A 72,089-nucleotide genomic window follows, 5' to 3' on the forward strand; every position below is an offset into this window, starting at 1 on the left:
AGCAACCAGGTTTTTTGAAACTCATCCGCTCGTCCGCGTTCACAAAATACATCCTCTCACGGTAAAATTTCCATCTTCTTTCATTTGGGGTTTTTAGCATGTTTTTTTATTTCGATTTAGATTATGGATTCTTAGACAAGGGAAAGTTGTCAAGGCATTGGAAGATTTATGTTGCGGGCTTTATTGGCGTCGACGAATCTGCATAAATTAATTACAATAATGCTGTAAATAAGGATGAAATGGCTGGAGTTGCGTTTAGTATAAGCTTCTTGTATTTGGTAGATGAGGTGTAGTGACAGGTAGGCAACCAGGTTAGAGATGTTGTGCTATTTAAAATGTTGGTCAAACTGGAAGTTCTACTGGGTTCATAGAAAGGAATCAAAAAACTATTCTCTTTAGAATTAGCTTAACTTGGGCAGGAAAATGAATGGAGAAAATAAAGCTATATCATTGCTGTAGTTGCAAGAAGTTCTTATAATATCGGCAATAAAGTAGGAATGTAGAGACTTTTAGATTTGAGAGACCATATGCAGCTGTGTAATAGTGGAGGTGATCTTCAAAAATCAGTGTAATTGATCTTGTTTTCTAATTTTCTAATTTTTTTATGGTTTAGGTGAGGATATATTTTAATTTTCTAGACCATATGCAACTTTTTTCTAATTTTCTAGACCATATGCAACTGTTTTCTAATCTTCTCTTGTTTCCATCTCACCTTTCCGCTTGGATGATTTAGGTGAGGATATAGTTTGCATCGGTGTCATTCTTCGTGATTCTCACGGTACTGCTGAGGTTAAGAGTGTTACTGGCAATAAGATCTTGCGCATTCTTAAAGCTCATGGTATTGTACTTGTTCTTCTTGTTCATCAATTCGAAATTTTAATGTATTAGTTTTAGGTTTTAGCTATTACCAGGATAGATATGGATGATTGAGTATATGTTAATGTATTAGTTTTAGGTTTTAGTTGTTGTGGTAATTGAATGTGTGTTTTTTTATTACTATCAAAAGGGCTTGCTCCGGAGATTCCTGAGGATCTTTACCATTTGATTAAGAAGGCTGTCTCGATTAGAAAGCATTTGGAAAGGAATAGGAAGGACAAAGACTCCAAGTTCAGGTTGATTCTTGTTGATTCTTGATATCTAATATTTATTTTTTTTTATGCTTTTAATATTTGTAAAGGGAACACCATGCCAATTGTCTATAGGATCCATTAATAATATTGTTGCAGTAGCCACGATAGTTAAGGATAACATTGGATGTCCCAATGTTAAAGTTCTAATAGACGTGGTTACGGGAGAAAATTTGACTATACCCAATCCAGTGAAGGGAAAGATAGAGACTTTAAATCAAGCATTGGGTAACATTATAGAATGGCCTCGTCGGCTTGTTTCTACGATCAATGACAAACAAGTGTGTATCTTTTTTTACTATTTAAGTTTTGATTTTATTTGTATATGTATTTTTAATTTAGAACCTTGGTTGTGATAGGAGCATTCAACTAGGAAGGATGTCGTATACCCTTCAAATTATACTGACGTTAACGGGATTATTAAGCTTTTAAATAGACATGCCATGAACAACATGGAGGATGTAGACATGATTCGCATCCCAATGAACGAGCTAATATTTGGAAGTGACAAATGTGTTTATTTAGCTCGTGAAGATTTGTTGCATTACTGCGGCATGGTTGAAATCGGCTATATGTGTATACTAGCGTATATTACGTAAGTAGACAACTTATACTCATCTTTATCTCCAATACCACTTTTGTAGTTAGTTTGTTGATATTTTAACTATGGTTGCTTTTACTTAGATGTCTTTGGGATAAATGTGACTGTGCAAAGAATTTTTTTGTCATTGACCAATCAAAAATATCGTCACATATCAAAGATCGTGATCTTCGATCCAGAAATTTAGCCAACCAGCTAGAAGCAGTTAACTTGGAACAGAAAGTGCTAATTCCATATAATACCGGGTAAATAAAGAAGAGAAACACATTAATATATTTCCATTGAGCTTAAATGTGTACTCACATTGAAGATGTTGTTTATTGTAGTTTTCATTGGATGTTGCATGTTATCGATCTTCGTGAAAATTGCGTTTATGTTTTGGACTCTTTTCGGAGTAAAGTCAATGAAGACATTCATGGAATCATAAATGTGTAAGTGTATTTACTTTATTACTTCTTATTTAACTTTCTTGTCTTCTAATGTTTCAAAATATTTAGAGGGTTGAAGACATGGAAAGCGAAACACGATCTACAACGCTATCGATCAACTCCAAAATGGAGACCTGTAAAGGTAATTTGCATTTACAGGTAATTATTTTTTATGAAACATAAGATTAATTTGTATTTTGATATACATGTAGTGCCCTCGTCAATTGGATTCTGTAGGGTGCGGGTACTACGTGCAAAAGTACATACATGAGATAATACATAATTCTAGTACTTCTATTACTAACCTTGTAAGTTTCTACTTTAACTTTTTACATATTACAATTTATGATTCAAACTCATACTTTCCATATCTTTCTCTTTGTGTGTAGTTTAATACCAAAAATGCATATAGGCAAGAGGAGATTGATGAGATTCGAACTGAATGGGCAGCTTTTGTTAGCAGATTTGTGTAAGTAGTTGCTTTTTGTAGTTAGGTTAGTAGTTGATTTTTGTAGTTAGGTTAGTAGTTGGTCGAGTTAAGTTTTTGTAGGGGACGGGCAGTCCTATAGTTTTTTTAGGGGCAGGTGGTCCCGTACTAATTGTTGTTTGTTAGATAGTTTGTACCTATACTTTAGTTAGTGAAGGAACTTTCTATTGTGTTTATAAATCACGATCTTATATATTATCTTTATATTTTTGAGTTTACAGTTGTTGGTTGTTTATTTAAATATGTGATTAGGAGTTGGATGATTTTATTTGTTGTAATACTATGTAGAAGGGTGGAAAGGTGTGCTGATATTTTAGGTGTTGGATGATCGTATTTGCTGTAGTACTATATGGAAGTGTGGAAAAGTGTGCTTGTATTTTAGTGTTGGATCTTATGCATTGTAGGTGTTTACTATTGGTTTGCCATGGATGGTAGGATGTGTTGTTTGATATGTGTGATTATATATAAGTGTATATATTGGAGGATTTGGAGTAGTTGGACTTGTAGTGTTGAATATAGTTGTGTTTATTGATATGTGATTATATGTAAGTGTTGGATGATGTGTATTTGTTGTAGTATGGAAGTGTGGAAAAGTGTGCTTGTATTTTAGTGTTGGATCTTATGCATTGTAGGTGTTTACTATTGGTTTGCCATGGATGGTAGGATGTGTTGTTTGATATGTGTGATTATATATAAGTGTATATATTGGAGGATTTGAAGTAGTTGGACTTATAGTGTTGAATATAGTTGTGTTTATTGATATGTGATTACATGTAAGTGTTGGATGATGTGTATTTGTTGTAGTTCTATATGGAAGTGTATGCTGGAATTTTAGGTATTATTGTGTGCATTGCAGGTGAATTAGGTATTATTGTGTGCATTGAGTAGTAGGCATTATAGCTAGTGTGCAAGCCATTTTTTTATTTTCTACAATATACGATGACGAACATTTCCGGACGTAATTCGACTCAAATAATATCGGTTTTGCCGTCATAAAAACTATTATAAATACGACATGAAATGAATCTTTAAAAACGACATTAAATGTGTCTTTAATGTCGGTGGAAAAACGACATTAAATGTGTCTTTAATGTCGGTGGAAAAACGACATTAAAGATGTGCACTAAGCGACATTAATGTCGGTTTAAAAACGACATTAAAGACAGCTTTAATGTCGGTTATAAACCGACATTAAAGACCTTCAATAACACCTTCAAAGATGTCGGTTTATAACCGACATTAAAGGTCTTTAATGTCGGTTTATAACCGACATTAAAGCCCAACCGACATTAAAGGCCTTTAATAACGCTTACAAAGATGTTGGTCGCCAAGTGACATTAAAGGCCAAATTTCTTGTAGTGAGTAGAGAGATCAGACGATCATAAAGGTGGTGGAACAGAAGCATATGGCGGTCAGCAGAAGAGGAGACTGGGAAGTTTCTTTCTTCCTTTCTCTCTTTGATTTTGGCGAACGGAAGCACATGATGTACAATATCTTTCAAAATTATGTGATGGATTTTCATTTCATTTATTTCCAAATGGAAGGACAAAAAAAGTATTAGTTTGATGAATGAATATAAAAAAAGAAGACTTAGTTTCAAACACAAACAATCATGCACTTATAAATTGGCGACCATTTATCTTTAATAATTATTATCAAATTAGTGATCGGACAATCGATATAATTGGCAATTAATATCATATTATAATTATAAGAAAATAATTAATATCATTTATGACCAGTAAGTTAGACAACAATCATTATCATAGAAATTCGATATCAAATAGTAAGTAGAAAATAATAAGATAGCAAATGTAATAATTAACCACTATGTATCAAATAGTATTCCTACAATAATCAATTAACAATTGGTATCATTGACAATCAAATAAAAATATTGAATATCAAATAGCAATCAAACAACAATCAATTAGCAAAACATCATCCATCACAATCAGATAATAATTGACATCAAATAGACAGTAATTAGACAACAATCAAATAGCAATTGTTGTCGTTGATAATTAAATGGTAATCAAATGAGACGATCAAATAGTAATTAGATGACAATTAAATGCAATAACAGAATTTTAACTGTGAGGGTATTTTGATCGTGTAGCTATTTCGATTGGATTGGATTACCCATTTTGCTATTTCTACAACTTTAAATTGTTGAGGTATGAGCTTAATTTTTACTTTTATATGTTTTTACCATAAGTGCAAGTACCCTTTTTGTATAGTTATACGGATGAGGATAATAAAATTTCCCACAAACAAAATATTCAATAGAAGGAAACAATTTTAACAATTATGTACGACCTGTTTTGAGTTTTGAAATGTAAGCATATTCATCTTTAGTTGAATTTTTAGTCAAACTGTGAAAACAAAAATAAGTTTTTAAAAGGAAAATTTTCCTAAATATAACAAACTAGGGAAATATTTATAGACCGTGTAATAAAATTTATAAGTTTAGCCATTTTTTAAATATTCCAGATTTGTCATTCTATCTTTTTCTTCTCTGTGTGATTTTTTATTGTCTTTCTTTGTACTCTTCATGCTATTTTTTCCATTTTTTTTTTAGATTTTGGGTAACCAAATCTATTTCTATAGTCTTTTTTGTTTTTCTCTTTTTTTAGGTATCTTTCTTCCTTTTTTTTTTCATTTATCGTATCGTCTTTTGTCTTTTCTATTTTTACGTTTAAATTAGGTAAGCAAATCTAAAGGATGGTAACCAAAACTAAAAGATTGTATATAAAAAATATTGAAAAAAATCGTTTATACCAAATTTTGAAAAAAAAATGGCCACAAATCTAAACGTAACCAAATTAAACGATAGAATTGAAAAAACAAATCTAAACGATCGTGTACCAAACAATAGTCAAATGTAAACAATCGTGTACCAAATTGCGTTACCAAATATATTACGTGCATTGTTGACGAAACATTTTTGGTATTTTACACGATGGGTCTTTAGCCTTTTTCCATTTTCGAAATTGTTCTTGTACAATGTAAATACTTTGCCGCTTTTTATATTTTTTAAAAGACCACTTTTTAAAAGTTATTTCTTTTAGTTTTCAAATTTTGATTTCATTTAATTGTTTTAAATCATCGATAAAATATTGATAATGATGAAAATGAAATTTATGTCTTTAAGTTTATTTTTAAACATAAAAATAAAAAATAAAATGGTCACAAAATCAGGGTGTAACTAATTAAAAGTTTAAGAGCAAAATTCTATAAATTTGAACGCTCTGGGCCCAGTTTAATAAAGTTTGTGTTTGAGTGACCTAAAACTTTTTATTTCTTGGTTACAAATATATGTATGTTGAGTTGTAGATAAGTTCAATTATTTGATGTGATCGACAAATTATGATATTTAGGAAACATTACTTCTATATTAATAAAAAACAGTAAAAAAAAATATAAATTTAGACTAAAATAATCTAAACTCCAAACACATACTAGCACCCCAAACTATTATTAAAAAACAAATAGTTTTCATTCCAAATTTAGATTGGATGATGTTATCATCCACAAAGTATAATAATCTACAAACTATAGTAACGTATCCAAACAATTTCTGTTTGACCCAAGGACTTAAGAAGTATGAGTTGTGAATTTCACTTCTTGCTTGGCGTAAGAAGATTATGGGTCCCACTACTAAAAGAATATCGACTTTATACTTCATCAACTTCTTGCACTATGAGATCTAAAGTTCACACAACTATCAATATTTAATAAATTGGGGCTTTTGCAAAAATAGCAAAAAAATTTATGAAAATAGAACCTATGTCACTGCATTTTCTAAATTACAAAAGTAACAAATTTAAAAGCAGATAATCCTCTAATAGTCTTTTAATAACCTCAGCACTTTGATAACCGTCAGATAGCCATAATATTTGTCATATTCACAATATACAAAAAAAAAAAAGTGTTATGGACTAATTTTTTCTAAATTTTTTTTGTTATCTTATGCAATTTCCCTAATAACTTCTTATAACCCACTATTCTACTCTTATTCCAAACCTTTAAAGCGGAGGTCCAACCCTTACTTCACAACTTCTTGGGTCAATACACCCAAGTAATAACAGCTAGTCCTAGCCAGTAAACCTATGTGATGATATTTATTGTGTTCCCATAATTTGATGGACTATATTATGGTTTCATTTTCATGGTATTGAAAAAATAAAAGAAGATTGCAAAAGTTACGAGAATAGGTAATTCTAATTATGACCTTAGAATCTTAAAATTAAAAATTAAGTCTTCAAACTTACTTAAATTTTTAAATATAACTTCAAACTTAGATAATTATACGATTATATGAGTTTGAATTTCAAATTTTATTATTTGTAAATTGCTTTTTACTATTATAACTACCACCCTATTTTACGTAGTATTTGCAGTTTGCCAAAATGAAAAATATTTCAAACACCGCAAGTAGTAGTAGTTAGTTTTCCATCTTCCATGTGGGTCGCTGTTGACAGTTGGATGAATAGAGACAAAAGAAGTATATATGCTAACGTTTTGGTCACAAAACAATTGATGGATGTGGTCGGCCTTTCTCATTTCGAAAGCCATCAAAGATTTTTCAAATTCAAGATGAAGATAAAAAGATACTGTTTGAAACTAATCTTATGGTTTACATTTAAAAAATGGTGATTTACATCATGACGTATGAGGCTTTCGAAATCCCCAAGCCACTTACCGAATAATTTCTAGCAAAATTTTCATTTATTTTTTCTTGTCCGTCAATCGCGTGGCATAGATGTGGATCCCATTGGCCCATTTCTATCCTCACGCGACAAAACCCAATTGTCTGTCTCTACTGATGATTGATGAACATCGTCAACGTGGCTTACTGTATTTCGCAACAAAAACAAAAAGGAAAAACGGAGTGTATTGGAGGAAGAAGAAGAAGATGATGATGATGATCTGGGTTGTTGATACGATTGTGATTGGTGATTAATTTGATAATGAAAAGGAGGAGAAGAAGAAAAATAAGGATCGAATTCCCGAGATGGGTTTTAGCGAAGACAATCTGACTGGCGTTATTCTGGCATTGCTCTCAAGTGGGTTCATAGGGGCAAGCTTTATTATTAAGAAGAAGGGGCTTAGAAGAGCAGCAGCAGCATCTGGGGTCAGAGCTGGTGAAAATTTTTCTCCTGAATGGACTTGATTTGGGTTTTTTGTTTCTTGATATTTTTGGGCTTTGTTTAGAATCAGATGGCCTTGTTGGTGTTCTTCATTTTGTAGGTGTTGGTGGATATACTTACCTTCTTGAGCCTCTTTGGTGGATAGGAATGATTATAAGTGAGATATCCTTTCTCCTTTTCAAGGGGCTTTGTTTGTTTTACATCTAAATGGTTGATAGCACGATAAATTTTCACATGTTTTCTTATCCTGGCTATGTGAAAGTTTGTGCACCATGTACATGAATGAATTTGAATTTGGCTGATATGTGCTTCAAACTTGAAGTGATTTGCTGGACATGATTCATTTGGCCCTTCTTTTCCTTGCATTTGAAACTTCTGCTTTAGAATTTCATATTTGATTATATTTAAGCGATGCTCAGCATTCTTATTGTTTGTAATCCAGTGATTGTTGGTGAGGCTGCCAACTTCATTGCATATGCATTTGCCCCTGCAGTTCTCGTAACGCCTCTCGGTGCATTAAGCATAATCGTAAGGTATTTCTCAACTTCTCCACTATGCTTGTTCTTTCTCAATAGAGTGTTTAGAGGTGTAGATAGGGATCCTAAGTGAGGTTTGGTCCATGGTGAAGTTCCATGACTTTGGACTTCAGTTTTGAAAATATTTTGCAATCATTCTCTAGGTAACATCTTATTTAATTGGAAACCCTTTCTCTAAGGGGACTCCTGTGGGCTTGTATGTCCTTGTCTTCTTCCATTTTCTCTCATTGAAAACAGTGGTTTCTAAAAAGAAAAAAGAAAAACCATCTTCATGTTAGGTTTTAGAATTTTTCTGATATTCTTCAAACGGAATTTTCTAGTGCTGTGTTGGCTCACTTTATCTTGAAGGAGAGGTTGCACAAGCTTGGGGTTTTGGGCTGTGTGATGTGTATAGCAGGTTCAGTCATTATTGTTGTTCATGCACCAAGGGAGCTTCCTATCACTTCTGTACAGGAAATATGGAGTATGGCAACACAGCCAGGTTAAACATCTAGCTCATGGCTCCTCCTATTTTTTTCTTTAGCTTGTCAAATATAAGCTTCGTTGCCCACTGATACTATTTTGTTTTTCAGCCTTTTTGCTATATATGGGATCTGTCATCGTATTGGTTTTTATTCTTGTCATCCATTTTGCCCCACGATGTGGGCATAGCAATGTGTTGGTGTTTACTGGAATTTGCTCCCTGATGGGCTCCCTCTCGGTATGTCTTGTCTACTATAGCATCGAGTTTATATGAATTCCGATGCATTTCATTGTTCAAACTAGAGCATATTTAAACCTATGAGATTTTGACACGAATTGCAACTGATCTTGAGAACAACTTATCGTGCCTTCAAGTGAATGGACTAAAGGAAACTTAGTTTGTTGGCTAAGTTGCTTTGGCACTTTGCTCATGAGCTTGAATCTTTGTGGTGTCGGATCATTGTGAGTAAACATAGCAACCATCCTTTTGATTGGGTGGAGAAAGGGGTTAAAGGTACACATCAGAACCTGTGGAAAGATATTTCTTTTGAGTTTCCTACCTCTTCTCGTTTTGTCTGATGTGTTGTTGGAGATGGTTAGGTTACATATTTTTGAGAAGATCAATGAGGGATAATGCTCTTTTTACTAATTACCCAAATCTTTACCGGTTCTCTTCTTTTAAAAATTGGCCCATCACTTACCTTTTGGTGTGGTTAGAGAACTCTATGTCATTCTCTTTTGGGTTCCATCGTCACTTGTCCAATAGGGAAACGACAGAGGTGGCCTCCCTTCTTTCTTTACTAGAGGATTGCAATTTTAGATTGGGAAGAAGGGACATTCGTTTATGGAGTTCGATTCCTAGCGAAGGCTTTTCTTGTAATTCTTTCTTTAGATGATTGTTGGACCCTTCCCCTACTAGAGAGTCTGTGTTCAGTGTGGTTTGGAGGATCAAGATACCTAAGAAAGTCAGGTTCTTTATTTGGTAAGTCTTTCTTGATCGTGTGAACAGTTTGGATAGGCTGGTTAGAAGGAGGGCCTCGCTAGTGGGGTCTCTTGTTGCATTATGTGTCGGAAGGCGAAGGAAGACTTAGATCATCTCCTTTGGGATTGCCAGTACACGAGGGATGTTTGGAGCTATTTTCTGCAGGAGTTTGATGTTAGTTTCGCTGGCAAATGAACGTTGATGCTACAACTGAGGAGTTTCCTCCTCTATCTCTCTTTCAGAGAGAGACCGTTTTTTGTGGTTTGCTGGGGTGTGCATTATGATTTGGGATCTTTGGGGGGAGAGAGATAATAGGGTGTTTAGAGTCGGAGACAAGGATCCTTATGGAACTTGGTCCTCAGTGAGGTTCCATGTGTCTTTGTGGGCTTTGGTTTCAAAGCTTTTTTATAGCTGCGGTGTTTTACTTAGCTGGAGTCTTTGCATGTAGCTGGGGTGTTTTGATGGGCTGATTTTTTTCTTTTCTTTTCTTTTCTTTTTCTTTTTGTATGTCATTTTATTCTTTCATTTTTTTTCAATGAAAGTTGTTCCATAAAATAAAACAAAACAACAACAACAAGAGAACTCAAGAACACCAAAAACAAACAAGAACACTGAAGGATATAATTATATTACAATATCTATGAAGAAACTACAATATACTCAGCACATTAGAGCTGTGAATCCTCTCCCACATTTCCCAAAAGAAATTCCACAAAATTCTGCACTTCCTCCTCTCAACCCACTCCCCACTATTTATAACTAAAGCCTTTACAACCTTACTATCCAATTACTAATATGCAGCTTCTAATAACCATAATAATGTTCTAGTAATACTCCCATTATATTGCTAACTAGGCTGTTACAGCTTCCCTATCCATCTTTTTTAAAGTTGAAATGATTGAAGGCTTACTTTCTCATTCTGTCAATTGATTTTCTGATGACAGTTGTTCATCTCAAAGTAATTGTTCACTTCATCCTGAATATTTTCAGGTTATGAGTGTTAAAGCCCTTGGGACGTCATTGAAATTGACCTTTGAGGGAAAGAACCAATTAATCTTCCCCGAGACGTGGTTATTCATGTTGGTGGTTGTAACATGCGTCATTATTCAAATGAATTACCTCAACAAGGTTGGTAATTGCTACACTCTTCTATTGTTCATAGACTGGCATGTCGCCACTTGGCTTTAAAAGTCGTGTTTGAGTTTTCTGTTGCACAAAATGAAGTAGTGATTAGTCGGTGAAATCCGTTTTATTTCTTTATTTATTCCAAGTTTCTCTGTTTCTTTTACTCCCTTTTCTTTTAAACACTCCTGTCCACGATAAATGAATTTTTCTTGGCTTGCAAAAAATTGAAACAACTTCTCTTGTAGCCGGACTTGAAAGTAAAGCTTTAATTCTTTGAAAATTTTCTTTATATTATAGTTGGCTTTTTAACAATAGTTTAGCTCAACTTACATCTGTATGTGTACTATTGAGTACCAAGAAGTCCGTGGTTCAAATTCTCCCATCCACCTGCAGATTTAGTATAGGCCTAGGGGGCCCCTCAACTTTATCGTCTTTATAGAATATATATAAAGAAAACTATTTAATTTTTAATACTTATAGGTAGCTTAGCGGTTTCTCTGTCTATCAACTCCCTTCCAACCCAGGTTCAAAGCTTACCTATATAATTTATTTTTCATATTTTCTTTTAGTCCCTTGTCAATATATTTTCTGGATTCGTCACTGCCACTGCCCCCGCCCCTTTTGTACTGAAAAAATTATAGCTGACTTTTTGTAAATGTTGAAGGAAAGGAAGTTATTATAGCTGGATTTTTGGAAATGTTGAAGGAAAGGAAGTTATTATAGCTGGATTTTTGGAAATGTTGAAGGAAAGGAGACAAGAAGTATATTTATGTAAATAGAGATATAATGGTGATTTTAACTCATCATTTTTATTACTTTGGATTTTTGTATCCTTTCAAAACATGTTGGTAAATACTTTCCTTCCCCAATGATCTTTGTAATGTCCTGATCAAGGGACTGAGTTCTTAAACAAAAATTCTCGATTCACCCATGAAGGGGCTCAACACCTATGGAGTCCAGAATTTCACATCTCTATTAGGCAATCAATTCTGTGAATTCATTAGATAAAATCCATTCTGTTCCTTCATATCAAATTTGAAGTTACTTCACATATTTAGTTCCAAGATGAAGACTTGACTCTCACGTTCCCAACATTCTGAAATGAACAAGGGCAAAAATATGTGGAAAAGCCTCCTGAAGTGGATTTGGAGCTCTCTAATGATCTTCCTAGAATATATACCTTTCACAGACACGAATAACAACTTCAACTTTAAATTTCTCAAGGAAAATAGGAGAATCTCATGGGAAACTTGGTTGATATGAATGCGATCTCTGTCAATGTAATGAGCAGCAAAACTAGACTGTATGCATAAGAAATAAACTAAAAATATCAAGCTAGGGGTATTGCAATAGAGAAAGAAAGGGTGACAAGGGAACCCTCTGATGAGTGCCTTTTGGAGTCGGAATCAACTCTAGACTTGGCCTCTTGTTAATAAGCATAGCAAAATTATTGGAGGACACATATGGCCACATCCAAAGTCTTCAATTCACTCTGAATATGTTAATATTTTCTGACTCCAGACGTTGTAAGCTTGGAGGGCTGTTTTATGGAATTAGTTGATGTTTGCATGAATTGAATCTGATGCTCATAACACCCTGCAAACAGTAACATAACAAGAGATATATAGAAAACAGAGCGTGCCCCGCTGTGATGTGATTTCAATTAACTGAACAATAAGTCAAAATTACAATTACTGGAAAGAAGAAACAGGTGCTAAAAGCTCAGCCAAACAAGACAATTGAAATAAAAAACTAAAAAGGATAAACCAGCAGAATTCAAGGGATGCTGATGTTTCTCTCCTTTCTTAAAGCTACTGCAGCTTTTACTCTTAAATTCCACACCCTCTTCTCACATCACATTCTCTATATAAGCAATCACTTTGGTCCTGACTAACTAACTTCTTCTCCCTCCTCCATTACCTTTTTGCCTCTCATAATATTCCTCTTTTACAACTCTTATAGGTAAATAATATTGGAGGCCATACATATTTATAATCTTAATCATTATGGAATCGATGGATGATATTTTTATTTTATTTTATGGGTATAAGTGATATCAAAGATACTGATTAAACCCTCAATATCATGTTGACCTCTCCAATTTGCGGATATATCGACAACAAAAAGAGTTCACTCTTTGCACTTGAAATCCTCTATTTCCTCATTTGGTACTCATTAAGGAGAGCAGAAAGCAATCATGGTTGGTATCAAGATATTAATTTCGTTTGCTTATGTGCTGGGAATATGGTTCAATTGCAAGGCAAGTAGTGAAAAAGAGAGAGCTTATCCTTGATGAGAAGTTAAGTATATAAAATCCAGTGGTCTCATTTGCTTTATAAATTGTTCACTTGTGAGAATTCTGTTTGCATGAATTAATTTGAAAAATTGTTGAGACCTCTAGCATGTGGTATAATGCTCTACAATTTCTCTACTGCTTCATTGGGTTAAATACTGAAAGTTGGTTTACAAGTAGTTTATGGAACATCAATAAATACCTTTTATTCATATTTGGTAATATCTCTATTTTTCCAGGCACTTGACACATTCAACACGGCAATTGTCTCCCCGATATACTACGTGATGTTTACAACACTTACAATCCTTGCAAGTGTCATAATGTTCAAGGTATGGAAAATCTATATACTGACATAAGAGTTCAATTCGTATTTTTTTGGACATTTCACTTCATTGGGCTGGAACCACCCTAGCTAAGGGCATTACAAAATCCTGTGTGTTCGCTTCAACTCGAGAATAGCTGAAACATGCATTGAGATTGCACTAAAAATATAATAGCTTTTTATGTGGTAATTTAGGAAGTAGAACTATTTCTTCAGATTTTAGTTTTTAAAATGGGTCTAGGAAGATCTATCTCATAATTTTGGTATCTTCATGTTATAGTTTAAGAACTTGGGAAAATATATCCTTCTTGTCTTCAAATTTTGAATCTTGTTCCATTACGATGTTTCGCAATGTTATACTTTTACCTTTTAGTTTTGACTTTAATATTCGTATGGTCCATTGGTTTCAAAATGGTACATTCTTACCCTTGAGTTTTGAGTTTTGTTTTCATTTGGTCTCTAGATTTCAAGATTTATGCTTTTACCTTTGATTTTTTATTACTAAAATCTCACTTTTAGTTATCTCTGTGAAAAGTCTTCAAATTAATTATTAAGTTAGATTTCACTAAGTTTTCATCTATATTAATTAAAAAAGTTTACATCATAATTATTTTAAATTAGTTAATTGAAAGTTAGTGTCAAAGACCAAAAGTTTCTAAAACCTTGCCTGGGACGGGAGTAAAGTGTGAAATATTAGCACTAAGGGACCCCAAGTCACCTAGGGCCTAAATAAAAACTAAACATGAAACTCATGATAAAAATGTAACACTTTGAAACAGAGACTAAATGGAAAATAAGCTAAAAACTTAGTGTAAATTATGAAACCTAGGTACCAATTAGAGACTAGACATGGGACCAAAAGCTATTTTTCCCTTGAAATTTTAAATTCGGATTAATGCTCTTCGAGTAAGAGGTGTGCTAGGATGTTATATTAGCTACATTTCATTCTCTCGAGCTTAATATGTTAAAAGTACTTAGAAATGCATCTGCAACATCAGGATTGGAATGGCCAAAGTGGAGCAACGATCATATCCGAAATATGTGGCTTTGTTGTTGTGCTTTCTGGCACCATCTTACTGCAAGTTGCAAAAGATTTTGAGCGAAGCTCATCCTTCAGAGGTGTGTTAAAGAATCTAATAAAATTTTCATCATAGAGGGAAATATTTCACCTCCAAATGTTATGATTTATGAAGATCTGAAGTCTCAAAATCTCTTGTTGAATTCATATGCAGCCAATCATACCCCAGGTTCCCCTTCGTTATCTACTCGACTTTGCACTGGGAATGGAGAACTAGCAAAGTATAATGATGAAGAAGTGCCTCCTGAAGAAATCTGTTTGAGAATACAAGAATCATATTAGTTGTTTCTCTCATTTGATTCATATATCTTCTCAGTAAAATCGCCGTAGCGGAGAAACCGTCATGGAAGAGTGATCAGCACCAAAAGTTAAGCTCAAAGTCAAATGTTGCAGTGCAGGGGTAAATGATCAGAAACTAGTCAGTTGGTGGTTGTATAGGGCTTGAAGTTTCATTGCTACCAATTTCGTTGTTTAGTTCCGAACATAGATTTCCAATGGGAGGCTTGTATCACTTAACAAGAAGGATTCGCACTAAAGACACAATTGGGTTTCAGACACGGGAAGTTTCAGTTTCCATTTGGAGTATCTGCATAGTTTAAACTAGATGACTTACATCGAAATGTTTCCTTATATAGCTTGATATTTTATGCTTTGCTGTTTTCTCTACAGTCCTCCCCTGTTTTTCATTTGACACCAAAATTCAATTCCTGTACATAGTAATTCTTTATTTCCATGTTTACCAATCCCGGATTAAATTGGTGTAACCATGATGAGATTTTGTTGATGAATCCATTGTAAGGAGTCTCAATCACAAATATAGTTGTTAGAATTAGTGGACTTGGTCCATAGGATGTTTATGGAAAAAATATACCTTGAACCCTTTTCCCTTCTTTTTTTTGTATTCTATTTATTCTCCCTCATTGTACCTATTGTAAATTCATCAGAAAATAATATGAACAAAGATATTGTGATTTTCTCCTTATACTCTGGTTTCCACGTAAAGTTTGTGTTTCGTGTTTTATTGCTTTCAATGTGGTATCAAAGAAAAGAAACAGCGAAACCCTAGAAAACAGTCTAAAAGTAACCCAGACCGAGTAGAAGTCGCTGCCATCGTTGCGTGCATGGAAAAATTGCTCTGACAACTTCAGAAGCCGCCAACGATCACAGCAGGACCACCTTGTCGTCATCAACGCAGCCCTTTGGCCAGAACCACACTCATGCACTGCCGCTGTCAGGTGTGTCAGCCCACGTGCCGTCGCTATTCATCTCATTGCTCAGCTTGGCCTCTTTTAAGTGTCATCGTCTATTTGATTGTTGCATCATTTCAGTCAGTCGCAACACCACTCGTTGTTGCCCTCTAGACAGCAACCCTTTACAGCAAATTTGTCAAATTTGTTCGTTTATGCGCCATTGTCTATCAACCATTTATGACAACCTTTCTTCTATGGTAACAAGGCTGACCAATTGTGTAAGACCTGCAGTTAAGACCCGTAGTTAAGAGAAGAAGTAAAAATTTGACCAAGTGTCCTAAAATAGGTGTTTTAGTGGTCTATGCGAGAAGATGTGGGTTACTTAGCGAGAAAGGTTATGCGAGAAGACTTTGAAAGGTTAGACGATTAGAGTTCTTTACGAAATGAAACTTGGTGAGAATAAACAAGGTCAAATTTCCTAAATTTACTTAATGGGCTATGTGTAAGGTTCAAGTTAAGTATGATTAAGTTAGATATTAAGATTACACGTGTTTAAGGATTAGTATAAATAAGGGTCTTCAACAAAATTATTAGTCATGGTTATTTTGAGAATTTGAAGAGAATAGTTTAAGTGTTGAAGTTTTGCAAAAGTGTCTATGCGAGAAGAAGAAGAAAAGAAGCCTTTGAAGTTTAAGTAGCTCGATAGTGTGAGTGTTTTCTTAAAAGTATTTAAATGATTTCAAAACTTCTTTATTAAAGTGTTTATTGATTTGAGTGACGATTTCAATACAAATGTTTCTAAAGAGATTTCTAAGTAAAGTCTATCGTATGTTTAAAGCATGTTTATTATGTTTTAAAGCATGTTTTTGTTGGGTTTTATGTTCTAAAACTCGTAGATAGTAAATATAATCAATTGACCGTTATTAATATTATTAATAAAGTATTATTATTATAATTTCAACAAGTGTTATTGGTTATATTATTAGTTTTGTCTTAATAACTCAAATCCAATAAACTAACATCCTAAGCTGTTTGATGAGTCTTGAACAGTATGTAGAGACATATAGAGATTAATGTTCGAGATCAGCTTAAAGGGTTTATAGTATAGGGTTAAGGTTGGGTACCTTATCCTGGTAACACTATGTATACGACTCACTTTGTATTTGATACAAACGCAATGATCCAACGCGTTCGTGTAGGTGACATGCGAGAGGGTATCTTATGTAATGAGTTTGCATAAGATCGGACCACAAAATAGTAACCAATAGATATAATCCCATTAACTAGTTAGGTTTTTATTTTATTAGAATGACCTAGGTAACTTAGTCTTAACCTTGAGTGTATTATGAACTCCTGTTCGCAAGGTTGTATGGGTGAGAGAGGCTAGATTGCTGACTCAATATACTTATCATTTTGATGACAAGACTGAGTGGGGAGCTGGGAACATATCACACAAGATGGAATTCACTCCTTCCCGACTTTAGGGTGAGTAGAAAAGTGTTCCCTTAAATGGTGTTTCTAGGACTTGAACAAAGGGCCCTACCCTCTCTATGACACGAGAGGGGTTTCTATTTAATGGTTGGACCCTAAATAGATTGTTCATTAGGGGAGCACTTGTATTTAAGGACTAGAAGTAAATACTGTATTTACCCCTTACTTGTATTTAAGGACAAACACCAGTATATTTGTTTATTGTTTCTTTTTCTTTTTTTTTTCTTAGCTATATTCTATTTAGGTATATATCTGAGCACGATCGTATATATCTGAGCACTTGTATTTAACATCTCAGCTATATTCTATCTAATAATATTTGTTCTTCCTCTGTCCGTGGATATAGCTAAGATGTTGTTAGTGAACCATGTATATATCTGTGTCAATCTTTATGTTTTTTCTTTTGCTTAATTGTTGATTTCAATAATGGAGTGTGAGAGGTTTTGATATTTCTGTTTATTGTTTCTTTTTCTTTTTTTTTCTTTTTGTAATAAACACGCTTTAAATAAAGGTCTTTTTAAAAATATAACAAAGCGGCAAAATGTTTACATTGTATAGAACAATTCCGAAAATAGAAAAAGCTCACAGGTCCACAATGAAAAATACAAAAAATGTCTCGTCAACAATCCGCTTAATATATTTAATACACGATTGTTTAGATGTAGCTATTGTTTGGATTGTTTAGATTTGAATAGCTAAATCTAAATAATTTTTTTCAAGATTCTCTATACACAATCGTTTAATTTGTTACATATAGTTTAGATTTTTGTAGTCAAATCTATATAATCCGATCATTTAGATTTAGCTATCCAAATCTAAATAATGTTTTTGAAAAAAAATAAAAAATAAATCTTTTATATTCAATACGCGACGTTGAGCCAAAGGATAGAAAAAGGATTGAAAGAAAAAAAAAATCGCAAAATCCTAAAATATTAAAAAGAAAAATGGACAACTTGTTATTTCATTTGTTGCACGTAAATATTGATCTGTTTTTTATATTTATGAAAATTTTGCAATTAAATATTATGCGTAAAACGCGTGAAACAAACACGCCACTGTATACAAGTGAATAGCTAGTGGTTTCCATAGAAGTAGAATAACAAAACAGGGTTGTTCCGCTTTACTTCAAATAGCAACAAAGAAGAAGAAGAAGACGATTAGAAGAGAAAGATGGAAGCGAAGGTCAGCAAATTCTTAGGCTCCGTTTCCAATTTCTTCTCCGGCGGCGATCACATACCATGGTGCGATCGCGACGTCGTTGCCGTATGTTTGTTCTCTCTATTTATACTCACCTTTTAGTTGCTTGGTTTTTCTTCTCTTCTTTAGATCCTGCTTTGTATTTTAACTCCCTGATGAGCTATGTTTCTTAGTATATTTAATTGAATTTTGGGTTTTTTGAATCATTTGCGTTTGTGTATTGCAAAACAGTGTTCTAATTCTTATTGTAGCTTCTCTTAATTCTTCCAGTTAATTGGATTTTGGGTGTTTGTGTGAAGTTATTCAATTGCAGTTTGTGGCTTTGTGGTCTTATAACTTAAAATTTTCCCCTTTCAACTTGTTCGTCTTTGTCCTGACATTTCCAATTTTAATGAAAATTCATACCCTCCTTGTTTTAGGGCATTGGTTATTTTTCTTAGTTTGCAAGATTCATCATTAACTTCATTTCAATTAATGCTTCCCAAATTTTCTCGTGGGTATTACTGAAATTTTTTCTCTTACTAATTTTTTCCTTGACTTAGCTCATGGGCCTGGGCATGTTATGGGATTTTCAGTATGTTTTGCCTAAAGGAAACCATCAGTTTTACTTGGTACTTTAGCTAATGGCATGTTTTGGATTGATTCTAAAATGGTTTAGATCAGTTTTATCATTTCAAACTCACTCAAAAATTGCTTTTAATCATTTAAAATCAATTTTAGTAATATGAAAAATGTGTTTAAAAGTGTAACATTGAAAAATGGGTTGATATGAGTGATTACAAAATCTCTATCAAACATTCGCTAACACTATTGAATCCCTATTTTATCTTGCCCATTAGGATGGAGTTATGAGGCTACATTTTCTTCCTTCTTGATAGCTATCCCCATATCCTCCTTTTTTTTTCTTTTCTTTTTTTTTCTCTTTTTTCTCTCTTTTTGTATCAGACAGTTGATGCACCAACAAATAGTGTCTAGTGAAGTTTGTTATAGTATGCTTAATCTTACACACACACACACACACACATATTTATCCTGGAAATTCTATGTCTGTTTGTAAATCAGATTAAGGAATTCGTTTGGGTTTTAGATTTAAAAAAGAGCTTTTATGACAAATACTTATTTGTGGCGGAAAACTGAAAGCTGTTTGTTTTCACTTTTTTTTTTTTTTTTTTATGTTTTTTCATTTAGTTATTGTATATTATCAAGTATAGCTTGATCTTAGTGTGTTATATATTTAATTTAATAGGGGAAAGAAGTAAATGAAAATACAGTAAAAGAAACATCTTTCCAAACAGTTTTTGAAATAAAAATACAACAGCGTTCTTTAGTCTGTGAAACATTTTTTACAAAACAATCAGAAACAGTAGTTTTTTGTCGTTGTTATAAAACGTTGGAGCCACAGATTCTTGTTTTTCTTCATTGCTCGGTCATACATTTCCCTCCATTGTTTAGTAACAAAGTAAAAGTTCAATCTTTTTTTTTTTTTTTTGTGGCTGCATTATATTGTTAATCTTCATTTTTAATAATGTTATCTCATATTATTATTTGAATGGCATCCATTTTTAAGTTGATATGGTGACGCATTGCAGGGTTGCGAAAGAGAGGCTGCTGAGGCCGAAAAGAGCTCATCTGATGAGCTTTTGAAGGAAAGCATTATGCGTTTATCTTGGGCACTTGTTCATTCAAGGCAACCTGAAGATGTACAACGTGGAATTGCAATGCTCGAAGGTGAAGTATTTCAAGGAACTTATTATTATTTGAATTTCCAATAAGTGATCTTTCAAAATGCCAATGTTACCCTATAATTTGCTATTTGCTTGACTGATACTCTTCAAGATTTTTCTACTTTTTCTGTTTCTTTTTTATGCAGCTGCAATATCTGGTGACGATAGCCCACTGAAGATGAGAGAGAAGCTTTACCTTCTTGCTGTTGGGTATTTCAGAAGCGGTGATTACTCTAGGAGTAGGGAGCTTGTAGAAGAATGCTTAACAGTATGATACCATCTGTGGCTTGGATTTTTCTATGCATTATTTATAAACTATTAACATTTAGTAACATGTAGGCCTCATTTGGTGACCATTTTGTTTTTACTTCTTTTGGTTTTTTAAAATTGAGTCTATTTTCTCTTGAATTTTTTGATTTCTATCTTTCTTAACTAAAAGAGTTAGAATTCTTAGCTAAACAAGTTTTTAAAAACTATTTTTTTAGCTTTTAATTTGGCTTGGTTTTTGAAAATATTGGTAGAAAGCAGGTATCAAAGCAAGAAATTTAATGGTGGAAGGAGTGTTTATAACCTTAATTTTTAAGAACTAGAAACCAAAAATCAAATGGTTACCAAACAAGGGTTTAATTTTTTGTTTTAGTTTTTAAAAGTTAAGCCAATAAATACTCATTCAACGTCTTTCTTGCTTTATTATCTATATTCTACCCATGTTTTCAAAAAAAATCCAAACCATGTTTTGAAAACTAATAAAAGTAGTTCTTAGATACTTAGTTTTGCTTCTGGAATTTAGTTATGAATTCATCATTTAAGACGAGAACCATTGAAAGAAATTGTGAGATGAAATAGACTTAATTTTCAAAAACCAAATGCTTACTAAATGGGGCATTCATGTCGTTGAGTTTTTTCTCTTGCATCTCAAACTTGATACCTGATCCTACAATGGAGAAAGATGTAAATTTGGCCTTGTTACATATATGACCCCCAATATGTACCACTTCTTTTACGTAAACTTTTTACGTGGGTTGATTGTGACATGTGGTAAAGCACATTTAGATTGTTTTATGACTTTAATAACCAGAATGAGGCAGACATATAACTTTCCATGAAATTGGAGTTCTCAAGAACAGAATATGCCTCTTCTTCTTGAAACCATTGATGATTGAAGTTTCAGAACTTGAGTTCAACCATTTTGATGTTTGATTCTCAGATTGCTCCCGACTGGAGACAGGCAATGACACTGAAGAAATCAATCGAAGATCGGATCACTAAAGGTATCAATTTTTCCCCGACTTCTTTCCCTCTTTTTTTTTTTTTAATAATATGTGGGGTAGGAGAATCGAACTTTTGACTTCAAAATTGATAGTATAGACACTATGTCAGTTGAGCTATACTTTTTTTTTTTTTTTTTTTCTTTTCTCCCTGACTTCTAATCCCCAACTTAACCAAAAATTCATTAAAAGTAAACATTTTCATTCATTATCACTCTTGCTTGGGGAATGTAGATGGTGTGATCGGCATCGGCATTGCGGCAACTGCTGTAGGACTGCTTGCGGGTGGAATTGCTGCTGCTGTTTCCAGGAAGAAGTGAGTCCCAATTACTTGGTTTGTATATAAGAAATCACTCTGATCAAGCCCAGTTTTAGAGTTGCTATACTTGAGAACTTTAAGATGTAGAATGATGCTATTTAGCTATTACTAATGTTTGTTCTGTTATATTGATCTATTTCATATTTGTTTAAATATTGTGTTTTACGTACGTTATCTTGCATTTGTAGTTTATTTGAGATTATACATATTCTTTCAAATTGATTTGCACCATTGATGCTTTAAAGCACCGCCCCTCCTAATATGGCCGAGTGTTGTCGGACAGCAACGTGCCAACAACTTGTCTGTCACACAAAATAATTTGGGTTTAGTGGGTTTCTTTAGGCCCTTTGTTTTTTCTTTTGTATGTTCATGTATTCTCTATTTTTTCTTCTTTTCAAGAAAAGAGGTTAGATTCTAAAAAAAAAAAGTCTTTCTATTAGAGAAAAGTTGTTAGATTCTACAAATAACATTGAAGTTTTATGTTTATTTTTGGATAGCAAGGACATTAAAAGTTGACTTTTAGTGAACTTTCAGAAAATAACAAATTAGTATTTGAATTACCTCACAATTTAGTGTTTATACTTTTTTTTATTCTTATTTTTTTCATGAATTTAATAAATAACAATTTAACTTTTATACATTAAAGTTGATAACAATTTTGTATCTATCATAAAAAATCCATAAAAAATAAGTGATTGAAATTAAGTGTTAATCTTCAATCAATCAGTCTATCATCCTACAAAAATTTTCATGTGCGAAGACTTTGTTATAAATTATAAAATATGAAGTCTAAATCCTAATTATAAATGTATCTTAAGAAAGAATAAATCATAAATATATATATAAAAAAAAATCAGGTACTTTATATTATTAAAGAAAATATATGCGTAGAATCCATCTAAAAGATAGAAACTAGCTAGGAATATCACAAAAGAAAATAAACGGAAAAGAAAAGCTTAGAATTTCCTATAGAACCATACAATCAATCCAAAACCCTATGTTTAATAAAAACTTATTCCAAAAGTAGTATGGAAAAATAATAATAATAATAATAATAATAATAATAATAATTTAAGAACTTAATCCTTTAGGTTCAAAGGTTGATCAACGCCCAAAAGTGCTAAAAGAAAGGCCTTATAGTCTCCTCCTATTTCTCTACTCACAGCTTCCTCAAGAGATATATTGTTTCTCTTCAAATACATTTCCATAATCTCCTTCAAATCTTTTTCTGCTCTTGTCACAATCACTCTACTAATACCATCTCTGTCGACCCCGATTGTATTCATCGCATTTCGCAAAACCTATATATCGACACGGTTTTAATTAGTCACATGAATATATACTAGGAGGCGAGGGAAAGAGATTTTGAGTTCAATATAGGGTCAAATGATTATTCAAACTTTCGATCTTTTTGTTGAATGACTATATACTTTCACCAGTTGAGTTATTAAGTTATTAATAGGATGAGTTGATAAAATATATTATATGTACCTTTGCGTAATATTTTTTTGGATCTCTAATGCATCTTATAACAGTTCTTAATGCCGCAAGATACTCATCACTTGAGTCACCTATTAAACCCTGAAATTCAAAAATCAAAGTCCATATGCATTAGTGAGAATCATAAAGTGGAAAATAATTTCAACAATTTAAAAATAACATATTTTTGTTAGGTTTGAATTTCTCATCTCTTTGTTCGTATAGAACTCAAAGAGAGATTAAGAAATATTCAAATGCTAACGATATGATTTAGTTAACAAACTTCTTCATGTCAAAAGTAATTAGAGTTAGAAGAATAGCATAAGAAAATTAGTAAATGAGAAATATAGGACTTGTTTGATAATTAACCTCGTTCATGTTCATATTTTTTGCTTCACTTTTTAAAATAAGGAAGTATCGGGTAATTCTTGTTGTCACTTATTTGTTGTTTTTTAAAAACGTTTTCAAATTGTGTAGAAGTCATAGGAAGTTACAATGCAATCAGTTTTCTAATTTCTTGCTGTTATTATCTATATTTTTTCCAAACATAATTGTTAAAAGTATTATTTATCATCTTTTACTACTAAAATGGATAATAAATATCTGAAAATAAATAAAACAATAAATTTTTTATATTCAATTTGGAAAAAGAACTTATTTTCATATAAAAAAGTTTACAATTCTAATTTAAAAGTTTCAAATTAATAACAGAAATTATCAAACATGCTTTGTTCTTTTTTAGGGGAAAATTAAAAGACAAAGGAAAGAAGAGAAGAAGAAACAAATATCAAATACGATTTCATTCTTCATTATTAAAAGATAGGAAACAGAAAACGATAAAACGATAAACAATATACGGAAGCGTTATGGAACAGATCTACGAGATTTTATAATTAGATATAAAAGAAAATTTGTATTTGGTACCTTGGTGATGGATGTACCATGAATATCTCTATAGCGATTGAAAGTTGCATTGAGTTGTGGCTTACTTCTTGTGCTAACAATTCTTATGATCTCTTCATTATTCTTACAACCTTTGCCTTTGATTTCATCATCAATAATGTTTGCTTCTAATTCTGCCATGTTCTCATCAATCTCATTCCCTTCACATCTGTAAGCACTCACTACCCCCACAAGAAGCTGCAGAAAACAGAAAGAGCCAATTTTTTATATTTACTTTGATAATCCCTTTTTGTTTTCTAGAAAATAAGTTAATTCAATGACTTTTTTGTTTGGTAAATGTTGTTTTGAACTTTAGAGTAAGTTTGGAATTGAATGACTTTTCAAATGTTAAAAAGACCCCTTATTTATACATTAAAATACATAAATAAGTTGATTGATTAGAACACACGATGTACTACGTTGTTTAATGAACTTACTTTTCTCATATCTTTTGTTGTGCAAGAGGCCACATCTTCCTCGAGGGAATGTTTGAATCGAAACCGATAAGCTCGTTTTACTGCCAAAAGATCTTCGGCGGACCGAACACATGCTATTTCGATTATGACACGATAATCGGGTGTCGATGCTTTCAATGCATTGTTTGCTAAAATGGCGTCTCGATCAGCCGGATCGAGTGTCCAGTGGCTTATAGCACGCTGTGTCAATCATAGCATAACATATTTAAAGTTTGTTACAAAATTAAATTTAGAACAAAATAAAAACTATCATTGAACATATAATTAACCTCAAAGTCTCCACAAAGCTCAGAGTTGAGTTGTTGAATGAGATCTTCATTGTAGATTTCTTCATAAGCTAACCTTATAAGCTTCCTTTGATTTGCATTTCTATGGCCTAAAATGGAGATTATGGCATTCTCATCTGTCCCCAAACCTTCAAACATAAACAAAATAAAATTTCTAAACCATCAAACCTATTTTTTGGTACCATTGGAATAGTACAGAGATTTGAACATTTGAACTCAAGAAAAAAAGTAATGTTATGTACTCAATTTGGCAAAGCATCGAACATTTGTTATATTTTTATTGCATCCACTAGATATCCAATCAAATATTTGTCATGTGGCAAATTTTTGTTTTTTCCAAAATAAAAATAGTATTATTGAACTTTGTTTTACTATATAATCAAAGAAGATTCACGAAAATAAGCGTTGACTAGAATTACATCGTTTTTTGTTTTAGTAATTTCAAAAGTGTTTTTATTAGGATTAGTCCACAAAATAAAAATACATTGTGAATTAGTGTTTGTACTCGTTAACCTTTTCGAAGTCGATGATTCAATATATACAAAATAAGAGAGATGAAAGTACCTAGGCAAGCCTTCTTGATATTTTCTGCATCTTCAACAGGAGAGAAGTACTTTGGAGCAATTAGAGTGGCCATTCTTTCTGCTTTGTTGATCAATTGTCTATTATTTTTCTGAAGAACTTTGTTGTCGATGAAGTTTGTATTCAACTTCAACCATTTTTATAATGGGAAAAGAAATGCTCTAACGTTTTAGTTTTTTATGCTTTTAACTGTCCGTTTAATTCACAACGTATTGTTCTAACTTTGAATGTAATTTAATTTGTTAACTCTTTGGTACGTGACCTTTTAATGACACATCTCCTTAAACTCTTATTTCAAATGTGAAGTTATGATCAAAGGGAGTTTCTTTTCCCTTTTTCCTTCAAGGTAAATTTTATTTTTGGGTTTTTCGTTTAACAATATGAAAATAGGAAATTTGGATATTTAATATTATAAATAACATTAATGATATTCAAATTAAATGTTAATGAAGCATGTCTTAACCAAAATGAGTTTGGATATACATATGACACATATTAAACTTTTATCTGACACATCAATATTTTCAACATAACATTTTATACTTCCTAATTTGAACTTGTATTGATTTAGGTGAAAGATTTGTCTTCTTAAATTAATGGTGTGTTTGAATTATATTTTCAAGTATTTAATTTAAAAGATAAGTTATTTTAAAAAAATTAAAGTGTTTGAAAGCTGTTCAAAACTATTTTTTAGAGTGTATTTTAAATAATTTTCAAAAAAATGAGTTTAAGAAAAAACATTTTTTTCTTAAGTCAATCCAAACATACCTTAAATTTTCAAAAGCTTAAGTCAACATGTGCAGGACCATCATAAATACAAAGTAGGTAAAAGTGTGGATGTCGATGCAAGACAATGGAGTTGCATGTTGGGTGTCATGATAATAATCGAGCAATGTCATAATTCTTATTTCGATTTTTTAGAACAAAAAATGAAACGGTTATATGCTTTTTTCTTGCTGACATGAGGTAAGATTCCAGCTAATTCTATATTTCAACAGCCATAGTGATTTTTAAAAGTAGAAACAACACATCACCAACTAAAAAAACTTTTCAGTCCACAAAAATTTTAGCCGAACTCTACAAAGTTTAAAAATCAGAACATGTTTTTAATAATATATCCACTTTAAAAGTGCTGAAGAAACACACACTGATTCACTTCAAATGAGTACAAGTTACAAACATATACAGGAAAAGTTTTACTAATGGCTATTCTTTTCTCAAAGAAGTATGGCAGTATACATGCTTCAAATAAATAAAGTTTCAGCTGTTATTCAATATTAAAACCATGATTACGAAGCATAAATTTTAAGATAAAAATATTGACATGGCAGTATACATGGAACAATCAACTGTAGATCTTTCTCTTTCGCATCCAGACAGTTGCAAACGTCTTCTTTTCCCATCGGAACCAGACAACTTCCGACCTCTTCATTTCCATCATAACCAACCATTTTCTGTTTCCTTAAACAACTTTTTTTTCACTCGAGTCTTCCTTTCAGATCTCACCGATAATTCTCGTCAACCTTCCACAATTGTTTCTTGTTTGATTGATAAAGATCGTCCACCGACATCTACTTCCCTTACTGATCGAAAATGCAATAACAGCCTCTGTCTCATTTCCAACCCATCCTTGAATGCATTGTGTTCCTCCGATGATTGATAACCATCTAAAACGCTTCCAACAGAACTACTTACACTAAACACCAGCAATTCGAACTTGTTTCGATCCCTCTCTTTCTCTTCAGTTTCTATTTTCTTCGTTTGTACCTTGTTTTTGGTTCTTTTTGTCGATATCTTTCCTCCGTCGATTGTGCTCTCTATCACCGATAGCTGTTTTTGTTTCTCGGCTTGATGCTAAACAATCTTCTTGTTCGTCTTCGATTCCTCAATTATTTCAAGTATCGAAGCTTCAACTTGCTCTACCTTATTCTCACAATTGAATAAATCTTTTGTTTCTCTCGTTGTTGTAGACTTCTCACGTATCATATCTTCAATATATTTCATTAGCGAATCTTCTCTTTCTCTCTTTGTCTTTTCTTTCTTCTCCATGAGTTCAACGCACATTTTAAAAACAACTGTTGGTTCTCCTCGGCCTGAACCTTTATCGCTCAATAGTCTTTGCTATGGATCTCAAAGTTGCTGTGATTGCCATTTTCCTTCGATTTCCCAGAGAATGAGTGCTCTGATACCAATTTGATAGAACACCAACTGTATATTGATATAATATGAAAATTACAGAAAAAGGGCTGATAATTCAATCCTTGAACAACTAATAAAAGCAAACGAACTGTAATAAAACTGCAGAGACTCGAGAACAATTAAAAGAAACCCTAACCTTATGTCCTTCCTTTCTTTCAAGGAATGTTGCAAGGAATGTTGCAGGCTTCCTCAACCAAAAAATCTCACCCCTCCTTCCCTTACCAACTTCTTTATTTATAACCATACTTCCATGTAACTACCAAAATATCTAATTACTCTTATACCCCTGCTCTAGTATTAGGTATCTATCACACCTTTAATTTAGAAGATAGGACGGCCACCATTTAATAGCAACGAAATGGGATTGTACTATTGAAGCATCAAAATATAAGAAGATTGTTGAGAAAAAAATAATCTTCAAACTATCATGGATTTAACCTAGTGGTAAAAATGAGTCATAGTCTTAATAAATGACCAAAGAGGTCCAAGGTTCAATCCACGATGACAACCTCCCTAAGAATTTATTTTCTATGAATTTCCTTGACATCAAATGTTGTAGGGTCAAAAGGGTTGTCACGAAAAAGGAAAAAAGAATCTTCAAATTTCTTTCATATCTAAACTAAGGATATTGACAAAGTATAAGCATTCTTATCTAAGGGAAGGAGGGAAAAAGAAGCAAGAGAATGAAATGAAAATGACAACTCATTAGTCATTAGCATTCTGAACTTTTTTAACCATAAAATTGAAACTGAAAAGTTGTAACTATAATCAACTTACATAATATTCAAATAATAAAAGTTCAGAAAATTAAACACGGCAGTAATGATATATTACCTTCTTCACTCACATACAATTGCATTAATGTTTACTATTGGACCATCAAGCAATATCATAGGAAACATCCAATTTACACTTGTAGACCAGCAAATGGTAATTATTCTTGATACTAGCAAATGATAATTATTTTGAATTGGATACTAAAAATAACAGCTAATTTAAATTGCAGACTAACAAACAATAATTATTTTGAATTGAAGACTTACAGTCCGTTCCCCAGAAATAATTCTAGAGACGTGCCTCAGCTTAATGTGCTTCTCCCTTTTCCCCGAGAACTATATTAAAATACACTCATCCTGAAATCATAAAGATGTACTTAGAATCTTTGCAGTGGGAGTGCAAGTAAAATTCAGAACGATAGCTAATACACTATCCGCCAATTAAAACCACACAATGAAAATAGATTACAGTTACATTATTAAAAAAATTAAAATTATATTACTGCTTGGAATTATATGAATCAGCAACATACTTATGAAAAATAGTGATGCATGAAATCCAAAATATAGTCCATTCCAAGGTCTACCAAAGCTCAAATCCTACTCCTAGGCCTTCCATTTACGATAGAACAGAATATTTTACCACTTTGATGCGACTCCATATCCAATATTATGTATACCCAAAGTCTTCCTTTGCAGGGTCAAGACCATATGGTTATATGTCCTCTAAAAGTCAATCTTAGTGATGACTCCCTCTTCTATAATCTCCAATAGCCTCATTAGTATAAGGGTCTGGTCAAGAATATCTTCCTGCAGTGAACTGGCCCTAAGAAATAGAGATCGTCCAAAAGAGAACCTTCTTCTGTTTACTAGCCAACACCTTAGCTATGATCTTATACACGATTGTAACAAGGCTGATGGGTCTAAAGTCCTTAACCCTATTTATAAATATACTCTGCAAGACACAGACTTGGCAACACCAACTCAATATTTGACCACTTTGATTGAGATCATGGATATATCCACAAAATAAGTTTTTGAAAAATTACTGTGAAGAACATGTTTGGAAGTGATTTTGAAATTGTTAAAATCAATTTTTCATGTTTAAAATCAGTCTGAAACTCACCTACTCAAAATCAATTCAATTTTTACACTTTCAAACAGAATTTCATATTATTTAAAATTGATTTGCATTTTGGGATCATTAAAAGAACTTTTCAACTTATTTTAAAAATGACAAGAGTAATTTTAATTATTTCAGAACCACTCTCAAACATGTCATAATTAAATGAAATAAAAGATAATACAAATACAAGTAGTTGCAGAGTTATGCACTTAAACATTACACTCTTGTACGCTTTCGTGGTTTCCCTTGATTCGTATTGTACCAACTTGATAGCCACTCAGTGAGATTCTCCCTTGGACTAAAAATTCTAATATTTGGTCAATCACATTTGGATACCACCACAGATTCATTTTCGTGGTTTCCCATGGATCGGATTTCGTAATTTTTCTTCTGCATAAAACAACAAATATAGATCGGTGATTGCATGAAACATCTGAACAAAGGCAATTGTGGAGATAGAGCCAAACCTCCACTTCCTCAGATTCGTCTAAAATGATTCACCAACCATAAAACTGCAGAATGATTTACCACAACCTCACTTTCATTCATCTTCCCAAGTTTCCCTGCAAAATCAACCAGGCTATGAAATAGCATCGACTCGTTCGATACAGCCCAGGAAGCCAAAACTGCGGCTGAGAAGCCATCAAATGCATCATTGGGTAACAACATGATTGCCTCAACAAACTCAGGCGATGGTGCATTATAACAGCACAAGTTTAGAAGACCTTCAATGGCAATGCCATGCTTGCTTGCATCTAATACTCCCAAGCAAAAAAGTTTAGAAACTATGTTCTCGACCCGAACCTGTGAAACTATAAGCTCGGACCTTATCAAGCCCCAGAGTTTACGTTGTTCGAGACAACCCCAATTCAGAGAGTTCTTAACTAAAAGAAAAATAGATTTAATGTCCTTACCAAACACAGAAAATTTCTTTGCAATAATCTCGAACTGCATATTAACAAGATCAGTGTCATCCAACAGGGTAACAAGTAATTTAACAATCTCTTCCTTGCATATGCATAAATCTGAGAGAAGATCAAAAATGCAATGGAATAAGAATTTCACTCTCCTTGCATTCCATTCCACACAGGACATCAAATCACGATAGAAGACCTTGGTTAAAGATACATCGGCATCTTTGTGCAAAATATCTTTTGAATAAGCAAGGAAACATCTATAAGCAGAAAAGGCATTTGTTACCAACTTAGCAATCTCCTCCTTGTCTGTTCCAGAAAAAGAGAGAACTGTTTCTTGGGGGTTTTCTCCCATACCATTTCTAAAAGAAAAGTATCCATTCACGTGGAACAACAATAACTGGGCATTTGAATCAATTTCTGCTTTCTCACTGTTCTCAAACTCAACATTTTCTGTTAAACCTGCTTTGTTCACCTCATAAGCCAATCGAGTTACATAAGATAACAATCGCGCTCCCACAGGCAAACCATTCCTAGAACAAAATAAAAGCAATTGTTGTATATTTTTTTCATGATGAAAGATGAAGGTACGAACTATTAAGGCAGTGGCAGATTCTATTTCATCATCATAACCGGGACCATTTGGAGGTAATTCAAGAGCACAAAATAGTTTATGCCCACTTGAGTCATATGTATTTAAGATTCTGGAAGACAGTATTTCAGGGGAAAAAATTGTACTGCTATCTTGTGCATTGTCATCAAGTGAGAGAAATAAAACTAGAAGTTCTTCCAGAGTTTTGAGGCCCATTTTATAAGATTTTCTAGTAACTTCACCAAGATTTTTCACCAAAATTTCTATCTTGTCACATTGCTGTACATTTGTTGCAACTGAATGATGAGAGGCAGATGCATCCTCCACAATAGGAACAGAAGCACCACCAGATGTAGAATTTAGATTGCCTACAATGCGGCTAGGATGGCTTTCCAAATCTATTATGCCTGAGCAGGATTTAGTCGAAGAAGGCAGAGGCTTTGCAGAGTGATCAGGTACAAATAATTGTACTTCATTTGAAACCTGGAAGTTCTTACATGATGAAAGTATCCTAAGCCTGTCTCGTAGTAATGGAGAAATGCCGCCAAAAGAAATCAAAGTGTCCAATGAGGAAATTACTCCTTTTTCAATAAGTGCGCTAAAAGCTGAAGAGACACCCAAAGCTATTTTATCCTTCCTTTGCACATCATAGTTGTCCACAAGAAGAAATAGAAATTCAAGAAGAGTGTGAACCATATCAATATATCTAGGTATAGAAAATACCATTAACAGCATTGCAGGCTCAATGTTCATAATTTTGTCAGTTTGATCATCAAAGAAAAGCCAATCATAAAAGAGAGCAAGTTTTACATTGGCTTTAATATATTTCTTCCTACAACATGTCAAAAGCCATCCTATAACAGCCCATCTCGGAATAATATCAGACTGAATGACTTCATTTGGAGGATGGTGTGCACAGCATATAAACCGAACAATGTCAGAAATGATCGTTTCACTCTCAGGCCCGTGTAGAAACTTCTTGGCAAACCACATCTGATAGCGGTTTTGAGAGCCCAGTTTCACATTTGTCATTAAAAAACGCAGTTGGGCCTCCATTTCAGGAGAAATTCGAAGTAAGAAGTATCGACTTGAAGTTCTCGTGTAGTAAAAATTTGAAATATCAGAAAACCCAGGACTCCTAAAGTTGCTTGGGTTTAATAACAAGTCTTTCCATACATCTCTAAATTCAGGTACACAAACTAGGTCTTGTAAGAGCCTAATAAAATCTCTCCCAATCTCCAAACAAAAGTGAAATTGCTCCCTTATTACTTTAATGCAAAACGTAATCTCCAATTGCTTCAAAGGCCCCAATTTTTCATCAGAAAATCTACAGTGATCTGCTAATAACCGTAAAAACGTATATAATGCACTTGGCATAACCTCTGGTAATTCTTCCAACAAATAACTCCAACTGTTCAAAAGTAGACTCACCAATTCAAAACACAACCATAAATTCCCTTCACCAAAATCCCCACCAACAATTTGCCTCAACAGAGATATCAAAACAGCATCGACCCCTACAGCACATACCTTTATCATTTCCTTAGTCACCATAAATATTTGACATTTTGCACAATCAATGAGTTTAAGATACAGTTCATTAACAACCTTTCGAAGCAGATAACAAATCAGACCATAACCATCCGTGACAATTGCATGCAAATGCTTAATATGAGTTTTACCCAAATGCGGTTCACATAAAATCCCATAGAGAATAGCCCAATTCAGCTCCTTGTATTCTTGTGGGTCTGGGATCTTCAAACAAAACGGAGGTCTTAATTTTGGTTCAAGAAGCTCGAAAGCTTGTCTCAAAGAGACCTCAAAATGATTTTCAGCTTCATATGCAGCCACGTGAATGAGTTTGGAAACCATCTATTGTATAAAAATATGGTGAGATGCAGATGGAGGCAAAAAGGGGGTAACTATTTAAAGCAGCTGGCAGATGGTAAGTCTGCTTATTCCTCGCACAATTGAAGATCGAGCAACTGGTCGTCTGGAAAAGGCGGAACATAGAGCTAAGACATACCAAATTGAGCAACGCATTACTAATAACCTTCCACAGCTACTGACTTGAAAGGTAAAAATATGAATTAGATTTCAAGTACAAGAACTCGCTCTGACTACATTCAACAGGTACAGAACCTCCTTGTCTTGATGCTTGCAGACCCTTTGGTAAATAGATTACTGTAAAAATTATGTACTAATTTAATCAAGAACACAATGCCCAAACAGAACGCAACAGCCAGCAGAAATAATCAAAGCAATAAAGAACACAATGGTTCAATCAATTTGGTCTACATCAACTTTGACAACCAGGTAGGAGGGATTTTATTAATAGCAATCACTAATAAAAATTACAGAATTTCAACAAAGATAAACAATCTGTAATTTAATACTCAATCACGACGATTATTCGGCTCTTGACTGAGACCAATTGTTTGAGCAACTCCCCCAAACACTCACTGTACCAAGAGCACAATATAGTCTCTGATACCGAGATCAACCCGCCGAAAAACAGCCCCAAAACCGTCGGAAACTGCCTACTCTGACCGGAGACCCACGCGTCGAGCAACCCACTGCAAACTAAGAAGAAGCCCACGCCTGCAAAGTACCCACTACGAAATTGTATCTCTCACCGTCGACCACACTCACCGGAAATAGATCCCACGTTGTTTTCTCTCTCTAAGTTGCAGAAAAATTTTATTTTCTCTCGAGGTGCTGGCCCATAGGTTTGGAATTACGAAGCTAAACAATGTTTCACATTTTTAACAAGCCAAACTGATTGCTTATAATATTTACAAATATTCATAAATATAAAAAATTTGTAAAATATTTACTATCTAAAAAAAATAAAAAAGTCGTAAAATTGATATTTTAAAAAAAAAATCTATTTTTTATTTTTTTCAAATTGTTATTTAGTTGTTCAAGATGGTAAATATAAAAGATCTTGACAAAAATGTCATTTAGATTTGGGATCGTGTACCAAAAAATAATCAAATCTAAGCGATCGTGTATAGAAAAAATAAACAATCGTAGACCTAAAGAATCTTGAAAAAAATTGTTTAGCTAAATCTAAACGATCGTGTAGTCAAATCTAAATGATCGTGTAGTCAAATATAAATAATCGTGTAGACAAATCTAAACGTACCAAACAATATCGAAAAAAATCTTTTAAGTTTGGCTATCCAAATCTAAATAATCGTGTACCAAATCTAAATAATCGTGTAACCAAATTAAATGATCGTGTGCAGAGAATCTTAAAAAAAGATCACGATCATTTCAAACCTAAACGATCGTATACCAAACAATAGTCAAATCTAAACAATCGTATAACAAACATATTACGGGCGTTGTTGACGACGTGGTTGACGATATATTTTTTGTATTTTCCATTATGAACTTGTAGGCTTTTTTCCGTTTTCAAAATTGTTCTATACACTGTAAATAGTTTGTCATTTTGTTATATCTTTTAAAAGAACCCCTTTTTTATTAGATATCATACGTTTTAGAAAAGATTTCACTTAACCTCTTACCTCTTATCAATGATCATTGATGACCGTTGGCAATAAACGTTAGTCAACTTCACAATCAACCATGATGATCGATCAACGGTCATGACGACCGATTGTCCTAATCTTCTGCTTCGGATCATCAATATAATTGTCACCTTCGGATCGTCTTGACCATCGATCATCAATCGTCTTGATCGTCGGTGATTAATCATCTTGATCGTTTGTGACCTACAACTTTGGACGTCACTATTGTCAGGTGAACATCTTGATCAACGAGGATCAATCGTTATCGTTAATTATCAATGTCGTGCCTATTTAACAAATGGTCGTAGTGATGATCAATAGTCATGACTCTTGGCGACCGATTGTGATGATGATCTACGACCAACTAATTGTTTTAAACATTGGCAACTGTTAACCGTCTTCACCATTGATCAACAATTATCTTCACCAAGGCTTCCACACCAATTCCCATGGGTTTAAAACACTATTAAAGCCCAAGGATTACTTTTTTCTAATTCAATCTAGAAAATTGATTGACCAACTCCGAACACCACCTCTGGTGATCATTGTTAGCTGACCATTGGGAGTCATTTTTTACAAATCCACCGATGAACTTCCAGCCACCAACTCTGGCAACCATCGCAAACCTTAAAAAATTAATAAAAATGAATTTTTGAAATACTTCTTTCTTGAGTCATTCCAAATACGCATTTGATTTAATCACAATAATATTTTTTAAAATGCACATATTTTTCATACTTCTATTTTCTTTTCCTTCTTGAGTTTTTTTAATAATAATTATTATTAGATCATCTTTTTTAATTATCTATTTTCTCTTCTTTGTTTAAAATTAATATTTCCTTCATTTTAGGAGATTTTGTTTATTTTGTTATATTTTTCTTAGCTGAAAATTGATGACCTATCTATTATGATCTCAAGTATAAATCAAAGACTAATATATCGGTAATATATTGAAAATTGTAAATATATATCACATATACCATGGTTTATTATTAGTTTAATAATATTTTTTATTTTTTTTTAGTCAATTTAACTAAAAGACTTGGGACTTATTTGGATTGACTTAAGAAAAAAGTGTTTTATAAAAAAAAAAAAAAAACTCATTTTTATTTAAACCCTTTTAATAAAAGTGGTATAAGATATATTGCATGCGTATTGGAATGCAACCATAACTATGGCTAAATGTAACTCTACTATTTTCGCTTTTGCATAACCCTTTTGGTTGTGCTTATTTTGAAACCTATTAGACCCTTTTTAATGTTGTCTAACTAGAACTTTTGTAAATCTCATCCAATTATATGATTTGTTATATTTTGTGAATGGTTTGTAATATTCCTAATTAGACCATTCATATTAATGCAACTATAATCAAAATTAATGTTAAAATTTTTCGTTTTTACATTATTGTCATGAAAATCAATAGAGTCAAAAAATTGAATTAGAGGTACAAATATGAAAAGAAAATCGATTAAAATTTTGATACAATGATAAATTTAGAATGTACAATTCACAAAAAATAAACAAACAAACATATTAGCTAAACCCAAGAATTCAAAACTAGCACCTCGAACATAGACATCAGAAATCTAGATTTCCAAATCTTGCACCCCAAACACAGACATCTATAATTCCCAAACATCAGAACCCCATTAAATAAGCCTACATTGTAACGACCCAACTCCTTATACTAAGCCAAAGTCATTACTAATTATAAGATAAGCAAAATATCTTAAATTAAAAATAGAAAATAAAACAAAACCTCAAATTATCATTAAAAATCATAAACAAATGTATGAAGCAAAAACAATTTAAATAAAATCCTAACTCGGGCCCTATTTAGTTTTAAAGAAAAATAAATAAATAAATAAAATAAAATAAAATAAAAAGTGCATCTGGTCAAATGACATAAGGCGGAAGCAAAAATGATCCCTATGGCTTGCCACGGTTACTTCTTGTCATTCGCCAGCTTCCCTCTGCCCTTATCTCTACCTCTGCCTGTAAAATTAAACAAGAAAGAGTGAGTATAAAAATATACTCAGTAAGAGATCTACTACTAGTCCTGCTAGGTGCCTGTTAACTTTCTATTAAAGTCCTGTAAAGTGGTACCCCTAAACTGGCACATTCCCAAATACATGCAATCTATGATCCCGTAGGAACATATATGGTCTTTGGTGAACCCAAAGGAATACCTAGGACAAACTGGTCTTTAGTGTACCTGAAGGAAACACTAAGACAATCGGGCTGTGAGTGACCCCGTCGGACTACATCGTCATAAAAGGTGGTGATCCTGAGGGACACCCATGTGGGTATGACTCTAATAGCTAAAGATAATAGTACATCATATCCCTAGCATGAACATATCATTACATCATCATAAACATGACATATGTATCGATCATATCATTCTTAATCAAACACCATCATCAAAAACATAACGCAATTGACATTATCAATATACTTGTTGGAATTTATGTCCTAAAATTCGTAGTTTGTAGTTAAAATATATATATATAAATATATATAGAGAGAGAGAGAGAGTTTGTTGGAATTTATGTCCTAAAACTCGTAATTTGTAGTTAAAATAGAATACTATAATCTTGAATCTAATAAACTAAGGTCCAAAGGCTATTTAAAGTAGACTTGAACTTTATGTAGTGACATAAACTTAGATCAAGTTCGAGTATATAGCCTAAACGGTTTATAGTGAATGAATAAGGTTGGACGCCTTATTCTAGAAATGCTATAGATGCGGCCTGCTTTGTACTTAGTACAAACAAAGTGATCTTAAATCGTTCATGTAGAGACATGGAAGTGGGGGCATCCTATGTAAAGAGTTTGCATAAGACTGGAACCAACACTAGTAGAAAAAGGGCCTACAATGACAGTTAAATGTTGTCATTGAAGGTATATAATTCTTAAAATATTTTTATAATCATTAGTGATCGACAGGGATGGATGCCCTCTGCATAAATATTTGCTCCATGAGCCTCTCCAAAAAAAAAAGAATTTAATCATCTTTCAATGGACTACAGCTCTGAAGATTCTGTGATTTCCCTCCAACCAAATGGACCACAAAGTCGCAAGCAATAATGTTAAAAGTGATAGCCCCCTTTTTGTTCTTCTAATTTAATATAGCAGGAGAATTAACGTTGTTTTGTGTATTGTGCCAATAGATCAAATTCCCAACCTTATTCCATAAATCTTGGGTGGTTTCACAAGGAATGAAGATGTGGTTCAATCACATGAACATCCAATTATAAACGTCCAATTATAAACGATTCTAGAACCTTATGAAATTGGAGATGGATATTATATATGAGTTAAAAAGAAATGGATTAGAACCTGGGTACGCGAAAGATTTGAAGCTGCGCGATGACGGGTCGACTCAGTGCGTCGGCTGGGTGCGCGGATCAACGCTGGACTGGGTGCATCGGCCGTGGGTGGGTGGGTCGACCGTGGTGGGTGCGTTGGCTGTGGTGGGTGTAGGGCGTAGGGCGTCGCCTGAAGTTGGGTGTGCGGGCGTCGGTGGAAGCGCTTGGTCGGCCGTCGGTTGAAGGTGGGCGTCGACTGAATGTGTTCGTCGGGGGTCGACTGAAGGTGGGCGTCGGCTGAAGATGGGCGTCAGCTGAAGATGGGCGTTGGCTGAGATGGGCGTCGGCTGAGATGGGCGTCAGCTGAAGATGGGCATCGGCTGAAGAAGCTTCGTCGGGCGCCGGCTGAAGGTGGAGGAGGAACGACGGTGGAGGAACCACAGGCGTCGGCGTCGGAGAGCAGAGGGTAGCGCCGTTTCGAAAGGATGGGGAAGAGAAATTTGAAAATCAATTAGGGATTCAGTTTATTGAATAAAATTAGGTTTTTTTATTTTAATAAATTATATTAAAAAAAGCATATACCCTTTAATGACACTAAATAACTGTCATGGAAAACAATATCCGAAAACAACGTATTTTCCCGCCAAAAAAGCGCATTTTTACATATTATGACAATTGTTTCTCCTCTTCTCTCAATTTTTTTTCTTTACAAATGTCATAGAAAGTGACTTTTCTTGTAGTGCAATAAATAGTCACTTTTAAGTTATAACACCGTTGACTATATAAATTGACTATTTCCATTATGATGACCTAGGTAACTTAATCTTAATTTTGAGCTAACTATGAACTTCTATTCAAATGGTATTATCCTTAGATCTGCATGGCTGATGACAGCTTAATGGCGCAGGCCCAACAAGCCTCCCATTTCAAGAGTAAGATTGGGTGAATGGCTAGGGACATAGGGTGCAAGATGGAATTTCCTCCTACCCGCTTTAGGGTTAGTAGATAGGTTGTTCCCTTAAGGACTAAATTCAATTCTTGAACAAGGGATCTCGCCCTCTCATTGGCTCGAGAGGGATTCGATTTATAGGTTCGACCTTAAACCAAATGTTCAATAGTAGATCAATGGGACTTAAGGAACAAGATGTAGTCTCGGGGGTAAAATAGTATTTTGACCCAGCCGAGGTTACGAACAACCTGTGAAGGATTAACTTACTGATCATGGTTATATCAAATGGACACAAATATATCTATAGTGAGGGGAGTGCAACTACAAAACTTTAGTGGAATGATCCGTTAGTTAACGAATGTTGATTAGCTCGGTCTAAAAGGGTTTAGCCATTTAATCTCAGATCGTTGGAGCCCATGATCTATAGGTCCATTAGCTTCCCCTGCTAGCTCATATGGAATTAACTTAGAACAACTTGTTGGAATAATTCGAATTGTTCGAATTAGGTAGAGAGAGAAATCAACGAATATATGTGATATAACCGTCGGTTATAGGGCTTTATGTTTAAGTGTGATTTAAATGTTAAAAATATGAATATTGATTCATATTTGAAAGCTCGAAATTGATGGAAACGGTCAAAGTTGTGAAAAGTCAAAATGTTGACTTTTGACTTGAACGACTTTGACTAGATGGTCAAATGACCATTTTGTCCCTTGACCAAAGTTAATGAGAAAATCCAATGTTTAGTTGGATAATTCCATTAACTCTTAGTGGGCTATGTGGAAGCTCATGGTGATGACACCAAGCCCACTAAGAGAAAATGGAATGGTGAATCAATCCATTAATGGTTAGTGGATTGTGAGGTGTTGGCCTTTGGTGATTTAATTACATGCAAATTTTGCATGTAATTAGTGTATTTAAGGGGCAATTTTCATTTTGAAGAAGATTTTGCCATTTTTGAAATTTAGAATTACAAAAATAAACCTATTTCTTTCTCAAATCTCACACCAAAATCCACCTCCAAATTCAATCTCTTTCTCAAATTTCCTACTTTGAACTAGTCCCACAACCCGATTTCAAGTCCGGAGAATAACGGGTTATCACTAATAGTGGTCTGATTTGAGTTTGGGAAGCTACAAAGGTAAAGATTTTCTTTTAACCCTAACTAGTGTAATTAGGGTAGTCTTAACATGTTAATCACTAAATTAAATTTAGTTGCATATAGAGTTATTTTATCGATTCTGTTTTCTACTGCGTTTTGTATGCTATCCAGCAATACTCCCAGTTATAAACATAGTATCAGTCATCATCATCAATCATCCATATAATGATAATCATCATCAGCAACATCAAGTTATGCATTTTAGTTACCATCAATGCATAATCATAATTACATGCGGTCTCTTAAATTCAGTTCGAAGGTCTAGTAAGAGAATTTCTTACCTGGAGATTAGCTTAACAAAATTATTCTAATACTCACGGTCAAGCTTTCCAAACAGCTCAGTCCTAAACACAAGGGAACCCAATAACTAAAATTAATAAATTAGTTAATAGCCGCTTAAGGATCAAATTCCAATTATTTCAACTTACCCATAGTTAATGATGACCAAATTTATCTTTTGTTTAGGAAAATTCTACAAAACAACTATTCAATTAAGTCCATAATTAAATTATTTAGGGTCTAAAATTGATCTTTGTTGGGAACCCACCAAAACTCAAATAAAACTTACCAAAAATAGGTGAAAAAGGCCAATAGTAAGCTAGGCGGCTCGCAGCTTCACGGGTAGAAGCGGCTCGATGGCTCGCGTGCGGCTGAAGGGAAAGAACGGCTCGACAGCTGAGAGACATGGCTCAAACGGCTAGGGGTACGACTTGGATTCACGCGGGTGGCTGGCGCGGGGGGATTCACGCGTGTTCAGTGAATGCAGCTCGGTTTAAGGGCGAACCGACTCAATCTGCATGGATCGATGAGCGAACGATGAAGATGGCTCGATGACGGTGGCTACTTGGTGAACAACGCGGCAGAATGGTAGATGGAGGACGAAGAAGCGGCTCGATGGACGCGAACGACTTGGGTCTGGCGAATCGGGTGGCTTACAAATGACCATTGACGGAACACGACGGGGAGCATGCGGCAGACGGCTGACACGACTGGGCTTCGAACGACGACTAACAGAGGAGAAAAGGTTGAACGCGATGCACGGATGGCTTGAGACGAGCGGCTCGACTTACAACGAAAAGCACGGCGGTGACGGCGATTGGCTGTCCAACGATGAGAAGGTGACGGCGGCGGCAGCTAGGGTTCTTGATGGTGGATTAGGGTTTCTTTGAGGAAGATGATGAATAGTACTCTACCCAAGAAGCCTATTTAATGCCTTAATAATAACAAATTATTATTATTATTATCTTTTCTTTTCTCCAAATAAAATCTTCTATTCTCTCTTTTCATTAAAATCCACTAAACCTTCTCCTTTTTCCGATATTCTCTCTCTTGCCAATCAAACCACCTTTTTCTCCATATATATATATATATATATATATAAACTACCAATCTTAAATAATTATATTATTTTCATAATACAATTATTTTAACTTTAAACCCAAATAATAAGTATATATTCCTAAATATAATTATTCAAAATTCTCTAAAAAATACATATACCCTTAAGTAATTATATTATCTTCATAATATAATTATTTTCAACTTCCAATCAATTAATTATACAATCAAATGTACAATTAATCAAATATTTCCACAAATAAGTAACACCTTAATATTAAAAAATTAACTTAAGATAATTACAATTAAATTACCTTAAATTTGGGGCATTACAATTATGAATTCTCAAGCATCAGAACTCCATTAAATAAGCCTACATGCATTTAATTTCCAAGCATTTGATTCTAAACTTACTCACAAAATGCCCCTAAAGAATGGAAGTTGGGGTATATTTTTAAAAAAGCGATTGAGACAAATTACCCAATTGCCCTTCACTTAAAATCAATTTAATATATTATTAAATAATTTGTCATATTCTTCGATTGCTACTATATTCTTGCTGCATTATTCAAGTGTTTCTTAGACACAAAGGGCCTGTTTGGCCCACAGATTAGCTAGTAGTAGCTCACTCCATGTTTGGCCCACAGACTTGTCTAATTCGAGGTAAGGGTTATTATGATCTCTCGAACATTGTTTCACTCCATACTCTACCTCTATCCTTCATACTCCTCCCTCGCCATCCATAGAGAAAACTCTTTTCCAAACAACACATTAGTCGAAGCATCAACTTTCCTTCTAATTGTAGCCACTGGTTCTTTCTTAACATTTGAAACTGTGCATAATCGCTATCCAAAACACCCCTCGATTTGATACTCCTTGTCGGGATTCTCATACATTTCCATCGAAAAACTCGATCATCCGATGATTGACGACCTCCAAACTCCAAAATTCAATTTCTATCCGTTGATTTCTCCTGGAGATACCCTTCCCAACTTTGATATAAACTTGATCTCTGTTTATGCAAAAAGAAAAAGAAAATACAGATTCAATAACTCGAAACTCAAAATTCGAACAAACAAGAATTCCAAATTCAAAATTACTGAAAACCCATTTGAAAATCCATTCTGAATGTCCCTAATCGATTATTATTGTCAGAACAATAATAATTAAGATTAGTACTATAAGTTATAATTGATAACCATAAGATGATTATGTAGGTAGAGACATAAATTATAATAATATTTTCTTATTAGAGAATAAGAATTGAACCGTCCCTTTATGAGATTATAACATGTACATGTGTCATAAATAATCTCAAATAATTAATCATTTTGATTCTTAGACCTGAGATTGTCATAGTGTCAAACATAAGAATCAATATATTCTAATGCAATCAAACGTTATCTTTAACCGGATAATTATAAAGGATGTACTTGAATACGTTATAAATTATGTAGTGGACAATGATTGATTAAGATGGAATTTATTCCTCTTGTTATAGAGGGATATCTGATAACTTGTCGAAATACAAGTTATTATAGTCTTTCAGATAGAAACATGAAGCCAAAACGTGTAGTAAAAGTGTCAAAACGCGTAACTTATGTTGGAAATTCATAAGTATTTGAAAATGCATTGTACATAAGCCTCAATACCTGTTTTATCGCATTTTTAATGTCTTAATGCAAGAATAGGAACAAAAGAAGAAACTAGTGAATTGTAGAGGACCTCGTGTAAGAGCTACGTGAAAAGAGCTCGTCTAGTAAGTACAACTTCTAGGCAAGGATCTACGTCATCACATGAGGAAGGTTGACTAGACGAAAAGAATGGTAGTAGTTGGGCTGATGTGACTTGACAAAGGCGGCGCTGGCATGATCAGAAGAATAGAAGTTTCCTGCCAAATGTTGCATATGAAAGGATCCTATATCTATCAGACAAAGGGGCTGCCTTCGACAAATGTTAGACATCTGAATGGACTGGCCATAGTGCCTAAATGGGCTAAACCTTAGAGAGGGGCAGAAAGGAGTAGCTTTTCCATCGTCTGTAAAAGTTATTCTTCTTCTTCTTCAATCAGTCTGTAGGTGAAAGCTTAGAGTCCGAGTAAAGAATATGTCATTTTTCATTTTCCCTAAATTGTAATGTTCATTTCTATACTTTTCACTTTTGTATTTCTTTGCAATGTATTTGTTCATATTGTATAGTGGCTTAAGGCTTACATTCTTTGATATATTGTATGTTTATATCACTCCAATCCTTCACTTCTTTACTATTCACTTATCAATATGTGTATCTGTAGTTTGATCTTGTGATAAGTTCTTGATAAGCAGCTTAGTTTACAACTTTTATCGTATTAGCTGAGTTATAGTCATCACTTGGCTAGTGTTTATTGTCCACTACCCGAAAAGGCAAGTAGCAAGGATATGGCTAACGAATGCACTCTACCTTGACGAGATAACTTCCATCATTTGTATCCTGAAAGGAGAACAAATGTGAGTATTTGGTGCCGAGAGGTGGTCACCCTTAAAAAAGAAGCTCTATCAATCTTGTAAGTGAAATCTTTTAGATATATCTCGCTTAACCAAGTTTAGTTATTTGCATCCCGATACGCGAGCAAGTGTGGCATTTAAGGCACCAAGAGGTGCTCGCCTTAATCATAAGCTAGTAATATGAGATACAATGCATCAAGACTACCGCATGGCTTAATCTCTTAATAACGCAAAGACTTTTCTTCACCCTTTCTTACACAAGTTAGTTCACATTCTCATTTCACCTTTATTCTTATTCCCCTTTTAAAAATTCTCTAGTGTAGATAAGTAGATATAGTTTAAACTTACATTTCTTCATATTGTATACACGATCCTTCTATATCGCCTGAATGAAGAGTGAGCCCTAGAACTAAACTTTGATATCAATTCCTTGTGTTCGATCCTGGATTACCCAGGAAACCTATTATTTCGCTTATACTTCGACAAGTAGCAGGAAAACTTGTACTCAACGAGGACTTAGTAATTACATGAGAACAAGAGACATAGAAAGCATATAGCATGTCATGACCATGTCTCATCACATAGAATAAGATATACACACACAACACTACACAACCCTAAGTCTTAATTTTCCACCAATATCTATGGGTCGTTGATTAAGCGTGACTATGAAAATGTATAGTCGTGCTATAAATGAATTAATACACGTATAAATGTCATTTATTATCTTAGTATGCTTAATGATCGAGAAAGCAATTGAATTAGATAAGGTGACTTTGTCATGCCTTATATTCAATTAAAGATGTCGCATAATAAAAGAATTAAAACAATAATTATATTAGGTTATGTTAGATCACTGACTTAATTTAATATAGGTAGCCATAATGTCTTGCTAGATACCAATTATGACTTATGGGCCCATTACCATATTAAATTAACCTAATAGATCACACATAAAATAACTCGGTCGAATTTTTTTTAGACTGGATAATTAATAAGCCCAATTGGAGAATTGAAAGCTTATTAGAAATCCCTAAGTTACTATGAAACCCTAAGAAGCCTATAAATAAGACCATAGGTGTCTTATTTTTTTAGACATAGCAAAAGGTAAAAATTCGTTTGTCACAGAGAGAGAATTTGGAAAGTCAAAATTCCCACTTTGTTAGGTTCTAAAATACCCGAATTTGAGGATTCAAAATCTCAGTTCATGTGTGGATACTGTCAGAGAATGTTAGTGATTTTGCCAGTGTTTTGGTGATACGATTTTGTTGGATCATCCTTATTAGTATAGAGGTAATTCGAACTTGGAGAATTACTAATGTCGGCACAAAGGTATGATTATTCGTGATTTAATTGTTTATGCATAGTTTGTTTAGGGTTAGAGAAAATTTTTTATGTTAATTCTGTTGCGTCTAGCCCTAGTTCAATTTCTAACACAAACGCCTTCAAAGGAGGTAAGGTTTTGAGTCCTACATTTGATCTTCCAAAACCAAGAGAGAATGCATTGTGTGTTACATTATTATGCAACCGAAATTACATAGTTAGGTTCATATGACTCATCAGCAAAAACAACCCCTTCTCTATCTCTCTTACCTCTCTTTCTCTATCTAAACTCTTCCTTTATATATGTTCTCTTTTCGGTTACCTTCCTCACCGTGATTTCTTGTTAAGATTCTGATAGATCTTTCCCATTTCGAATTGGTCCATGCTGCTGTATAGAAGGAGAAGAAATCACTTTGGTTGTTAGGTCATCTAGAATCTAACTTTTACTCTCAAAATGTGAGAAAATCCAAAAATGATGGGAAATGATGGTTTGGTGAGGAATACTAGAAATATTTACATTGAGAAAAGAAATGGAAGGAAGGTAAACTAGAATTGGACTTGGTACCTTAGCTTGGGTTAGGGATTGTTTAACATGTGTTGTTGTAACGCCCAACTTTCCGGACTAAGCTGAGGTCACTACTCAATACTAAGACTCGACCACAAAACACACAAACTCATAAAGGATCGGTTACGATTCATTAAAAATGTTTAGAAATATTACAAAAGCAGTTTCGGACCCTATTTTAAATCACAGTCACGAGAGTTTCAAATACAGTACCCAAATCATCGAACACAAAATCATAAAACCAAATATTCTAAACATGACTCGTTCCAATAAGAGAAAATAGAGAGTAATAAAAATACATCAGCGGAAGCATAAAGAAAACCAGACGCGTCCATATGGCCTTCACGCATCCTTCTTGCCCCTCGTCGGTCTGCCCCTCGCTGTACCCTTACTTGAAAAGTTAAAGAGGAAAAGGGTGAGTATAAAATATACCCAGTAAGGAACCCACTACTGGGCCCGTTAGGGAACAACAGTTAACTTCCTATTCAGGGGTACCCTACGTAAACAGTCTAGTGGTTCTGTAGAACGCACACATCAGTCTCGTGATCCCGAAGGATGCACGTATTAGTCTAGTGACCCTGAAGGATACATCTATCAGTCTAGTGATCCCGAAGGATGCACGTATCAGTCTAGTGATCCCGAAGGATGCACATATCAGTCTAGTGATCCCGAAGGATGCACATATCAGTCTAGTGATCCCGAAGGATACACCTATCTGTAAGGTACACTACCCCATGATGAAGCTAACTGTTACCTCTCAATCCATACTAAACCGTCTACAACAGTCACACTCCAACGACAATCATACTACAAATTCGCCCTAGGCTTCGCCAGTCAGATAGTATAGGTTTAAACAACTACATCCTCAGTTGCTATATGCGTTTCCAATTCACACACCATTGTGATATTCCTTAGATCCAGTCAACTAGTCAAATCAGAATTGGACTCATAGTCCTTCCACGACAAAACTCCATGATCAGTATCCAGACAATAGACTACCACATACCTAACCTTAAGACTTTAAAGTCCATCGACATACAATTCCAGTCCACAACGTAGCCCATTAACATAACTACAATATACAGAACATCCGGACATCGGTGTCTATCCGTAAACAACTCCTTACACCCGATGGCATACAAGCTACAACTAGCGGTCACGTTACCTTTACATCAGACAAGAGCATATCAGCGATACTTAATAGTCAAACATGCATCAATTCATTCAGTACAGATACTAACGTGTAATCCCCTGTGGATTACTACGTTTCCAGCCTCGATCCGAGGTCCAGTAGTAGGAAATCCCTTACCTGATACTTGGTTATGCCCCTCGATCGAGTCCACGCTCAACGAATCTACCTAACGAAAACACAAGGGTTTTAAACCACGATACTAGTAAAAGTCACCCTTTTAAATCATTCGAAACAACAAACGTCGGCTTACCCGAGTAAAGGGAGCTATCCCCAAATGAACTTGCCGTGGGACCCGAGAACTTGAACGTCAAATCCCTAATACCTTCAAGGAACGAAGGATAGGACCAAGTCTTACTCCAATATTCAAACTCGAAACGATTATAGCAACATTGGGTAAATTACCAAAATAATCCTTATCGAAGACTCACCGTGACCCAAAGTGGAGGGAGAAAAATGGCTTAGGTGGCTCGACTCGGCTCGGCTCGACTCACCCTCGACTCGACTCGGCTCACGGCTCAACTCGACTTGACTCGGCTCGCGGCTAGGCTCGCAGCTCGACTCAGTCTTTGGCTCGGGGCTTGGCTCAGTCTTCGGCTCGCGGCTTGGTTCGGATTGGCAGAGACTCACGGCTTGGCTCGAAACACCCGGCGCACAACGCGAACGGTTGTCCTTGGCGGCGCACGACAACGGACGAAAATTTAACGCGGCGACGACAGCGACGGTCTGCTGCTTAGCCCGGGTCTTCAAGGCTGCACCGGATGGCACATGGAGGAGGGAATGCCACTTGCGGTAGGGACAGAGGCGGCCGGCAGATCTGTTGTTGTGTGAGGCCGAAAAGAGATCGGAAATGGATGGGGCTGCGGCGGACGAGCGGTGGAGCTGTGATGTTGCCGACGATAGAGACGGAAGTGGAGACGAAGACCAGGCGAAGACGCGAACAGAGGAGAAAGATAAAGACGGGCGGCGGCGGTGTGAACACGAGGAAGAAGAAGACGAAGTGGATGAAAGGGGGCGCACGCGATCTTTAGGGTTATTAAAAAAATATTATTATTATTATTATTATTATTATATATATATATATATTAAATAAAAATGATAAAAGAAATAATATAATTATTAATAATATTAAATAATAATAATAACAATTATTTAATAATAATAATAATAATATTAAGTAATAATAAAAAATAAATAATAAAAAAATAATAATAATAATAAATAATAATAATAATAATATAATTAATATTATATTATTATTATATCAATTTACCAAATATTAAATTTAAAGAAATTCATATCCCTAAATTTCTTTTTTCTACCCTCTTCGAAGGAAACCGAGAATTTACACCAAAATTTTAAATTTCCGAATCAAATTACATAAAATGATAAAATTTTACCTCAAGAATTCGGGGCGTTACAGTTGTAGAAGCAAATAACCCCATGGGCTTTTGGCGAAAAAGAAGGTTGGAGTTCACCATCGTATTCTTTCAAGTGTTGGCAAATGCAAGAGGTAGGTTTGCCATACTCTCCCTAGAATTTTTTTAAGGGTAGGATAGAAAAATGAGAATTTTCATATCAGAAAGGAGTGTAGGAAAAGGCTGGAGATCTTTAGAAGGGGAGATTTCATCTTTTCTTCTAGGCTCAAATATGGTAGTTCAGAAGAAAGGTTCAAGGTTTCAATTAGTCAAGGTTCTATCAAAGAAAGAGAAAGAACGCTATCAATCATTGGTTTCTATGCTCGAGGAAAATAAGAGATCGATACGATTTAATTTAAGAAGCAGCAATTTTCAAGGTTGAGAGGAGCTCGGTAAGGAATTGGCTGATGAAATGGGGAAGGATGTGGATTTTGTTTTTGAATGGCAATCAATAGTCATAATTAAAAAACTGAGAGCTTCGTCAGATTGAGGAGTCATAAAGTAGTTGCTAGAGCAAATTTCGGCTATTTGTTGTGGTTTTTAAAATATTTTATGTGAATCTTGTAGTGGGTATATGCAGGTATGATTCGAAGGCCAAAGAGCTCATTAGGATTGGATCGTTGTCCAAAAATATGGGCTTTTTTTTTCACCCTCGGGACTTCCAAAGGATTGAAGAGGAAAGAAAGCAGGTATTAGGTGAGGATGGGTTACAACCCTTGATGTCTTGAAATCGGCAAAAGTAACACAATTTTGGTTTTACTTTTTAGAAGTAGCACATTTTTTTAAAAAAAAAACTCATAAAATTGTTCTTCTTGATCCAATCTCGAGCGAAATCGACACCTAAATTTGCCTAAAATATTAAAATTTTCCAACTTAACAATTGTTTTGGTTGGTTTTTGTTTTCCCAGTGCATCTTAGTAGACATTAGATCAAGATTTCCCCCTTTTTCAAATCCTCACAATTCTTATTTAAGTTTTTTTATCTTTTAAAAAAAAATTCAAATCTTCCCAAATCTTAAGTAATTTTTTTTTTATCTTTTCAAAAACATTATGGATATCGATTCATCTTGGACAAAATTGTATCGAGAAAGCCTAAAAACATTATGGATCTCAATACATCTCGAGCAAAATTATACTGAGAAAGCCTAAAAAATTGATAAATCGTGCTCATTTCTGCCCGAGATTGCCTTGAGTTCTTGATTTCTTTCCCTTTAGATCTCCAATTTTAATATTGCTCCCTAAAATGTTGTATAAATTAACTAATTGGTTACCATTATGTTTAATTATTAACCAATTATCATGCCACCAAAAATGTGAAATTGCGTGCATAAGACCTTATTAATTTAGTGTAGTGTTTGATATGAATCATTTGAATTCTTTTCGCTATCACTGTGGTGATCTTGTCTATCTCTTCAAAATCTTCCTCGGTCTCACCTTGTCTTGATAATTCTCCATCATATACTAATAAGTTTACGGTGGTTAAGGTGAATTTATGGCAAAATTTGAGAATATAAGTTGAGGTGGTTGTTGGTTGACTTTGTTTAATAGACACACAATAAGCACTCCATAAATAGCTAACACAAATATAATGTAGATTAGTTTCAATTCTCATTTCTTTAAGATTGCTCTTGTTGATGCTTTTCCAAGGAACAAAAGCTTGTAAGCAAAATGATTAACATAAATTTTAATATTACAAGCATCTGCAGAATAAAAAATACACGTGACAAAACACAATCAATAACTTGTCCTAAAACACGGAAAAACCTTAGGGCAATCTCGGTCGAGAATGATACGATCTCGATCTTGGCCAAGATGGATCGAGAAATTACGTTGTAAGAGTTTTTTAAAAATTTTTAAGCATCTCTATGTCGAGATCGACCAAGATTGACCCGAGAAAAAAATTACGAGTTTTCTGAAAGTGTGCTACTTTTAAAATGTAAAACCAAAAGTGTGCTATTTCTCAAAATTCCTCCTAGATGTTCCTCTTTGTATGAACGGGGGAGTTTATAGAGTCTTTGACGACTTGATACGATGGTCTTAATGAAGAAGAATATTTCTTTTTCAGTTCTAATTGGATGAGGGAAGTTTATTTCAAAGCCTTAGGCAACTAAGATGGTTTTGCTTCGGTGGGTTGTATTATGAACTACTATGAGTTTTATTAGCTGGAACAATGAAGGTGAGAGTCAAAATCCATCAGAAGAAGGTACGAGAACTATGGCTGCCTTGTAAACCTTAAATCTTTATGGACCCTTAAGACTTTCAAGGATTTGGTAAAAGAAAGAGAAAATGAGTTAGTAAGAAATTGAAAGAAAAATTCTTGGAAAGATTGGTTAAAGAATAAATGTTAGGGTTTGAATCACATTAAACACTAAGGTGAAAATGCAAGTTCAAAAATAGCTAAGTGTAAGTTTTGGCATGGAAGAGCTAAACGGCCATGCTAAGCTAAGAGAACCTCTAAAAGAGGGTGTTGGACGGCCAAAGATGAGTATAAAGCATGGCTGAAAGGGTAGCCAAAAAAGTCGCTAAGTGTTCAAATAGGCAGCCAAAGGATGGTTGAGAACCTCATGGCACTAGGCGAGATGACCTTGTGGCAGTCAATTGGTTAAGTGAAAACCTCTAAAAGACTTGTCTAGGTGCCAAGCTTGAAGAGTTGGTGAAATAACCTTTAAGGATTTGGCATTGGGCGACCACTTGTACAAGGCAAGATGCTCACTAGGCTAGGAGTCTTGCTAGGTGTGATGACTTGTCGGTGGGTTGTACAAAGATGGCCTCGCAGCCATGGTTATAATGTTAACATACAAGCAAAAATGGAAGTTTAGGCGTGGAACTAAGGCTTGGGCGAGATGATATAGGTTGTGAACCTCAAGGCCAGTTGATGTGGTGGTTTCTAGGTGCCTATAGCATGCACCATGCATTTTTCAGCATGTAGGAGGTGGCATGAGGTGGCATCAAGTTGACATACAAAGTTCTCTATAAAAGGGTGACTTTGGATGTTGAGTGGGAGCAATTCACTCGCGCGTTTTGCTTTAAATCACTTGAAAACTCCTTTATGAGGACTATTGCATGAAAAGAAGATGAGGAGACATAGGTTTGAGTTGAAGAAATCGAAAAAGGTCGATTTTAGAGAGATTCTGAGTAGTCTTCACCCAGAGAGCTATAGAACGTAATTCTGAGAGGTTTTAGCTGAAATTTTTAAGTAAGCAAGTTAAGATAGCTCTAAGCAAGTTTGTGGAGGGAACTTTTTCGTTTTGAGGTCTGGAATAAAAGTTATAAGCATTGAAAGTATGATGATTTTTGAAATTTAACAGTTTCTGGGCAAGCTTAAGGTGGTCGACAAACACAACGTGAAGAGGCTTGACATGAGCATGCAAAACAGGTAAAGAGGTTATTTTAGGATATTTTGAGGCACAACCGAGCAGCATGCAAGTGCTTAGGTCGTGCGCATGGCCATACATGTAATGAGGTTAGCGCACAAGGCATGACACCACACGAAAATGTGTGCATGCCTGTGCCCCTGTTATGCGGCCAGTAGTGCCATAACATAATTTTCGGGCTATTTACCTATTTTTACATTTTTTATCAAATTTATTTTTCAAGATCAAGGAATTTATTAAGACTTAAATATAGATTTTTCAGGTTAAGGAAGGTTTGAACGAAATTTTAAGCCAAGGATTAGATAGAGTATTGTGAGTGGCACTTTTTTTTAAAGCTATTAATTAAGTATGATTTCAAGATTTCACAAGCAATGGCTTGTGAATAACAAAATAGATTTCCAAATTAATTTCTAAAGTATGATTTATAAGTTAATGTTTAAAGCATGTTCTGAGAATTGTGTTGAGTTTATGGATTTCTATTGAATTTGCAAAGCATGAATGTTTAAGTTTTTACAAGTTGAACTTATGGTTTAAGCAAAGAATGGTTTTAAGCTAATTCCCAAGCTTTATGTTAGGTTAAAAAATATGTTATGACCATGTAAATTGAAAGCAAAAGTATGTTTTAAGTTCTCAAGCATGTTTTTACTGATCCTAGGTCCGAATGTTCTAAGAGTACTATCTATGGTCCTATGTGCACATTTGGTTTACTCCGATGCTGGTGAGAAGACTGACAAGCCTGTGGTCTACAATCCATCAAGAAAGGTAGACTTTGTATGCATATGAAAAGAAGGATACAACGAAAATGGTATCCTATGTCCATCTTTAGATAATGAGGTGTTCTACCGCCTAGTAAGTCTTTTGATGATGGATGATTTGACATCTGACCTAAAGTAGGCGCCCACCCTACTCTTTAGTGTGTTGAAGTCACCAGTCATTAGGAGAATCAACGTGATTAAAGGAGAAGTTAGGTGACAACTTGTTCGATCTGCACACACCCCTTTTGACTTTCTAACATCAAATAAAAGAATCCTAACCACTACGTAGAGGGATCAGACTCCATACTGCCGGCTGAAGTTTTTGGATTTTCTCATAACGATCAAATTATATCCGATCTTGTTTCCACTTTTCTAGTCATTCTTGACACAATTTTTAAACATTGGATCTTCCGTTATTTAATTGTGTATCTCCGTAACTTGTAATTTAGTCTTTCGGAAGAGAAAGAAGGCTAGAGAAGATATCTTTAGTTGGATCCGCATCCGTATCACCGTCTCTTCTTCTTGACTATTCTGAAGAAGAAAGAAGAAGAGCAGAGCTATGAATCATCCTGGCTCCTAAGAAAGCGTACTAAAGGTTGATGCCCCACCCCAGTGGTAGTCTTCTCTTTTTCTTGGCAGTGGAAGTGGTTGAAATGGAATTGCTCTTGCGCTAAGTTCTTCATCCCAGACAATCTATAAATCATCCCTTAGCCATAAAGATATAGGGTAAGAAAGCATAAACAAAACCAAGCTACTTCCACTGCTCCAATTGCAGCCAGAAATGCAACTTAAGAAAGATCGGCTGAAAGAGTGTCTTCTGATGGTGGGGGCACAATTTCTGGAGTCGATCTATTTCTATTTCATCCCTTATTCTTCTTACTTACTTGTTCATACAATCTTAGATAAGAATCACTTTTCATCTTCACTAGTTTTGAAAGCCTGTCAACAACAAGATGGAGTCAGCGTCTTAATTAGGAAAGCGAGGCCCCTCCTCGCGCCTTTCCTTCTAGTAGGCGACCCACCTAGTGATTCGAGTCAAATGCAAGGGGGTTCGACTACCTTTTATCTTCGTTTTGATAGCAATGTTGACAAGTTCAGAGGTTGAATTGCTTTTGTTCAGATGAAAACAAGAACTTCGATCATCAAGACCAAACAGACTACTATCTACACGGGCTTTCTTCAAGTGAACTCGTTGAATCCTCAATTTTGAATGGACTCCTCGATGCAGCCTTACTGACGATGCAGTCAATCTTTCTTAGTCAAGGAATTCTTTCGTTATCTCTTTTGAGAGCGAAAGGTGAGAGAATATCATTTCTACTTATTGAAATATACCAACTTTTGGTATCACTACGTAAGACATCTGACTGTCAACTAGACTGCTGGCTTAGGCTTATCGAATTGGATCCCGTGATTACCCTTATCTCAATTAAGGATGTGAATGAGTACGGTACACACCTTTTGAACATTAAGGTTTGGTATCAAGTATTGTATGACTGGAATCTTAAGATAGCTATTCTTTCATTACCTCCTTTAGGAACTCCACTTTCGAGAGACAAATCCACTATTCAGATAATAGATGAGAGTTCTCCACTGAACCTGATTATACGAGAATGAAGGAAGTGTAGTTACGAAACCCACATAACAGTAAATCAAGATCAGGTCACCAGTCGTTCTCCCCTCTTAAGACGAGCCAATCTACCTAGACTTGGAAGTCTAGTTGTCAAATTTTTTTCCTTTTATTTAAGTAGGTGAAGGCTTTGTGCCTTCTATCCTTTTTTCCGCAACATGGTCAACTCCATATCTCAACAGATCCCAATCCTAGTCAGTTCTTCGCCTCTCCTCTTCTTCAACCTAAGATGGCCCTTTTTTCTCTCTATCTCACTCCGCTTCTTTACTTTGGTCTCTCAATATTCCATAACCTTTCCAGTTATGACGGTTTCGTCCACTCTCTTCTCGAAAGTTAGGCTACCTCTTTCTTTGTTGTTCTGGTCTCGTATGGTCGTAAATCACTCAATTTCAAGTAATTTTATATTCCGTTAGACTACCGAATAAAAGGCTTGTACGGGAAGACCATCTAATTCTCCAGAAAGGACTAATTTAAACCCTTCAATTGTATCTGCTAGGCCAACGTATTTACTTAGGAAACCGATAAATACTTCTGCTATGAAAAATGTTGTGATAAAAAACGCTAAATTTTTTCTGCTCGTGCTACGGTTCAAAATCTAATGTTTCTTTTCTCTCCTTTCAGCCAAAACCTCCGACTTCACAGGAAATTTCCTAGTCTCGCTCCTGGGACCCACTCTCTTCTAGCTCTTGATATTAGACGAGGAAGGGAACTCATTCCCCTACTCAAGATGAGGCAAAAAAGAGTTCAAGTCCAGGATTTAGACTAAGGAAGATTTATTTTGGTGGAAACCCTTGACACAAATAGACACATCATGAGTTCCATACAGATTACTTTCATTCAAAAATTGAAAGAACCGTTGTCGATTCAGAAAGTTTCAGATAACATATAAGGAAGAACTCTTTCCTATGAAAACCAGTTCCATTCACAAGTCCCGCAATAAGAAAGAGACTAAAATGAAGGAATGAACATTTGCACTCCATCCCCTTGACTTGTTTTCTCTTCTTATATACTTTGTTCAATGAGCTTCTCAACCTTTGGTTTGATTTGGTGTAATTTGACATTCATGAGAAGATTCAGTTAGTGATCCATGTATTCAACAGAAGCAACCTGAACCTCCTCTTTGAACAAGGTCTTGACTGAAAGAAGAGAAAGACTGATCCTGATTTTGAAAAGAAGTGCAGCAGCTCAACTAAGAAGGAGATAAGCTCATAAATAACTCGACTCAAAACGAATCAATGAACAAGATCTCGATTGTAAGGACAGGAGCGAAGCGAAGTTCCTTAAAAGGAGTGAGACGAAGGAATTCCACTAGACTTGAAAGCAGAGGGGTCCATGTGACCTCTTTTATCCACTAATAGATTTAACGAAGGACGTCTTGATCTCGTAGAGGGAGTCTTCTAGCTTCTTATTGACGCTAGGAGTAAAGAATTTGCAAAGGAGATAGAAATCCATATGAACCTTCAAGGTGTGAAGTAGCTCGACTAAGAAGGAGAGGATCAAAGGAGAAGCTCATTGAATAAAGATTGATCCTTCACTTCAATTCAAAGGATCAAAGAATTTGGTAATAACTCGACACAAAACAAAACCCGATGATAGTCTTTTCTACTTTCAGTGGATAGTCGACGTAGAAGGAGTCTTATTCAAAATAGTAGTTGTTAAGCTAAAAGAAAGGTACATTCCGAAGGACTATCTATATTCATGAGGAGAAGGAGAAGAAAGACAAATGCCACCCAACTTTTTATTGTATTAAAAGGATTTTAAAAGAAAATTTCCTTTTGACTTCCCTTTATCTTTCTCCGCTCTCAGAGCGAGACAACGTTATTAAAAAATATCGGCTTATGTTGGCAACTACTTCCATTGAAAGAAAAATAGTCAGAGTTGACTCTCAATCCTCTTTCCCCAAAGTCAGTAGTTTCATCAAAAAAGCAGATCGAATTGACAAGTCAATGTACCGAATCACTGGATCCGTTGATATTGAATAGATTCTTTTTACTGACTCTTTCAGAGTGAAAAAGAGAAAAAGGACTGGAAAGGAAGAACCTACTAAAAGGACTTACGGTTGGTGCCTTGCCTTCAGTTCCTTTTAGTATCTTTAGATTCTTATCGAGTTTAGTTAAAAACTATCTTCCTTTTTAGGTATTACTAGATCAGATATAGATATTCTAAGAAAAGAACTCTCTCCTGCGAAAACGACTTTCATAATAGGATGAACAGAGTCGAGAAAAATGGCTTGACCCCTACAGAGTAGGAGGGAAAAAAGGCATGTCAAACCCGCAAGTCAGATTATCGAATGAATAGTGGCATGGGTCTACACGGCATCAGTTGTGAAGATCAGTATGAGCCACCTAGGGAAATGAAGTTGAAGAAGCGACGCACATCCCCGTTGGTGTGGTTCTTGCTTGATTTCAAAGCAATTCTTTCTTATATTGTATGAACGAGAAAATAAGAAATGGATGAAATATTGTAACCAGAAATCAAGACTAGTGGACGGCATCTGTGCTTCCAAAGACGAGTTAGGCTTCAACTTCTACTTAAACTAAAAGAAAACGAAGAAATCTTGTAACTTCAGTCGATACTTCTTCTGGCACAACGACTTATACTAGGCGGCTACTTCGGTTGGTGGCACAACGTCAGCCTTTACTTCAATGATTCTGATCCTTGGTTCAGGGGCAAACTCAGACGCACGCTGCAAAGAGCCATTTTCTCCGCTCTTTTCGTTGTTTAGGAAGGAATCTAAGAATGGTAGATCTCATCACCGCTACGTGGGGAGCGCAAAACATCAAGGGGTATGTCTAAGTCTTGATCACGTGGTTGAGGAGGCATAATAAGCCGATGCTTCAGACGTCTCTCTTATTCAATCAGCACCGCGTAGTGGGTCACGACAAGGCCAATAGAAGGCCTTTTAACGAGAAAGAATGGGATTAACATTGATATGTTTAAGTAAAAAAAACAATGAAGAAGTAACGCGTCAAGCCAATGCATTCATCAGGCATGAGCACACCGAATCAGCAAGGACGACTTCTACCGTCGCAGCTACAACAACCTTTCATCCTAAACCTCTGGTCGAAGAGCCTGAACCGTTCACTAAGCAATCTGAGAATTCTAGTGGAGACAAGATGGGAGGGTAGTAGTATGTATGGTTGTACTGCTTCGTGGGCATTCGTATTTCAAGCAGTTAGGTTCTGCGTAAGTAACCCGACGGCGAGCTGCCTAATCCATCCTCAACCGCGTAGTGGGAGAATTAACAGAGAATGAAAGAGAGAAGAATTGAAGAAAGATTCCCGCGAATGGCGAAAAAGATAAGAAGAAAACATCAGATATAATGAGAATGCAATAATTAGCTTATAATAAGAAAACCCACTTAAAAGAATCGGAGTAGGAGTCCGTAGTAGGACGTAGAAGTTCAATTTGTGCTTCTTAACTAAAAGGACGTAGTAGAACTTTCATAGTAGGTTGCATTCATATTCGTTGTGATAGGTTTTGTTATCAAGGCCTCCGATTCCTTTAGGTAAGTTTAATAGGTTCGTAGGTATGTTACCGCTCTGGTCTAAAGTAGCTTAATTAGTATGAGATTCTTTTAAGTAGGTAAGTAGCATTATATTAAGCTGTGTAGGACATGTAGTAGGCATGGAATCAGACGTAGTAGGAGCGGTAAGACTCTTACAAACATTACTAATCCTTCTACGGACTCAAAAGGAGAGGTTTGATTCCACTTTTCTTTTCAAAGATATTCTTAGCAAATAGAGTCCAAAACAAGGGCCTACGGGATCTGTTAACATAGCCTCAAAAGTCATAAAAAAGAGATTTCCCCATATGTGGTTTAGGTTCCAATGCAAAACAAGGCGAATTGGGGAATCATCAGTTGGGGAGTTCAAAGGTTTGCCGATGGAGTATAAGCGGATGCCTAACTCGTTGATGTAAGCGTCATTGTGTCAAAAATGACAACGGCATCGCCAAGGACCGTGTAGCGTCAAAGGTCAATCATTTGCCACCAAGGTTTGTTGGTCCTCCTTAGTCCCCTTTAGATGGTGCGCAACTCTTTCAACTTTAGTAGTTGTTCCTCGATCAGATCGAAGGTAAGGAATTGCTCCTTATAGAGCTAAATATAGGCTGATTTTTCTCTTCATCAAGTTAATGTCAAGTCTTTTCATTTCCCCATACAGCCTTTCAATATCGCCACTATTATAAGTATCGTCATTATCATCAATAAGAAAACCCTTAGGCTTCTTATCCAATAACTTGTTCAGAAATACTGTAGTGAAAGGAAGATAGGAGTTTGTCGCTAGGTATTTGACCAAATAGGATCGTCCAGTTCTATAGAACCTATCACTAAAATACCCCTAGAGGGGGGAGGGCTAATAAGTGGAGCGAAAAGGGTTTTCCATGAGATGGAAAATGAAAGCTATTAGCCCCACACGAGGTTTGTGAATAAGTGATTATCTGATAATGAGCAACGAATGTCTATCTTTCTGCTAAATAAGATGTATTGAACTCATAATTCATTAGATATTTTTTATGAATGTCAACTAAGTATCGTAAGTATATTACTTCTGGTTGTTCAATCATTTGATAACCAGAGTCATTCTTTGCTAAATGATCACTATGAGTCAGACTCGATAGAATTTGATCAATCCTTTTTTCTATCATTAAGGTGGAGAACTGAATCAAGAATTCTTTTTCTTTATTATCAATTGAATCACTGTTCAAGACCCAGGATTGGATTTTCTCATCAATCCAATCATCAGTCATATTTTTTCTTATCAATGAACATATCTCTTTATTTATATGACTTAGATGTCTCATATTTCTCGAAAAAGTGATTCAATTGATGGGATTTGGTATGGTACTTATGAGATTGATGAGATTGATATTCCAATCTTTCTTCTTTGAATGTATTGATTTGACCCCAAAAGCGAACTGCCACACCAATAACATGTTGCCACCAGAAGCAGAATCTCATATTTCTTCTAGAAAATCTTCTAATTATTCCAAAGCAACTAAAAGAGATTCTTTAACCAGAAAGAATTCCTGGGATACCTATCCAGAAGTTTTCACAACTCAAACATGTATGATGGAATCATCAAAGATTTGACCTTTTCGAACTCTTTCTGTAACTCACTATAGGCTCGAGAAACAAAGAGAAGATGTGTACGAACAAGATATGCAACAATAAGAAGGAAAAGGATTGAATAAAGGAACTCTTGAACATTTGGCGATGTCAGATGTGTCGATATCGATGGTGACTCACTATTTTGATGAACCATTTCTTCGGACAGAAGAATATTAGGTAAACACTTACTCAAAACCTCACTTATCAGATTCCATTGCAGAAGACACAATTTTCTCTGAAGAATTCGCCATGATATATATGATCCATGCATAATATCATGAAAAATGGATACAAATTTTTTGGTTGCTACTTAGTATCGGCAATAGGTCTGAAAAAGTATATAAAAATTGCAAATTTAGATATTTGTATCTTGTCGAAGTAAGGAACCTTGGCATATATGTTTGGAATAGATTTCATTTTGAGAGAGTTGAAAAAGCACTATCTCGTTGAAAGGTTCTATACATCTGTCCTTTCTCAAGGCATTTCTTTAGACAAATACTCCGTTTTTTCCTCTTTTCAGATGGTAAATATTTCTCAGAACATGAAGTGTGAATCAAACCCATGTTTGAATTGAAATTGAGATACTAATGCAAGTTCTTCCCCTTTGAATCAAATAGATTCATATCTGTAAGAGGTTGACAACAAGTTCTTTCAAAATTGGCTATTTGTCCCTCTGTTAGAGGTGTTCCAGAAATGTCTTTGATCGATTAGATAGCTCGATGAACGAATTGATCAGATCGAATTGGAAAATGGAAATATTTTTACGAGTTATACCTTTTGTCACCACTTTGTGGAAAATCGTTAGGTATGAATATGTTAGATACTTGTGACTCGATTGGTGAAATAGTATCTATCTCTAAAAAAGCATGTTTGTTTTTATCACCGCACAAAGAAAATATTTTGTTGCGAATGAACAAGATATTGAGGAATTGTCCATACGTAAAATCATAATTAATGATACGGGCCTTTTCCACATAATCAACGTAAGAAGAGAATCTTTTGTTACAATAGAAGCAAAAGTGATATGGATTATTCAAGAATCGAAGTCAAGTTGCTTTATAAAAAGAAGATATGAATGAACTTCTATGAAATGGTTTCACGAGATTTAGCCAATTGTCTTGATCGTGAGATATCATTGAGAAATAGAAATCCGTGTTATCAAAGGATTTCCTACGATTATTTTCAATATGGAATGAGTCAATCATCCACTTTGGTATCTTATTGAACAAAAATGGTGATATTGTTCCTCCATTGATCAAGAATTTCGATTTTTAGAAGTATAATGATCATCCAATAAGAAGGGTTTCAATTTTTTCAAATGAATAATTTGAATACCTATTGATTCAAACAACTAATTGCAAAGCTGATCATTCAAACCTTTCAATTCATAGATATGGATCTCGGACCTATGAATGGGAATATTCCTAAAACTCACGAAGAAAAAAGGAAGTGAGTTAGACAAACAAAGAAGAAAAAGTGAGTTAGACAAACAGAGAAGAAACTTGGACAAAAAGAAACGAAGTGACTTAGACAAATCTTTTTTTATCAATAACCTCAACCAATCAATCGAATATTGATTAATACGTAATCAATCAAACACTACTTGAAAATGAAAATAACTCTTCTCATCTGAAATGAAATGTTCCTGGAAATTCTTGCTCCAATTAGACCATTTATATCTATATGCATTAGGATCCCGATTCATGGATCTCTCGATTCGAGAAATCAAAATAAGAGGATCGAACCATTTCTTCTGACCCTTTTTGAAATTTGATCACTATTAGTTGATCGTATATTTCATTATAATTCTATGATTCAGAGTATCATTTCCTATTTGATCCCTTTGAATTCCATATTCCAAGTCGCAATTGGATCTATTCATTAAAAAGAATCGATTCAATACATTTCTTATGTACCCATAATATTTGATTTAAATCAAATTTCAGATCAATCTATATTAATTGATTGCCTCCACTATGTTGTTGCTAGAAAAAACCACTATTTTTTATTTTCAATCTTCCAAATCATTCCCGGGGGAGGTCTGGACCTTTCTTTTTATCCTTCGATAAAAAGATTCATTCTCTTCATAAAAAATAAGAGGTAGAACCAATAAATATTTTTCTTTTCTATTCATCCCTGAAGTTGAATACCTCATTCAAGAATTGTTTTTGATCCAATCTGTAGGAATCAATAAAAAAGGAAAATCCCTTATGATACACCAGATTCGGCTCAGTTATTAATAGAGTGAATAGATTTACCATTTCTTGAAATCTTTCTTCTGATTCAAAATCGTGCGTATCGCCTCTTATTCCGGTCATGGAATAGATGAAATAAATGAATATATGGATTTTTGTTTAAGAATGAAATCTTATTGGAACTGTCCATATCCTGTTCATCCTTCGGAACCATATCACATCCGGATCTAATGAAATAGGATGAACTGAGACGGTATTATGTAAATACGTAATTATCTTGAATATATTAACTATTTCTTTATTTTTTAATCGCTTGAAAGAGACAAAATAAACATCTTGTTCTTTCTTCAACAATTTTTGATCTCTAATGGACCTCTCAATAAGATTCGAACCCATATGAAGTTCTAACCATTTGTTAGAAAAAAAATGAATGGATCTTGTAGGATTCCCGAGAAATACTTCGATTTCTTCCAAAAGCAGATGATATTCATCTGCTTCTCATGTTTCGTTAATAGCTGGGATGTAACGACCCAACTCCTTATACTGAATCGAAGTCATTACTCAATATAGAACAAGTGGTTTAAGTCATAAAATTTTATTAAAAGCATACGGTTCAAGAAATTCATTTATAAAAGCATAAACAAGGTAGTCATGCAAAAATGTAAAAACGTTCTGAAATCCTACTCGGGCCCTATCTACATAAAAAAATAAAAAGTACTCAAACTCAAATGCTAAAATCTGAAATAAGAAATAAGCGGAAGCGGTAGTCCCTATGGCCCTCCCCGGTCTCACTTCGGGTCGCTCGCCAGCTTGCCCTTGCCCTTGCCTCGTCCTCTACCTGAAAACATAAAATGGAGAGAATGAGTATAAAAATACTCAGTAAGGGACCCACTACTAGTCCCACTAGGTGCCTGTTAACTTCCTGTTAGAGTCCTGATAACTGGTACCCAATCTCTGGCACGTTCCCGAACACGTGCAATCATGCGCTCCCGTAGGAACGTAACTCTGGTCTTCGGTGCCCGGGGACACCTAGGACAGTCGGGATGCGAGGACCCCGTCGAGTCACTCGAGTCATGTCTAAATCATGCTAGACTGGCGTCCCGTCGGACCACACAGTCCTCAATAGGTGGTGATCCCGAAGGACACCCATGCAGGTACGACTCTAACAGAAATCAAGCTAACAGGTACCCTAATTGCAGTAAACATACACATGGCATCAGCATATAACATGTCACATAATCATTTCTACACTCTCCGTCCCGACATTCGTCGTAACCATAATAGATCTTGCCACACATAACAGGCTATAGCACAACTATATCGTCATTTGCATCATACTAGCTTTTATTTCAGGCATCATACTGTCAAATCCTCAATATGCAACATAGGGCATACACAGTCTCATACTTCAAACATGAAACTAGTAGTAGAATCTCTTACCTGGAGATTCACTCGACGAGTCCTAACCGCAAGACACGTGTGCTTTCCAAGCAACGGGATCCTAAATATTTAATAACGCCAAAGTTCGTAAATAAGTCACCAACGGCTAACGGTTAAAACTCGGTTGAAATAACTTACCCCAGAAAAGGTTGCAGTGGTTGAGCCCCTACTGAAGAAAATCTCCCGCTGCAGCAGTTACTCGGTCCAAGACGTTCCTTAGGAAAAATAATTTAATTTAGTCCAAATTAAATTATTTAGCGCCCAAAACATTGGGTCGTATTGGGGAAATGCCCAAAATAAATACTTAATTTACCAAAAATAGGTGGGAGGAGCCAAAATAAGCTTGGCGGCTCGGCTGGAAAATAGGGCAGGAACCGGCTCGGCTTGGAGGCTGGAGATCGGCTCGGCTCGCGGTGCAGACAGGCGCGGCTCAGCTTGGACAGGAACTACGCGTGCGGCTCGGCTTGCAACAGGAGGGAGACGCGGCTCGGCTACGCAGAAGCGCGCGGCGCGGCTCACACGCGGACGCGGCTCTTCGGTTTCGGCTTCGGGCGCGCGGGCGTGGAGCGGCTCCGGGTTCGTTCGTCGGCTGGAGGCACGCGCGGCGGATCGGCTTCGAGTGGCGGCTGCGGGAGACGGCTGGGCGCGGATCGAAGCGGCTCCCTTCGGCTCGATCGGAGCGACGCGGCTGACGGAGCTTCTCGGATCGACGCGGCTGACGGAGCTTCTCGGCTCGACGCGGCTGACGGAGCTTCTCGGCTACACAGACCGGCTCGATCGAAGCGACGCGACGCGGCTCGGCTATCCTCCTGATCGGAGCGGCGCGGCGTCGGCGGTCTTCCTTAGGTCGAAGCGGCGCGGCGGGGCTCGGCTGGCGGCTGCGGATTCGGCTGCAGGCGCGCGGAGGATGGCTCGGCTTCCACTCGGCTTGCAGACGCGCGGTGGGTCGGCTCTACTACGGGCGGCTCCGAGGATTAATCTTTCAGCTGGCGGCGGCGGTCGTGCGGCGGCGTGCGGCGGCGTGCGGCGGCGGCTAGGGTTTCCTCTTCTATATATTTTTTTTCTTCTTTTCTTTGGGAAGATGAAGAGTCTCACACTTCCCCATGCCTCTTTTTAAAAGAAATAAAAAAAATAATTAAAAGAAAACCCTAAAACCCCCTTTCCTCTCTCCTCCATTAACCACCTTTTACCCTTTCCAAGGCCATTTATTTGTTAAGCCATTAATTTATTTCACCCCCTAACTTCAAAATTAATACATAAAAACTTTAGTTTAAAACTAATAATAAACACACTTTAGTATTAATATTAATGGTTAAAACAAAGGAAACCGAAAATGTTGGGCGTTACAATCTTCCCTCCTAAAAAAAAACTTTCGTCCTCGAAAGTTCTAATCCTCGAACAGCTCGGGGTACTGGGCTCTCATATCCTCTTCTTTCTCCCACGTGGCCTCTTCCACTCCATGGTTCTGCCAAAGGATTTTGACCAGTGGAATTTCTCGACTGCGGAGCTTCTTGACCTCCCTTGCCAGGACCTCGACAGGCTGCTCCTCGTAGCTCAGATTCTCGCTAACCTGCAGTGGCTCGAAGTCCACCACATGTGTTGGGTCTGCGACATATTTCCTCAGCATGGAGATATGGAATACGTCGTGCACTGCAGCAAACGATGGGGGTAGCGCCAAGCGGTAAGCCACGGGGCCAATCCGCTCCAATATCTCGAACGGCCCTACGAAGCGTGGGCTCAGCTTCCCCTTCTTCGCGAACCTCAGAACACCCTTCATAGGCGCTACCTTCAGAAAGACCATATCTCCCACTTTAAACTCGAGGTCCTTACGTCGTACATCAGCGTAACTCTTCTGTCTGCTCTGGGCTGTCAGCATACGAGCTCGGATCTTCTGTATGGCTGCGTTGGTCGTCTGCACTAACTCGGGGCCTAGCATCCTCTGCTCTCCAACCTCGCCCCAGCAGACAGGGGATCTACAGCACTTGCCATACAGAGCCTCGAACGGTGCCATACCGATAGTAGCCTGGTAGCTGTTGTTATAGGCAAACTCCATCAGATGCAGATGGGAGTCCCAACTTCCTGAAAACTCTAATACGCAGGCTCGCAGCATGTCTTCTAAAATCTGGTTCAATCTCTCTGTCTGACCATCGGTCTGGGGGTGGAATGCCGTGCTGAAGTCCAACCTTGTACCTAATGCAATTTGAAGTCCTTTCCAGAACTTCGATGTGAAACGGGCGTCTCTGTCTGAAATGATGGATACGGGTACTCCATGTAGTCTCACAATCTCTGTCATATATAGCTGCCCCCACTTACTGGCAGTGTAAGTGGATTTCCCTGGCACGAAATGGGCCGACTTCGTGAGTCTGTCGACCACGACCCAGATCACCGTGTAGCCCCTTAGGGTCTTGGGCAGTCCCGTAATAAAATCCATCGACACACTCTCCCACTTCCACCCTGGCACACTCAAGGGTTGCAACAACCCTGCTGGATGCTGCCTAGGTGCCTTCACCTGCTGGCACACCAAGCATCTACTGACAAAGTCTGCCACATCCCTCTTCATGCCCCTCCACCAATAGACACTCCTTAAGTCCTGGTACATCTTCGTACTCCCAGGGTGCATGGTAAACGGGGAACTGTGAGCCTCAGTCAAAAGCTCCGTCTTAACTGCGCTGTCTTCCGGCACACACAGGCGTCCTTCAAACATAAGGCCATCGTCAGAGGATATGGAGAAGCCTTCACCTTGCTCTGTCTCTACCACGCGACGCTTCTCTGCCAAATAAGGATCATTCAGCTGAGCAGCAATGATCTTTTGCCTCAAGGTTGGCTGAACTGTCAACTGAGCCAACTGTGCGGTAACCTCACCTACTGAGACTGCAATCTCTGCCCTCTCAAAGTCCCTGAGTAAGGGGGTCTGCTTGGTGATTAGCGCTGCTGAATGTGCAACTTTCCTACTTAGCGCATCAGCCACTACATTCGCTTTACCTGGGTGGTATAGGATCTCGCAGTCGTAGTCTTTCACCAACTCAAGCCACCTCCTCTGCCTCATGTTCAACTCCTTCTGGGTGAAGAAGTACTTCAGGCTCTTATGATCGGTGTAAATCTGAATCTTCTCACCGTACAGATAGTGCCTCCATATCTTCAGTGCAAAGACTACAGCTGCCAACTCCAAGTCATGGGCAGGGTAGTTCTGCTCATGGATCTTCAACTGGCGGGAGGCATAAGCAACTACCTTACCCTGCTGCATCAGGACACAACCTAGTCCCTTCTTGGAGGCGTCACTATAGATTACAAAGTTTCCCGAACCATCGGGCACTGTCAGGACCGGTGCAGTCACTAGCTTCTGTTTGAGCTCCTGAAAGCTCCTCTCGCAAGCTGGGCTCCAGACAAAAGGGGTTCCCTTCTTGGTCAACTGGGTCAACGGGCTGGCTATACGTGAGAAGTCTTCCACGAACCTCCTGTAGTAACCTGCCAAGCCCAGAAAACTTCGAATTTCACTAACCGTGGACGGTCGAGGCCAATTGGTCACCGCTTCAATCTTTGCGGGATCCACTGAAACTCCTTCACTGGAAACCACGTGGCCAAGAAACGTCACCTTCTTTAACCAGAATTCACACTTGGAGAACTTGGCATACAGCTGGTTGGCTCGAAGAGTCTCCAACACCTGGTGCAAGTGCTCCTCGTGCTCAGCCTCGGTTTTCGAGTAAATCAGGATGTCGTCAATGAAGACTATGACGAACGAGTCTAGAAATTCCTTAAACACCCTGTTCATCAAATCCATGAACACTGCAGGAGCGTTAGTCAAGCCGAAGGACATCACAACAAATTCGTAATGTCCGTACCTCGATCGAAAGGCCGTCTTGGGGATGTCACCGTCCCTAATCCTCAACTGGTGATAGCCTGATCGCAGGTCGATCTTGGAGAAGACGGTGGCTCCCTGCAACTGATCGAACAGGTCATCAATCCTGGGCAAGGGGTAGCGGTTTTTGACTGTCACCTTGTTCAGCTCTCGGTAGTCAATACAAAGGCGCATTGACCCATCCTTCTTCTTCACGAACAATACTGGGGCTCCCCAAGGCGACACACTGGGCCGGATGAAGCCTTTGTCCAGCAACTCCTGTAACTGGACCTTTAACTCCTTTAGCTCAGCTGGAGCCATTCTGTAAGGGGTCCTCGAGATAGGAGCAGTGCCCGGCTCTAACTCGATGGCGAAGTCTACCTCTCTGGGAGGCGGAAGTCCTGGGAGTTCGTCTGGGAAAACGTCGGGGTACTCTCTTACCACTGGTTCGGAAGATAGGGAAACTTCTGGCTCTCTCACATCCACTACGCTTGCCAAAATACCCCAAGTACCCTGGCTGAGTAGTTTACTAGCCTTCATGGCTGAGATGACCTTGGGTATACATACCATGCCTGCCCCCCTGAATTTGAAACTAGCCTCGGAGGGAGGGTTGAAGACAACTTCCTTGCCATAACAGTCTATATTGGCATGGTTGGCTGACAGCCAATCCATGCCTAGTATCACATCAAAATCCTGCATGTCTAACACTAGTAAGGTCACGTCTAACATACGATTCGCTATCTCTACTCGACATGCCTTTATTTGTTCCTTGGATAACAGGACCTCCCCAGATGGAGTAGAAACCGACAAAACACTACCCAAAGGCTCTACCTCTAAACCCACATGCTGAACGAAAACGGAGGATATAAACGAGTGGGATGACCCAGAGTCAAATAGCACAAAAGCATAGTGCCCCAAAATTGGGAGCGTACCTGTCACCACAGTGCCAGCTCGCTCGGCCTCCTGCCGGGTAGTGGCGAAAACTCTCCCCTGCTGGGCCGCAGAAGGCTGGGGCGGTGTCGTCTCAAAGGGTTTCCGAGGACACATATCAGCAGTGTGCCCCGGCTGTCTACATCTGAAACAGACTCCACTTCCAGCCAAACAACGACCTCCGTGGACTCTCCCACAGGTAGTACAAGCGGGTAGCTCTCTCAGCGTCCTCCCGGCTGCTGCAAGCTCCCGTCGGTGTCTCTGGAAGACACCTCCTGACCTCAGTGTTCGCTGCGGTGCTACGTCAGGCTGCGTCTCAACCTTTCTCTTCTGTCCCAAGGCTGACCCTCTGCCGGCAGCCTTAGACGCATCGGCTCTCTCAGGCAGGCTCAAATCCAGTGCTATACGTAGTGCATCAGCATGCGTGGCTGGGCGGAGAGCTCTGACAATGCCCTGAAGGTCTAGCCTGAGTCCTCTAACAAATTTCTCCGTCCTGGCAGCCTCATCTCTTACCATATCGGGAGCAAAGCGGGACAGCATATCGAACTCGGCGTCGTACTGCTCCACCGTCATGTCGCCTTGCTCCAAGTTTAGGAACTCTTGCAGCTTGGCGTGCTTCACATTGGCGGAGAAAAACTTAGCATAGAAGTTCTCCTTGAACTGCTCCCATGTTATTTTGCTTACATCGCCCCCTAGCATTCTCTCCGCGGTCTCCCACCAGGCGGTGCCCCTGTCCTCCAAGAAGAAGACTGCACACTGCACCTTCTGGTCTTCTGGGCACTTCATGTACCGGAAAATAGTCTCTATGGACGTCAACCACATTTGGGCCTTTGTGGGGTTGTCCATGGATCCGTCAAAGGTCTTGGGATTATACTTCCTGAAATCCCGTAAGTGTTTCGCCTCGGCCGACAGTTGAATTGGTACTGGTTGAGCTTCCTCAGGGGCTGGAGGAACAACGGTTTGGGCCTGAGCAGGGGCGGCCTGGGTCTGAACAGGGGCGGCCTGGTTCTGCTGGGCGGCCTGGTTCTGCTGGGCGGCTAGGAAAGGCGCCAAAGCAGCTTGCAGCATGTCCTGATAACGCTGCTCCATTGCGGCGAGATCCGCCTGGGTGACCGGTGCGTTTGGGTCGACTGCCGGTGCAACAGGTGGCGCCTCCGGCTGGCCACGACCGGCTCCTCTGCCTCCCCTACCACCTCCTCGGCGTGTACCCCTACGTGGCGGCATTCTCCCTAAAATTTACCAACAAACTTTTCACCACAAGAACTTAACGCCCTATATCTAGGTCTTAGACTATTCAGGCAAAATTGTAATCTTAACATTAGCAAGGCTTTAGACATACCTGGCGAGTGCCGAAGGACCGTATAGCCATAGGGTGAAGTAAAACCAAAAAAAAATGACTTACATCGTAGGTCAGTCTACAGAACCTAAAACACTGTGCTCTGATACCAACTGTAACGACCCAACTCCTTATACTGAATCGAAGTCATTACTCAATATAGAACAAGTGGTTTAAGTCATAAAATTTTATTAAAAGCATACGGTTCAAGAAATTCATTTATAAAAGCATAAACAAGGTAGTCATGCAAAAATGTAAAAACGTTCTGAAATCCTACTCGGGCCCTATCTACATAAAAAAATAAAAAGTACTCAAACTCAAATGCTAAAATCTGAAATAAGAAATAAGCGGAAGCGGTAGTCCCTATGGCCCTCCCCGGTCTCACTTCGGGTCGCTCGCCAGCTTGCCCTTGCCCTTGCCTCGTCCTCTACCTGAAAACATAAAATGGAGAGAATGAGTATAAAAATACTCAGTAAGGGACCCACTACTAGTCCCACTAGGTGCCTGTTAACTTCCTGTTAGAGTCCTGATAACTGGTACCCAATCTCTGGCACGTTCCCGAACACGTGCAATCATGCGCTCCCGTAGGAACGTAACTCTGGTCTTCGGTGCCCGGGGACACCTAGGACAGTCGGGATGCGAGGACCCCGTCGAGTCACTCGAGTCATGTCTAAATCATGCTAGACTGGCGTCCCGTCGGACCACACAGTCCTCAATAGGTGGTGATCCCGAAGGACACCCATGCAGGTACGACTCTAACAGAAATCAAGCTAACAGGTACCCTAATTGCAGTAAACATACACATGGCATCAGCATATAACATGTCACATAATCATTTCTACACTCTCCGTCCCGACATTCGTCGTAACCATAATAGATCTTGCCACACATAACAGGCTATAGCACAACTATATCGTCATTTGCATCATACTAGCTTTTATTTCAGGCATCATACTGTCAAATCCTCAATATGCAACATAGGGCATACACAGTCTCATACTTCAAACATGAAACTAGTAGTAGAATCTCTTACCTGGAGATTCACTCGACGAGTCCTAACCGCAAGACACGTGTGCTTTCCAAGCAACGGGATCCTAAATATTTAATAACGCCAAAGTTCGTAAATAAGTCACCAACGGCTAACGGTTAAAACTCGGTTGAAATAACTTACCCCAGAAAAGGTTGCAGTGGTTGAGCCCCTACTGAAGAAAATCTCCCGCTGCAGCAGTTACTCGGTCCAAGACGTTCCTTAGGAAAAATAATTTAATTTAGTCCAAATTAAATTATTTAGCGCCCAAAACATTGGGTCGTATTGGGGAAATGCCCAAAATAAATACTTAATTTACCAAAAATAGGTGGGAGGAGCCAAAATAAGCTTGGCGGCTCGGCTGGAAAATAGGGCAGGAACCGGCTCGGCTTGGAGGCTGGAGATCGGCTCGGCTCGCGGTGCAGACAGGCGCGGCTCAGCTTGGACAGGAACTACGCGTGCGGCTCGGCTTGCAACAGGAGGGAGACGCGGCTCGGCTACGCAGAAGCGCGCGGCGCGGCTCACACGCGGACGCGGCTCTTCGGTTTCGGCTTCGGGCGCGCGGGCGTGGAGCGGCTCCGGGTTCGTTCGTCGGCTGGAGGCACGCGCGGCGGATCGGCTTCGAGTGGCGGCTGCGGGAGACGGCTGGGCGCGGATCGAAGCGGCTCCCTTCGGCTCGATCGGAGCGACGCGGCTGACGGAGCTTCTCGGATCGACGCGGCTGACGGAGCTTCTCGGCTCGACGCGGCTGACGGAGCTTCTCGGCTACACAGACCGGCTCGATCGAAGCGACGCGACGCGGCTCGGCTATCCTCCTGATCGGAGCGGCGCGGCGTCGGCGGTCTTCCTTAGGTCGAAGCGGCGCGGCGGGGCTCGGCTGGCGGCTGCGGATTCGGCTGCAGGCGCGCGGAGGATGGCTCGGCTTCCACTCGGCTTGCAGACGCGCGGTGGGTCGGCTCTACTACGGGCGGCTCCGAGGATTAATCTTTCAGCTGGCGGCGGCGGTCGTGCGGCGGCGTGCGGCGGCGTGCGGCGGCGGCTAGGGTTTCCTCTTCTATATATTTTTTTTTCTTCTTTTCTTTGGGAAGATGAAGAGTCTCACACTTCCCCATGCCTCTTTTTAAAAGAAATAAAAAAAATAATTAAAAGAAAACCCTAAAACCCCCTTTCCTCTCTCCTCCATTAACCACCTTTTACCCTTTCCAAGGCCATTTATTTGTTAAGCCATTAATTTATTTCACCCCCTAACTTCAAAATTAATACATAAAAACTTTAGTTTAAAACTAATAATAAACACACTTTAGTATTAATATTAATGGTTAAAACAAAGGAAACCGAAAATGTTGGGCGTTACATGGGACATTGAGAAATATCCAGAAAATCATTTAGGGAATCAGGCTGATTCTATCTCTATTTATTCCGTTTGAAGATAGGAAGGATCCCAACAACTCAATCTTTCTTTTAGTTGTTGAATGATCAGTACATGTATGATACTAAATATAGTTGGAATAATCACATTAATAGTTACATTGACAGTTATGTTCGGACTTATATTTGTATTAGTAGTTACATTTTAAGTGGTAGTCACAATTACAGTGATAGTTACATTTATAGTAATATTTGTGGTGAAGGTGGAAATAGAAGTCAAAGTGAGAGTTTTAGTATAAGAACTAACACGCATATAAAAAATTTAACTACAATAGAACGTTCTAATGATCTAGATTTGACAAAGATTAGTTAATTCACACACAGATACCTTGATTTCATTCCTATGAAAGGGCTTTCCCCACATAGCAATTTCGGGTGAGTCAAGTCTTTATCAGCTACCACGTAGCGATTTGAAGCCTTGTTTTCACATCTTCTTTGGGACATGGATATTTGGATGTTTCTTATCTTTCTAATTCTCCTTAAGCAAGGCAATGAATAAAGAAAATAATCTACAAACCAAGAGCAGTCAGATCACATCAGACGATTCATCTTCATATCTTTGTCTCAATCTAGAAGAGGCAACTGTCTTATGGCGATGAG

The 72,089-nt window shown here is 36.7% G+C and overlaps 4 protein-coding genes across 14 annotated transcripts; 2 read left to right on the forward strand and 2 right to left on the reverse strand.

Moving 5' to 3' along the window:
• The first annotated feature begins 7,349 nt into the window (after positions 1-7,349).
• On the forward strand, positions 7,350-15,579 carry LOC103491991 (probable magnesium transporter NIPA6). 3 transcript variants are annotated; one of them, XM_008452141.3, is made up of 9 exons: positions 7,392-7,790; positions 7,897-7,953; positions 8,239-8,329; positions 8,653-8,813; positions 8,905-9,032; positions 10,767-10,904; positions 13,434-13,526; positions 14,518-14,638; positions 14,752-15,579. In XM_008452141.3, the coding sequence occupies exons 1-9, from the start codon at positions 7,661-7,663 to the stop codon at positions 14,877-14,879; spliced, it is 1,047 nt and encodes a 348-aa protein (XP_008450363.1). In that variant the 5' UTR covers positions 7,392-7,660; the 3' UTR covers positions 14,880-15,579. The 3 variants fall into 3 exon arrangements, with proteins under 3 accessions (XP_008450366.1, XP_008450364.1, XP_008450363.1); XM_008452142.3 differs by lacking the exon at positions 10,767-10,904 and having other exon boundaries at positions 7,376-7,790; XM_008452144.3 differs by lacking the exons at positions 13,434-13,526; positions 14,518-14,638; positions 14,752-15,579 and adding an exon at positions 13,029-13,411 and having other exon boundaries at positions 7,350-7,790.
• A 2,738-nt stretch (positions 15,580-18,317) lies between these two features.
• LOC103491990 (mitochondrial fission 1 protein A) lies at positions 18,318-21,955 on the forward strand. The gene is made up of 5 exons (XM_008452140.3): positions 18,318-18,541; positions 20,065-20,203; positions 20,346-20,467; positions 21,407-21,470; positions 21,702-21,955. Exons 1-5 carry the CDS (start codon positions 18,449-18,451, stop codon positions 21,785-21,787), a joined length of 504 nt encoding a protein of 167 aa, XP_008450362.2. The 5' UTR covers positions 18,318-18,448; the 3' UTR covers positions 21,788-21,955.
• Positions 21,956-22,632: 677 nt separating this feature from the next.
• On the reverse strand, positions 22,633-25,607 carry LOC103491989 (annexin D8). Its single transcript, XM_008452139.3, has 6 exons — positions 25,535-25,607; positions 24,953-25,098; positions 24,645-24,863; positions 24,190-24,405; positions 23,278-23,367; positions 22,633-23,087 (listed from the first exon to the last, which is right to left on the reverse strand). The coding sequence occupies exons 1-6, from the start codon at positions 25,605-25,607 to the stop codon at positions 22,866-22,868; spliced, it is 966 nt and encodes a 321-aa protein (XP_008450361.3). The 3' UTR covers positions 22,633-22,865.
• Positions 25,608-26,682: 1,075 nt separating this feature from the next.
• LOC103491988 (uncharacterized) lies at positions 26,683-33,926 on the reverse strand. Of its 9 annotated transcripts, none has more exons than XR_007819136.1 (4): positions 30,121-33,926; positions 29,874-30,043; positions 28,795-28,884; positions 26,683-27,734 (listed from the first exon to the last, which is right to left on the reverse strand). XR_007819136.1 is itself a non-coding variant. In XM_017045406.2 (2 exons), the coding sequence occupies exon 1, from the start codon at positions 33,029-33,031 to the stop codon at positions 30,131-30,133; it is 2,901 nt and encodes a 966-aa protein (XP_016900895.2). In that variant the 5' UTR covers positions 33,032-33,926; the 3' UTR covers positions 26,683-30,043; positions 30,121-30,130. The 9 variants fall into 9 exon arrangements, 1 of the variants encoding a protein (XP_016900895.2); XR_007819134.1 differs by having other exon boundaries at positions 26,683-27,760; XR_007819135.1 differs by having other exon boundaries at positions 29,874-33,926.
• Positions 33,927-72,089: the final 38,163 nt, after the last annotated feature.

The sequence above is a fragment of the Cucumis melo genome, chromosome 2, assembly GCF_025177605.1.
Source record: "Cucumis melo cultivar AY chromosome 2, USDA_Cmelo_AY_1.0, whole genome shotgun sequence".
Taxonomy (NCBI): Eukaryota; Viridiplantae; Streptophyta; class Magnoliopsida; order Cucurbitales; family Cucurbitaceae; genus Cucumis; species Cucumis melo.

Coding starts and splice junctions, on each gene's coding strand:
- LOC103491991 (XM_008452141.3), top strand. CDS start 7,661: ATGGGTTTTAGCGAAGACAATCTGACTGGCGTTATTCTGGCATTGCTC. Junction 7,954..8,238: donor GTGGATAGGAATGATTATAA/GTGAGATATCCT, acceptor TTTGTAATCCAG/TGATTGTTGGTGAGGCTGCC. Junction 8,814..8,904: donor GAGTATGGCAACACAGCCAG/GTTAAACATCTA, acceptor TTTGTTTTTCAG/CCTTTTTGCTATATATGGGA.
- LOC103491990 (XM_008452140.3), top strand. CDS start 18,449: ATGGAAGCGAAGGTCAGCAAATTCTTAGGCTCCGTTTCCAATTTCTTC. Junction 20,468..21,406: donor TTGTAGAAGAATGCTTAACA/GTATGATACCAT, acceptor TTTGATTCTCAG/ATTGCTCCCGACTGGAGACA. Junction 21,471..21,701: donor CGAAGATCGGATCACTAAAG/GTATCAATTTTT, acceptor TGGGGAATGTAG/ATGGTGTGATCGGCATCGGC.
- LOC103491989 (XM_008452139.3), bottom strand. CDS start 25,607: ATGGCCACTCTAATTGCTCCAAAGTACTTCTCTCCTGTTGAAGATGCA. Junction 24,864..24,952: donor AGCTTTGTGGAGACTTTGAG/GTTAATTATATG, acceptor TGATTGACACAG/CGTGCTATAAGCCACTGGAC. Junction 23,088..23,277: donor CAAAAAAATATTACGCAAAG/GTACATATAATA, acceptor GTCGATATATAG/GTTTTGCGAAATGCGATGAA.
- LOC103491988 (XM_017045406.2), bottom strand. CDS start 33,031: ATGGTTTCCAAACTCATTCACGTGGCTGCATATGAAGCTGAAAATCAT.